At 46.5% G+C, this 69,612-nt stretch overlaps 4 protein-coding genes across 12 annotated transcripts; 1 reads left to right on the top strand and 3 right to left on the bottom strand.

Moving 5' to 3' along the window:
* Nucleotides 1–10,655: 10,655 nt before the first annotated feature.
* On the bottom strand, nt 10,656–18,110 carry mindy4b (MINDY family member 4B). Of its 7 annotated transcripts, none has more exons than XM_085431101.1 (11): nt 17,279–18,110; nt 16,847–16,990; nt 16,323–16,442; nt 15,090–15,187; nt 14,698–14,863; nt 14,553–14,618; nt 13,894–13,920; nt 13,718–13,790; nt 13,113–13,289; nt 11,380–11,560; nt 10,656–11,294 (listed from the first exon to the last, which is right to left on the bottom strand). In XM_085431101.1, the coding sequence occupies exons 1-11, from the start codon at nt 17,339–17,341 to the stop codon at nt 11,093–11,095; spliced, it is 1,317 nt and encodes a 438-aa protein (XP_085287227.1). In that variant the 5' UTR covers nt 17,342–18,110; the 3' UTR covers nt 10,656–11,092. The 7 variants fall into 7 exon arrangements, with proteins under 7 accessions (XP_085287227.1, XP_085287226.1, XP_085287229.1 ...); XM_085431102.1 differs by having other exon boundaries at nt 11,089–11,294; nt 13,894–13,964; XM_085431100.1 differs by having other exon boundaries at nt 13,894–13,964; nt 14,553–14,863.
* Nucleotides 18,111–19,607: 1,497 nt separating this feature from the next.
* clrn1 (clarin 1) lies at nt 19,608–27,322 on the bottom strand. 2 transcript variants are annotated; one of them, XR_014914950.1, is made up of 4 exons: nt 26,654–27,322; nt 25,311–25,490; nt 21,147–24,255; nt 19,608–19,936 (listed from the first exon to the last, which is right to left on the bottom strand). XR_014914950.1 is itself a non-coding variant. In XM_085431123.1 (3 exons), the coding sequence occupies exons 1-3, from the start codon at nt 26,904–26,906 to the stop codon at nt 23,990–23,992; spliced, it is 699 nt and encodes a 232-aa protein (XP_085287249.1). In that variant the 5' UTR covers nt 26,907–27,322; the 3' UTR covers nt 20,949–23,989. The 2 variants fall into 2 exon arrangements, 1 of the variants encoding a protein (XP_085287249.1); XM_085431123.1 differs by lacking the exon at nt 19,608–19,936 and having other exon boundaries at nt 20,949–24,255.
* Nucleotides 27,323–28,615: 1,293 nt separating this feature from the next.
* Nucleotides 28,616–53,631, top strand: masp1 (MBL associated serine protease 1). The gene is made up of 13 exons (XM_085431086.1): nt 28,616–28,820; nt 35,297–35,519; nt 35,606–35,783; nt 36,075–36,206; nt 37,344–37,540; nt 37,614–37,761; nt 37,832–37,950; nt 38,216–38,294; nt 39,350–39,475; nt 39,726–39,800; nt 41,130–41,377; nt 41,482–41,670; nt 51,221–53,631. Exons 1-13 carry the CDS (start codon nt 28,816–28,818, stop codon nt 51,686–51,688), a joined length of 2,187 nt encoding a protein of 728 aa, XP_085287212.1. The 5' UTR covers nt 28,616–28,815; the 3' UTR covers nt 51,689–53,631.
* Nucleotides 53,632–63,253: 9,622 nt separating this feature from the next.
* Nucleotides 63,254–67,645, bottom strand: LOC146694796 (coagulation factor X). 2 transcript variants are annotated; one of them, XM_085431095.1, is made up of 10 exons: nt 67,527–67,645; nt 67,277–67,449; nt 66,817–66,841; nt 66,571–66,684; nt 66,345–66,479; nt 65,409–65,671; nt 65,212–65,326; nt 64,742–64,938; nt 64,539–64,664; nt 63,254–63,802 (listed from the first exon to the last, which is right to left on the bottom strand). In XM_085431095.1, exons 1-10 carry the CDS (start codon nt 67,597–67,599, stop codon nt 63,557–63,559), a joined length of 1,467 nt encoding a protein of 488 aa, XP_085287221.1. In that variant the 5' UTR covers nt 67,600–67,645; the 3' UTR covers nt 63,254–63,556. The 2 variants fall into 2 exon arrangements, with proteins under 2 accessions (XP_085287221.1, XP_085287222.1); XM_085431096.1 differs by lacking the exon at nt 66,345–66,479.
* Between the last annotated feature and the right edge of the window lie 1,967 nt (nt 67,646–69,612).

The following is a 69,612-nucleotide window of genomic DNA, read 5'->3' as shown; positions in this document are numbered from 1 at the left end:
CCCAATTTTTGCTTTAAGTTATTTTGTTATTTACATAATAATGTAAATAACCTAATAATGATCCTTGTTGCTGTTTTAGAGGAGCGCTGCTTCAAAGGATAGCTGCAGATTTCTGTCAGAATCTGCAGATTAAGATAAGATAAGATAACTCTTTATTGTCATTGCACAGTCATACATAGTACAGTAGTACAATGAAATTGGAAAAACTGTCCTACGTCGGCACTACATATAACACAACACGACACGATATGACACATCACAACGTAACAAACAACACAACACAGTATATTAACTTAGTATAAAAAAGAAGAATAAGTGTATGTGTAAGTGTATTATACAGTACAGTACAAATAAAATGTTCACGTTGTCTTCCCAACAGTTTCACTGACATCTACCATGGATGTCCAGGAAGCGTTCACCATGTCTGCTCCACCGCTGATAATTGGCGTCTGTCTTGTGTCAGTGACGTAAAAGACGGATTTAATGCGACATGACCATCAAACAGCAGGTTTACTAACAAAACACCATATTTCTGTCATTATTTTAAGGATGTGGAAATGTACATACAATCAATATCAGACTCCACCAACAAAAAGGCTCTCAAAACAACTTGTGTATGTGGATTTTTGCGTGTATTCTTATAATTGTTACCTTTTTCTTTTACCCCTGGCTTTGTGTGTTCATGTTCTGTTGTTTTGTATACTTCATCTGTTCGTATGTTTTTGTTTTTGTTTTGACACTTTTTATTTGTTTAGGAACATTTTTATGCAACAAGATAAAATAGAAAAAGAAAAAACAGAAACAGTATGAGGTCATGGGAAGATAACATACACCTGTACATACATCTGCACATCCACACATACATACGTCAACAAGTCTGCATTACTAATTCTATGCATCAAAGGGTGCTGCCACAAGCTGTAAAGTCCAGCCATTTTCTCCACCGTCTCCTTCCCAAATCTCCCTGCAGTCGCAGAGTGAAAGTCATACATTCCATCAATTTGACGTCTTCCACTATAGAGGTAAAAAGTGTTACAGTGGGAGGATCTCTACAGAGCCAGCGTTTTGTTATGGCCTTCTTCGCAGAAGCCAAGAGAACTTTCAGAAGGTAAACATCATCTGCAGCTAAATCGTCTGTAAAATATCCCAGATACAATGAGGTAAATGTACAAGACACGTGGAATCCCAACACCTCTGTAATTATCTTTATAACTTCCATCCAGAAGGGTCGTATGAGTGGGCAGGACCAGAATATATGACCGTAATCAGCCACGTCTTCCCCACAACTCCTCCAGCAAAACGCAGGTGTAGCACTGAATTTAGACTTCTGTTTAGGCGTTATGAAATAGCGTATAATGTTCTTCCAGCAGAAGTCCCGCCACATGTTGGAGTTAGTCGTGGTAAACTGTGTCTCCCAGATCCGTGCCCACCCATCTTCTGTAATCACAATGTCCATTTCTTTTTCCCATTTCTGCTTTATGTAAATCGTTGAGTGCCCTTTGAGCTTAGTCAGACATTTATACAGTTTACTTATCAAGGCTCTGTTACTCCCAGAGTCATAAGCATCAATGAAAATATTAACAATCGAGAAGTCTCCACGGACACAGCTCTCCAGTCTTTTGCCAATATAGTCACGGAGTTGCAAGTATCGAAAAAAGTCTTGTTTCCCAAGATCGTAAGTCTTGCATAGGGTATCAAAAGCCATAATTTTAGATTTTACAATAACCAAACACCCAGCAGTGATTCCATGCAACACCCATTGTTTAAATCTACTATCGTGGGAAGCAGGTAAAAAATCAGGGTCATACGCTGGCCACCTCAGAAGTTTTATCTCTTCCTGGAGTTGCGCCTGCTTGACCACTCCCCTCCATATTTTTAATGTAAAAGTGACCCAGTGGCTGGGCGTCAAGGTATCGTCCAAATCAGAAGCCGCGTGACCAAGTCTAGACTGGATTGGCGTGTCTGAGAGAGACATCTCAATAGTCTTCCACCTCGCACAAAAAGATGGATTACACCAACACACCAAGGACCTCAGCTGAGCAGATAAGTAGTAATTCCTTAATGAAGGTAGAGCCAAGCCCCCTTTGTCTTTCGGCACCTGCAAAGTAGAGAACTTCACCCGTGGTCTTTTGTTAAGCCAAATGAATCTCGAAATCTGCTTATTCCATTCCCTGAATTGCTTCTCTGGAATTAGAATAGGTAAAGCAAGAAAAAGATAGAGTAGTTTGGGGAGAATATTCATTTTAATTATCTGTATCCTGTTGCCAAGGTCGAGAGGGAGCAAGGCCGAAATGTTGAGATCGCTATATATTTCTCTATTAATATGACTGTAATTAATATCGTACAGTTGTGTCAGATCTCTAGGCAGAAACACTCCCAAATATTTGATAGCAGTTGCCTCCCAATTAAACTTGAATTTTGCCAGTAGTGTCTGGTCCGGAGAAAAATTAAATGACAGAACTTGAGTTTTTTTGACATTAAGGACATACCCTGAATACAGGCCATATGTTTCCAACATCCCCATTAATACTGGTATACCTGAGCTGGGATCCATGATTGTCACCAAGACATCGTCTGCGTATAAACACACCTTGTACTCGTCCCCTCCTATTACAATCCCTTTCAACGATGTTTCCTGATGTATAGCCTGGGCTAGAGGTTCGATAAACAAGTTGAAGAGGTAGGGGCTTGCTGGACACCCCTGTCTACATCCTCGTTCTAAAAAAATAGTATCGGAGAGGCTACCGTTAATTTTTATTCTGGCAGTAGGGAGAGAATAAAGAGCTTGGAAACATCTTATAAACTCGCTACAGAAACCAAATCTTTTCATCACTAGGAAGAGGAAGTCCCAATTCACTGAATCATATGCTTTTTCAGCATCTAAGCTAAGAATAACTGAGCTTGTTTTCTTATTATTAATGTGTTCGATGATGTGTAAAGCTCGTCTAATATTATCGTGGGTTTGTCTATTTTTCAAGAAACCCGTTTGGTCTTCATCAATCAAAGAAGGCATTACAGCATCCATTCTTCGCACCAAAATAGTTGTGTATAGTTTATAGTCTGAGTTCAGGACACTTATCGGCCTATAAGATTTGCAGTTTAGTCTATCCTGTCCCCCCTTTGGCAAAACAGATATGAAGGCCTCCTTCCAAGAGGGAGGTACCAGACCTCCTTTCAAAATGTAGTTAAAACTAGTTTCCAACAGGGGAAGAAGGCTTTCCCTCATGGTTTTGTACCATTCGGCAGGGAGCCCGTCGGTACCTGGTGATTTATTGGATTTAAGGCTGGAGATAGCTTTAATTATTTCTTCCCGAGATATTAAGGACGTTAACTTACTATTTGCCTCTCGACCAATCGTAGGCAGGTCTAAGGAATTCAAAAAGTCAGTCATCTTATTTACATCACCCTGAGTAGATTGACTATATAAGGATTTGTAATACTTTTCAAACGCTTTTTGAATTTCATCCAGGTCAGTTACAACATTGTTACCAACCGGGTCTCTAATCTTATAAATATTATTTTCAGCTTGCTGTTTTCTAATCCGCCACGCCAACTGCTTCGCCGCCTTAGGCCCCGCCTCATAATACCTCTGTTTCATGAACCTTATGTTTTTCTCTACTTCTTCGCTCAATATCTTATCTATCTCCTGCTTAATCGGTCTGATCTGGTGGGTTACTGTAGTATTTTTATCCTTTAGACCTGACTGTTCCAAGGCCATTAATCTATCCTGCAGTTGTAACAATTCTTGTGACTTTTTCTTTTTAATCACGGTCGACCACGCAATTATTTTTCCTCTGAGGACAGCTTTGGCTGCATCCCACACAATACTGTGATTTGTCTCTCCATTATCATTGTCCTGCAGGTACAAGTTAAGATCGGCTGTCATTTGTTTCACAAAAGCGGGGTAATTTAACATACCGGTATTTAGTCTCCACAAAGTTGTCTTCCGTGTCCCGTCCAAATGTAACGTTATATAAATTCCACTGTGGTCAGAGACATCTCTTGGACCTATTCTGCAATCTTTTATCCTGTGTAAATCCCTATTAAACATAAAACAGTAATCTATCCTCGAATACACTGAGTGTCGAGCAGAGTAAAAAGTGAATCCTGACGCTGACCCATGGATAGATCGCCACACATCAATAAGTCCTAATTCCGTTAACATTCCTTTAACCCGTTTCCCTCCAGACGTGCTTTTCTTGGCCCTATTATTTGAGTCTAATCTGGGATTTAACAGTAAATTAAAATCTCCTGCACAAATAAGAGTTCCCACCGTTTCCTTAGAGATCAAATCAAATATCTTCTTAAAGAAGCTTGCGTTGCTTCCTGGGGGTGCATAGACATTTAATAGTGTCACCGCCTTATTCTCTATTCTACCTTTTACTAAAACAAACCGACCTTCCTTATCACTTAGAGTAGATATATGTTCAAATTTTATTTTATTTGAGATAAGGATAGCTACTCCTCGTTTTTTCCCGGCCCTATACGATGAATAGAATGTATGTCTGAAACCCATCTTTTTTAATTTCTCATGTTCTGCATTATCTAGATGAGTTTCTTGCCAATATGCCAAATCTACTGTCTCCTTTTTCAATTTGGCAATTAATTTGCTTCTTTTAATAGGGCTATTCAGGCCATTTACATTTAGTGACAGCATTTTATAGAAATTATAAGCCATCAAGTGGATATGTGGAATACAACATAATCCTCGGCAGCTTGGCTCGCGGTATTATATAGGACATTGCCTGACGCATAAAACACTCGCATCTTACTTAGTGGTGTCTGGAAGCGGATCCCGCTGTCCTTCAAAGCCTTCTTAACTGGAATATATTCCCGTCTCCTTTTCTGCACTTCCAGGGAGTAGTCATGATCGAAATACACCCGTTTGTTTTGGATATGTACCCCTTTGTTCCATGCCGTGCGGAGAATCTCTTCTTTAACAGAGAACCGGAGGAAGCGCACTATTATTGAGCATGGTGGGGCGTTCGGGGGTGGTTTTGGTCCCAACGCGCGGTGTGCGCGCTCAATGCCGAGGGCACGGTCCGGGCCGAAATCTTCGCCTAGGTGTTCTTTGATCAGATTTTCGACAAAGGTAGTCACCGACGAGCCCTCCGAGTTTTCCGGTACGCCGTAGATCCGGATGTTTTTGTGCCTAGCGCGGCCCTCCATATTGGACACCTTTTCCTGAAGCGCCCGTTGATTTTCCAACAGCTGCACAAGTGTATCCCTAACACCAATGTCCCAGCGTTCCGAGTCAGCCATGTTGTCCTCGACGTGCTTTAGCCGACCAGTCATTTCCTCCACCTGATCCGCCATCTCGTGTAATCTTTGATTCAATTCCTTAGAGAGTTCGGCCATTTGCTTCTTTATATCCTCCCGAAATTCCGTACCGAATGCTTTGAAGTCACTTTTCAATTCGGTTCGCAATGTAGCCATTTCGGCCACCAGTACGCTACTCATAATTCAATTCAATTCAATTCAATTTTATTTATATAGTGCCAAATCACAACATAAGTTGCCTCAAGGCACTTCATAGATACAGAGAAAAACCCAACAATCATATGACCCCCTGTGAGCAGCACTTTGGCAACAGTGGGAAGGAAAAACTCCCTTTTAACAGGAAGAAACCTCCGGCAGAACCAGGCTCAGGGAGGGGCGGGGCAATTTGCTGCGACCGGTTGGGGTGAGAGAAGGAAGACAGGATAAAGACATGCTGTGGAAGAGAGACAGAGGTTAATAACAGATATGATTCAATGCAGAGAGGTCTGTTAATACATAGTGAGTGAGAAAGGTGACTGGAAAGGAAAAACTCAATGCATCATGGGAATCCCCGGCAGCCTACGTCTATTGCAGCATAACTAAGGGAGGATTCAGGGTCACCTGGTCCAGCACTAACTATATTCTTTAGCAAAAAGGAAAGTTTGAAGCCTAATCTTGAAAGTAGAGATAGTGTCTGTCTCCTGAATCCAAACTGGAAGCTGGTTCCACAGAAGAGGGGCCTGAAAACTGAAGGCTCTGCCTCCCATTCTACTTTTAAATACTCTAGGAACAACAAGTAGGCCTGCAGAGCGAGAGCGAAGTGCTCTAATAGGGTGATATGGTACTACAAGGTCATTAAGATAAGATGGGGCCTGATTATTTAAGACCTTGTATGTGAGGAGCAGGATTTTGAATCCTGGATTTAACAGGAAGCCAAAACAGGAGAAATCTGCTCTCTCTTTCTAGTCCCTGTCAGGACTCTTGCTGCAGCATTTTGGATCAGTTGAAGGCTTTTCAGCGAGTTTTTTGGACATCCTGATAATAATGAATTACAGTAGTCCAGCCTGGAAGTAATAAATGCATGAACTAGTTTTTCAGCGTCACTCTGAGACAGGATATTTCTAACTTTAGAGATGTTGCACAAATGGAAGAAAGCAGTCTTACATATTTGTTTAATATGTGCGTTGAAGGACATGTCCTGGTCAAAAATGACTCCAAGGTTCCTCACAGCGTTACTGGAGGCCAAGGTAATGCCATCCAGAGGAAGAATCTGCTTAGATACCATATTTCTAAGCTTTTCAGGGCCGAGTACAATAACCTCAGTTTGATCTGAATTAAGAAGCAGAAAGTTAGCGGCCATCCAGGTCTTTATGTCTTTAAGACATTCCTGCAGTTTAACTCATTGGTGTGTGTTATCTGGCTTCATGGACAGATAGAGCTGGGTGTCATCTGCATAGCAGTGTAAATGTATGCTATGTCTTCTAATGATGCTGCCTAAGGGAAGCATGTATAATGTAAACAGAATTGGTCCTAGCACTGAACCCTGTGGAACTCCATAATTAACCTCAGTGTGTGAAGAGGACTCTCCATTTACATGCACGAACTGGAGTCTATTAGATAGATATGATACAAACCACTGCAGCGCAGTACCTGTAATACCTACAGCATGTTCTAATCGCTCTAATAGGATATTATGGTCGACAGTATCGAACGCTGCACTGAGGTCTAGCAGGACAAGCACAGAGATGAGTCCACTGTCAGAGGCCATAAGAAGATCATTTGTAACCTTCACTAAAGCTGTTTCTGTGCTGTGATGAGCTCTGAAACCTGACTGAAACTCTTCAAATAAGCCATTCCTCTGCAGATGATCTGTTAGCTGTTTGACAGCTACTCTTTCAAGGATGTTTGATATAAAGGAAGGTTGGAGATTGGCCTATAATTAGCTAAGACTGCTGGGTCTAGAGATGCTTTTTGAGTAAAGGTTTAACTACAGCCAGCTTGAAGGCCTGTGGTACATAGCCGATCATTAGAGATAGGTTGATCATATTTAAGATCGAAGCATTAATTAATGGCAGGACTTCTTTGAGCAGTTTTGTAGGAATGGGGTCTAAAAGACACGTTGATGGTTTGGAGGAAGTAATTATTGAAGTTAACTCAGAAAGATCAATTGGAGAAAAAGAGTCTAACTTAACATCAATGGTACTAAGAGTAGCTGTAGATAATATTACATCTGTGGGATGATTACTGGTAATTTTTTCTCTAATGATAAAAATTTTATTTGTGAAGAAGTTCATGAAGTCATTACTAGTTAACGTTAAAGGGATGGTTGGCTCAAAAGAGCTCTGACTGTTTGTCAGCCTGGCTACAGAGCTGAAGAGAAACCTGGGGTTGTTCTTATTTTCTTCAATCAGTGATGAATAGTAAGATGTTCTGGCTTTGTGGAGGGCTTTCTTATAAAGCAGCAAACTATTTCTCCAGGCTAAATGATGATCCTCTAAATTTGTGACACGTCATTTCCTCTCCAGATTACGAGTCATCTGCTTTAGGCTACGTGTTTGAGAATTATACCACGGAGTCAGGTACTTCTGATTAGAGACCTTAGTTTTCACAGGAGCTACAGTATCCAGAGTCGTACGTAGTGAGGAGGTGAAATTATTAACAAGATGATCGACTTCTGTTGGGTTCAGATAGCTGCTCTGCTCTATGTTGGTACAGGGCATTGGAGATGATAACAGTGGGTGGATTATATTCTTAAACTTAGTTACAGCACTTTCAGAAAGACATCTACTTTGATAAAGTCTACTCTCCACCGCTGTGTAATCAATTATTGTAAATGTAAATGTTATCAGGAAATGATCAGACAGGAGAGGGTTTTCAGGAAACACTGTTAAATGTTCAGTTTCTATGCCATATGTTAAAACAAGATCTAGAGTGTGATTAAAGTGGTGGGTGGGTTCTTTTACATTTTGAGAGAAACCAATTGAGTCTAATAACAGATTAAATGCCATGTTGAGGCTGTCATTTTTAGCATCTACATGGATGTTAAAATCACCCACAATAATTATTTTATCTGAGCTCAGAACTAAATCAGATATAAAGTCTGAGAAATCAGACAGAAACTCTGTGTAAGGCCCAGGTGGACGATAGATGATAACAAGTAAGACTGGTTTCAGAGTTTCACAGCTGGGGTGGACAATGTTAAGCATCAGGCTTTCAAATGAATTAAAAGTCTGTCTTGGTCTTTCATTAATTAATAGGCTGGTGTGAAAAATTGCTGCCACACCGCCCCCCTCGGCCTGTGCTTCGAGGTTTCTGGTAGTTAGAATGACTCGGGGGTGTTGATTCATTTAAACTAACATAATCATCCTGCTGCAACCAGGTTTCTGTAAGGCAGAGTAAATCAATTTGTTGATCAATTATTAAGTCATGTACTAACAGAGACTTGGAGGAGAGAGACCTAATATTTAATAATCCACATTTCACTGTGTTACTCTTTGGTTCAGATGTGGATACTTTATTGTTCTTTCTTTGTAATTGTTTATGTTTAAGTTGTTTGTTGCTGGTTTTTAGTTTGTTTTTTGTCTGTTTGGGAGCTGACACAGTCTCTATGGAGATGGGTTTTTGGGGGGGTAGCAGGAGGAGAGAAGCTGCAGAGAGGCGTGTAAGACTCCGACACAGCATCCCGAAGCCAACCCAGACCTTCTCCTCGGTCGCCATCTTGTCCCGATGCGAGGCTTGCCTCACTAGCCGCGGCGTCCTTCTCCATTTCACAGTCAAGAATGTTTCGTAGCCCGTATCCTCCCTTTTTAGATTTATCCCCACTCATTCTTGCGTCGAAAAATGGCAGTGTAGCCCCAATACAGCTCTCGAGTCCGGGGAAACACACGGTTGGTGCCAGAGGTCACTCTCTATGCGGCCATGCGGTGCTACGAGCCACCGGAAGTCCCCATCTGTTTGTATGTTGTATACTCATTGTTTGTTAAATAAAGTTTATATAAAAAAACAAAAAAAACCCCCATCAAACAGCAGTCGCTTTCTAAAACATCGGATTCAGCACCACATACGAAAGTGACCCAGGTCGGATTTGAAAATATCGGATTTGTGCCGTTCACACTGTCACACCATGATCGGATATGGGTCGCATAGAAATTCGATGCGCTTTCGCCTGCAGTGTGAACGTAGCCTAAGAGGACCCAGGTTACACAGTAACCGTGCGATCTCTAGCTGGTCGCATAAACCTATGACATGTGGGAAATACGCCAGATAGAGAGATGGCGCTACAGGCTGGAGAGCTCTCACTCGCCACAGCGAGGGCCGACTGACAGAGGAGCCTCAAGAGTCAACTTGAGGACGATACACTCGTGCACAGCTGGCGCCGCAGGCTGGAACACACACGCTCGCTGGCTGACGTATCAGACACAGCGTGGTGCGGCTGGCGCATAAACCAGCAAAGTTCGGGCAAGACGCCAGGGGGAAACAGCATGCAGTTGCATGAGCAGCAGTAATAGCAGTGGCTCAAGCTGCAGAGGCGAGGAGCCGCCCCACTCGAGCAATGACAGGAGCCCCGCTGGTCATGTGAACCACGCACGTGAGCTGTGGGGCGTGGCCTGGCACGCTGGAGTGTCTTAAAGAAGTATCCACGCGCCACGACCAAGGGAGATCGTACCCCGTACATATGGAATATGTAACGGTGTGGAGAGATAGTCTTGATGTGCTAGAGAACTCCAGGGTTGAAGTTTTCGTGTTTCAATCAGCCGCGTTCGAGCTTCTCGGGTGTCGGTCCGTCCTACACACAGGCAGCTCTGATCACTGCTGGCTGAAGCTTTTAGACCTGAACAGAGTTGAGAGGTCGGAAAGTCGGCTCTGAAACACAGACTCAGGAACCTCGAGCTCACTTTAGTCACCAGAACTTTTGCCTGAGAATGTTGTAACCTTGGATAACTCCGACATTGCTCCATGCTCCCGTATCCAGCTGCTCGGTTTACTGTAACGCTGTTTCATCTTCAGACATGTGACCACAGACCTGTGGCCAAGGTGCTGAAGGCCCTTCTATCCTTTGTGTTGGCCCCAGTGTGTTGATGCGTGCTGTATAAATACAACAGTAATGTGCAAAAGTCTTGAGTCAGATGTTCTTGTAGTTTTTAAAGTGCCCTTGAGCAACAGCTCTCCAGCAAAGAAGCCGTTTTAAACTGTCTTTAGGCTCTTTGTCAGCAGCAGCCTGTCATGCCAAAGGTAAAATCAGAGGAAGCTGATCATGTTCACTGAAGCCTCGGACGGCTTTCAGGAAGCCGTGGGCCTCCTCAGAGCCGGACCTCACTGAAGCAGTGTGACAGGGAACAGAAACCTCCAAGCCCGGAGATCACACCAAACAAACACAAGTTTCCATGGATGTTTAAACATGAGTCAGATTTATTTCTGTTACATTTCAAAGGAACAGAAGACTTTCAGCTAAACGAAGATCAAACAATTTAAGATGAGGACACGAGACTGAAACATCATCAAAGACAAACACCAGTTTGGTTCAAAGGTTAAACGTTGGGCAGACGTGACGCTACTACAGAGCCGCCTTCAGCTTCACCCAGAAACACGGAGACAAGAACAGGAAGTCGTCAGGGTCTGATGACAGAGACGAGTCCAGAGGACAGCAGGGAATAACGTGGGATGCAAACAGGCTGGAGTCTGGATTCATTTTACCTCCAGACGCTCTGTTTGTGCTCGGTTGTGTTCGCTGATTCGTCAGTGACCACGGTGACCTCGCCAACACCTCTGGTCCGAATCATCAGTGGTTACTGAAGACGTGAGGTTCGTAACGGGACTTTTAACATCTGGTTTCCTATAATGGTAAAAACAGTCGGGAGTGCTGTGACGACCGCAGACCAGTGTTTGTGGTGATGTTCAGTAGAAGGGGGAGGTGCCGTTCCAGGCGATCACAGCTCCGTCCCACTTGGTCCTGATGGTCATCTCCAGTGAGGGAAACCGTTTCTCTGGATCTCCTCCATCTCTGGACGACGCCTCCCAGTGGTGGGAGTGAGTATCTGTACAGGAAACAGGAAACAGATGGTGGATGAAGCACGAGAGGGATCCCGGTCAGACCTGCAGACGTGCGACCGCAACGCTCACCGACTGTCAGCCTGGCCGTCGCTGTCTGCGAGCTCTGCCCACAGTAGTAGTACAGCTGGAACAGATGCTCCGCCCTCCAGTCTGACAGCAGCGAGCGTGTGGCGCTGAACAGGACCGAGCAGCTGCTGTTGATGCTGCAAACCCACACCGGGAACCTGGGAGTCTTCAGCATGCTGCCCACCTGCAGACGGAGGGAGACAGGCAGGGGGCGCTCTTCTGACTGTAAGAACTCAGCTGTTTAACTTAAAGAGCCTCGTGGAGAAAGTCTCTGATGTAGGTGGAGGTGGTTGGTCAGTGCCTAATGGGACCTGTTGGCTAATATTAGTTTTTGGTTTTGTTTGAAGGTGGAGAGGGTGGAGTGCTTGGATATCAGCTAACAGGGAGTGTTTAGCAAGCTGCATCCATAAAATGATGAAATCCTAGTATCGCTCTCACCCAAATTAACGGTACACCCGCATCAACGAGGCCACGCCCCTAACAGAATGATCCAGGTGGATGAGTGATAACACATTATCCACAGGTCCTCAGTCATGGTTATCGTGGAAAGAAAAGCATCTGGACTACTTGGAGGCGTTTCATCTGAGAAGCTTCTCCAGCTCTGAGGCAGAGGATCAATAGGGGATCCACGACCCTCTTAGGGACACTCCCTATAGGGCCACCATCTGCTCTCAGAACTGAAGAAGCTTCTCGGATAAAACGTCTTCAAGAAGCTTAAAGAAATCCAGACGCTTTTCTTTCCATGCTCCTTAGATCCACCCTATTAGAGCACTTCGCTCTCGCTCTGCAGGCCTACTTGTTGTTCCTAGAGTATTTAAAAGTAGAATGGGAGGCAGAGCCTTCAGTTTTCAGGCCCCTCTTCTGTGGAACCAGCTTCCAGTTTGGATTCAGGAGACAGACACTATCTCTACTTTCAAGATTAGGCTTCAAACTTTCCTTTTTGCTAAAGCATATAGTTAGGGCTGGACCAGGTGACCCTGAATCCTCCCTTAGTTATGCTGCAATAGACATAGGCTGCCGGGGATTCCCATGATGCATTGAGTTTTTCCTTTCCAGTCACCTTTCTCACTCACTATGTATTAACAGACCTCTCTGCATTGAATCATATCTGTTATTAACCTCTGTCTCTCTTCCACAGCATGTCTTTATCCTGTCTTCCTTCTCTCACCCCAACCAATCACAGCAGATGGCCCCGCCCCTCCCTGAGCCTGGTTCTGCTGGAGGTTTCTTCCTGTTAAAAGGGAGTTTTTCCTTCCCACTGTCGCCAAAGTGCTGCTCATAGGGGTCATATGATTGTTGGGTTTTTCTCTGTATCTATGAAGCGCCTTGAGGCGACTTTTGTTGTGATTTGGCGCTATATAAATAAAATTGAATTGAATCCACAGAGCCCAAACGGTGTGTATCAGGCTGTAATATAATGGGTAAACCAGTAAAGGACACAGTTTTACTGGTTTCTGCTGTAGTGAAACGACCTCACAGCACCACGAGCTGCTTCCCAGCCTCAGCTCACAGCTGCCGGCCGTCAGCTGTTTAAAATGAGAAACTGAAGGACTGAAGACTGATGAGAGCAGCATAGACGGATGTAACACACACCTGAGGCACACCTGAAAGGTTACTGTGAGTATCCTGATTACATCAGCTGTGCTCTGCTGCTTCCTCATGTCACCGAAAGACCTGTAATCAACACATAGCTGTGAGTGTGTGTGTGCCAGCGTTGCTCGGTTACAGGTCTCTACCTGCGGCAGCGCACCGCGCTCCATCTCCTCTCGACTCCAGCGCAGATATCCTACATCGCTGCGGGACAGGACGCCCTGCAGGGGGCGCTGCAGAGGCAGGCCGTCCTGCCCGAAGTGCCGCATCCCGTTGAAGAGGTGCGGGCTGGCTCTGCCGGTCAGTAGTAGGTTCAGCAGAGCCTGCATACACAAGCAGAGACCTGGAGGCTCCTCCCACTTTGCACTCTACAGGTGCGCACGCTCGCAGACGCTCTCAGGCTAACAGAGACGCTCTGATCGTTGAGCGGTCAGCACAAGAGCTGAGGCTGACGGAGGCGACATCAGCAGGAAACACAAACGAGCATCCATGTCTGATGATGTCACTGTCAGCTGTTTAGCCCCCCCAGCAGATTTTTACTTCCCATGGTGCTCTCTGATTGAGACATTTTTAGCTGAACACAGAGCGACGAGGAAGCTGCTGAGTGAATGACATGAGTGGGCGGAGCACGCATGTAAAACGACACACCTGTGACAGGTGCGGGCCTGGTATCTGATAGTGCACAGGTACAAACGCCTTACATAAAGATTTCTAAATGAAGTCTGGCAACATGAGTCAGGTGAGCTCTTACCTGCCGACAGGCAGAGCTGCCCGGGCTGAGGTGCAGCAGGTATGACGTAGGAGAGTCTAGGTCCTGCCTCAGCCTGTGAGGAAGAGGACGCACATGGTCAACGGCTCAGTTAACCAGCGGGCTGTAACAGACTGTTTCCTGTCGGGGGCGCTAACATCGCAGAGCTGTGTGGTTACCTCTCGATGGTACGGGAGCAGATGAGGCTGTAGAGGAAAAGGATGACGCCATGACTGCCCTCCTCCTGAAACTACAAGACAACAGGTCATACCCCATGCACAGGGCAAACGAATTTTATTTGATTAACTTATTGATATTATTGGCCAAATTTCATATACATAAGTCGAAATTTTCTAACGCAAAACCATCCTTTCGGTGCTTTTTAAATGAAACCAAACAATATGTTAAAACCATACAACATTCTCAAAATCAAAAAGCTGTCAAAACCATAAACCTATGTTCCCTGTTCAATATCATGTGATTCTATAATAGACTGTGTCTATTTTGCTTTTTTATACGAACCCCCTGACATTGTGTTTGCTATTTTGTATTTGTATATCTGTATTTTGTGCTTTGTCAATAAAAAAAACAAAAAACAAAAAAACAAGACAACAGGTCACGTCGCACGGCGGGCTCCAAACCACCCGAAACCTTTCCGACAGCGGGCCGACGGAGCTCCACGTCCGATCGCAGGCCGTATTTTTGTGTAGTCGTGTCACGTGCGTAAAGATCAGTGCTCGTTTTTCTCACCTGAATCCGCATTAATGCAACAAGCTGAAGAGTTAGCGCTAAGGTAAAGTGACCTGATTCTGGCGTCCTGATTGGATGCTGTACTCACGCACTGGATGTGGTCGAGGATGAAGTTGGTGATGGCGTCCTTCTCGCTGAACGTGAAGAGCTGCAGCTGAAAGACATGAAAGAACAGACGTGACGAGATGCTGGGGACGGAGCAGCGGTCGCAGCGCTGTGAGGAAGGGCGGTACCCTCTCTGTGAAGGTGTCCAGTTTGTTGTCCAGGTGAGATGTGATGCAATAGTCTTCGGTTACCAAGGTGACAGTCGCGCTCGCCTCCTGGCCGGCCAACCAGAGGCTGTCGCTCAGGGCAGCCGCCAATGCTCTGTCCTGCTCCCGCCGTCCTACCTCTGTCAGACTGGAGGGTGGACAAAATAATAGAAACACATTAGAGTTGTGGGGAGCCGAGGACACCAAAGGTCAAAGGTGACGCAGGATGCTGGGTGCTAAACTGACGCGACTTCAGAGAACCGCTGGGCACAGAGAAAGACCAGTTACCGTCCCACTGTTCCCATTTTCTGTCATGTTCATTTTTCATCATGTGACATCTCACCTTTACCATTTCCACGCCAGAGAGGCCTCACCTGTGCAGCGTCTGTCCGTCTGAGGTGCTTTGTTGGGTGAACAGCAGGTGCTTAATGATGCGAGCCTGGACGACCATCTGAATGGCCCGAGCCCCACCCTGAAACACACACCTGACCTTAAAAGATGTAATATTCTGGGCGGGGCTTGATGCTGATGGGTTAAAACTGCCAGCCTATCAGGAGTGAGATGACGCTCTTAGTCGTGTCCGGGAAATTCTGGGCTTTTAATGTTTGCTTTGAACTCTTTTTGTTTACACTATAAAAACCAAGTTAACATTTATTCTGTATTTTCTCTGATCTACAGGGTCAAATGTAAACACCCACTCAGTCTGCTATTAAGTGGTGCTGAAGCTTCTGCAGCAAAGAGGTTGGTTAGAGGACGTTTGTTCAAAAGCAACACGGTGAGCGCATTCTGTAGTCTACCTGCCCTTTCACACGGGACGCGGCACGCACCGCGCTCTGAAGCCCGTTCATTTCTATTGCTCGTGCTGCACAACAACGTTTTAACGCTGCGCTGAGCCAGGAGTGCTCACACAATCAGCGGGTGAATTTTGACCGCCGCGCGCTGTGACGTACCTTCACGCAGCCAATAAAAACGAAGCCTACAGCTGCGCTACGTTCAACCACGCGAAGGAAAACGTTGTGTGGAGCTTGGTAAACTTTTAGGCCCAAGTGTCCGTGCGTTCCTTTCAGCGGCTCTGGGCACCTTGGGAGGAAAGCAGTGTTGTGGAAACGACACACGTAGTTACCTTCTTCTTTATGAACGAGTGATACATTTTTTTAATAAATTTGAGAGGGTCTTAACAATTGAATCAGCTGTGTGACAGTGAAAGTAAGAACGTTCAACATTATTTATCAGGTACATCACTGAACTGGAGGATAAATAACACTCCTGTATTATATAGAATATTATAATGTAAAATTTATCAAAAAATTAAGAAAGGTTAAAAAGCTAAAGGTTTAGTTCGAGTTTCTGCTTTTCTTTTCCTGATATTCATATAACATTTGTAAGGAAATATTAACTTTAATTCCTCCGTTCCCTTTCTCTCTCTTTCCTGATTTACTTCTTCAGACTTCATCTGGATGCAGGTCTGGAGTTGGTGTGTGAGAGAGTTCAGCATCCTGACAGCCTGATGGATGAAGCTGTCTCTCCGTCTCAAACAGCTCTAACTACATGCTTTAGCAAAGAGGAAACTTTGAAGCCTGATCTTAAAAGCAGAGTTGGTTTCTCACCCCATCAGCCTTCAGAGCGTATGCGAACTCGGAGTTTGGTTCCCTGAAGTGGAAGACTGCTTTCCTCCACTCGTAGTCGAAGACACGAAAGTTTCCACCCAGAAGAATCCTCCTCAGGCTCTGACATCAACACAGAGACAGGTCATCGGTCAGTCGTTTGTCCTGAATGCAGCCTGACGGGGAACAACAGGTCAAAGCAGCTCTGAACACTCCCTGCTCTGTTCAGACCTTCTGTTTGCTACAGGCAGCCAATGATAATAAAACTAGTGTAAAGGAGGAGGAACTAAAACTGTTTGTTTCAAGCAGAAGTCTGACTGCATAAAGATAACATCATAGAGCTGGAGTTTCAGCACCTGCACACCTCCATCCTGGTATCCTCATAAACCCCGCCTCCCTTTAGCCAAGTGGAGGAGTCGCATAACACGGCTGATCTGTGGTCAGGTGAGCTCATCGTGTTTACAGGAAAACAGGTCACCTGACACCGCTGGGTGTCAGGTGACCTGTTTCTGAATCCTTGTGTTTACCTCAATCAGTTGGGGGGTGACCGGCGTTCCCCCGAGCCCCGCAGAGATGGCCAGCCTCCGGGGGATAGAGCAGAGGGCTTGAAGGGTCCTCCGGGGTGGAGGGGCTTCCTCCTGCTCCTCCTCTTTCTCCACATCCAGCAGCCTCTGAGGAGAAAGCGAGACAAACAGCTGCCTTCGACCATTCAGTCACAATGAAAAAAACACTTCCCACAGCTTCAACGCTGAACAACGGAAACATCAGATTTACAGCAAACCTGCAGTCACGTTACTCAGGAAGGCGTTTACCTTTGTCTCCCCTCAGTGCACACACCAAAATAAATCAATATGAGCTCCTGGACAGCTGATGAACAGAGCGGAGCGTGAGGGTGACACTGATCAAACACAGTACGTGGTGGTAGTAAGTGCAGTAGTATTTTCTTAGAGGTGACTCACGTGAGGATTCCTGCTCACTTCCTGCCAGAGCAGCTCGATGTAGTCCAGCCTGCGGTCTGACATCACTGACTACAGCTGAGGGACGGCCCTTACTAACACTACAGCGGAGCCACGGCGAGGATGACGAGCTGCTCCTTCATCCTGTCTGAAGCTGCAGCCTGACTGAGTGTTACACAGTCAGCTGAAAACTGACCTGAGTGCAGTGCAGCGGCACCACCAACAGAGGGCAGAGCTGATCTATCTATCGCTCTATCAGGCGTGATGGATGCTGAGAGAGGGTCTCTGAGTTACTGTCAACATTTCAAATTCATTTCTAGTTACAGAAACAGAAATATGCTTTCTTTTGGAAACAGTGGCAGTCTGAGTCGAACCCAGACTTTTGAACCATCAGCTGAAGAGCTGTTAGCTGAAAACTCTGCACACCTCAGCATGCTGTGCATGGATATGTATGCTCACCGTGACAGCCGTCTTATTTTCCTGTCATGTTTTTGGATATGCGCAGACTCATGTATGGAAGGTGTCTAAGTCCTGCCATTAATTAATGCTTCGATCTTAAATATGATCAACCTATCTCTAATAATCAGCTATGTACCACAGGCCTTCAAGCTGGCTGTAGTTAAACCTTTACTCAAAAAGCATCTCTAGACCCAGCAGTCTTAGCTAATTATAGGCCAATCTCCAACCTTCCTTTCATATCAAACATCCTTGAAAGAGTAGTTGTCAAACCGCTAACAGATCATCTGCAGAGGCTTATTTGAAGAGTTTCAGTCAGGTTTCAGAGCTCATCACAGCACAGAAACAGCTTTAGTGAAGGTTACAAATGATCTTCTTATGGCCTCTGACAGTGGACTCATCTCTGTGCTTGTCCTGCTAGACCTCAGTGCTGCGTTCGATACTGTCGACCATAATATCCTATTAGAGCGATTAGAACATGCTGTAGGTATTACAGGTACTGCGCTGCAGTGGTTTGTATCATATCTATCTAATAGACTCCAGTTTGTGCATGTAAATGGAGAGTCCTCTTCACACACTGAGGTTAATTATGGAGTTCCACAGGGTTCAGTGCTAGGACCAATTCTGTTTACATTATACATGCTTCCCTTAGGCAGCATCATTAGAAGACATAGCATACATTTACACTGCTATGCAGATGACACCCAGCTCTATCTGTCCATGAAGCCAGATAACACACACCAATGAGTTAAACTGCAGGAATGTCTTAAAGACATAAAGACCTGGATGGCCGCTAACTTTCTGCTTCTTAATTCAGATCAAACTGAGGTTATTGTACTCGGCCCTGAAAAGCTTAGAAATATGGTATCTAAGCAGATTCTTCCTCTGGATGGCATTACCTTGGCCTCCAGTAACGCTGTGAGGAACCTTGGAGTCATTTTTGACCAGGACATGTCCTTCAACGCACATATTAAACAAATATGTAAGACTGCTTTCTTCCATTTGTGCAACATCTCTAAAGTTAGAAATATCCTGTCTCAGAGTGACGCTGAAAAACTAGTTCATGCATTTATTACTTCCAGGCTGGACGACTGTAATTCATTATTATCAGGATGTCCTAAAAACTCCCTTAAAGCCTTCAGCTGATCCAAAATGCTGCAGCAAGAGTCCTGACAGGGACTAGAAAGAGAGAGCAGATTTCTCCTGTTTTGGCTTCCTGTTAAATCCAGAATTCAAAATCCTGCTCCTCACATACAAGGTCTTAAATAATCAGGCCCCATCTTATCTTAATGACCTTGTAGTACCATATCACCCTATTAGAGCACTTCGCTCTCGCTCTGCAGGCCTACTTGTTGTTCCTAGAGTATTTAAAAGTAGAATGGGAGGCAGAGCCTTCAGTTTTCAGGCCCCTCTTCTGTGGAACCAGCTTCCAGTTTGGATTCAGGAGACAGACACTATCTCTACTTTCAAGATTAGGCTTCAAACTTTCCTTTTTGCTAAAGCATATAGTTAGGGCTGGACCAGGTGACCCTGAATCCTCCCTTAGTTATGCTGCAATAGACGTAGGCTGCTGTTGTGATTTGGTGCCATATGAATAAAACTGAGTGTAAATGAATGTTGATACTTACAACCACAGACTGTGACTGCAGCCTGCAGGAAGAACACAACAGGATAAATCCTTCAGTCTGAAAATATCTGTGCAGTTGTCTCTCTGAAAGCCTTCACACACCTGACACATAAAATCCTACAAATATTTTATGTGTTCTAAGTGTTTTTGGGACTCATCTGTTCATGCAGCAGCAACAAAGAGGCTCCATGTTTCTGATTGTCACATGTCGATGTGTCTCTCACAGCTCTACACACACTGATACTGACACAGTAAAATAATTGTGTTTGACCAGATTCAGCTCCAGGCTGTGCCACGTGCTGATATGCGGAGCAAAGCTTCAGCTCCTGGACCAGACCAGGAAGTCCTCACTGATGCTGCTGACGCTTAGAGGACAGAAAAATGCCGTACTCAGTGTGTACGAGTTGCACGGCCAGTTCAGAACCAGAAAATTCAGGATTTTGTGGTGTTTCTTTGGCGGTGTGTGTAGGCCTTCAGATTTGGGGAGCAGATCGGATTTTTTGAAGCAGGAAGTGAACTTTCCTTTGGTGCTGCAGCTCCGACACCTGGACCAGGATCTGCTGAATCTCTGCCTCCATCTGAACACACATCAGTTCATCAGTTTACAGGAAACACCACAGCTTCAGTTCCTCTCCTGACAAATCCATCTACACGCTTCACTGTTTTCACAGAAACTAAGCAGGAAGTATTTAAAGTCTAAAGCAGACATATCTGCTCGACACTGAAATATCTGCTCGTTCTGAACTCTCCATGTCTGGACTGAGACCAGATGTTCCTCTGTGCTGCTTGTGAAACAAACAATACAAACTTATATACATTGTATTGTATGTATTGTAAGTGTCACAGAAATGGCTTATGTATAAAGAAGTTTAATAGATGGTTCCAGCAGTTAAAATGTTCTTGCTTGTACGTTTCTGTGCAACATTGTAAGGGTGTGTTTATCTTGTCACAAAGAGCAAGTTTTTGTTACACCGCTATTATCGCGAGGTTTGGGCGTGATAGTATAGGCTGTGAGCCCACGTTTAATAATCACGCTAAGGAGTCCAGCGAGCTATCTGCAAAGGCCTGGTTAGTCTACCAGCGGTACAAGGTATTTGTCATTTGCCATAACTGTATTGTAATATTGTGAAAATTTGTAATGTGTGGTGTTCTAATTATTTTATGTTTTAATTTAGAATGCACAAGACTGTAAAGCTATTCTTCTAGGACCTCCGAAGTGGCAGGCGGCCACGAGGTAATTTTTGTTGTTAAAGCACAAGTGTTACTTTTGATAGACTGAAGCGCTTAAAGCCTTTGTGTTTTATGTTTGTAGTTTTCACGGCGTTCAATAAATGCAGCGAAGCGCCCGTCCTGAAGAAGCCGTGCCTGTGTTGTCATTTCGGAGTTACATGTATCTTACATGACATATTTTCTCAAATATTTATTTCCAAATCATTTTAACTTTTTCTTGTTAAACAAAGACAAATTAAAATAATTTTAAGAAATTTTACAATTTTAAACATCAAGAACAGAAAATTGAGAGAAAAAAATGAAGAAAAAAGTTAGTAAATTAGAAAAAATATTAAATAAATAAATAAAATAAAGTAAAAATAAATAAAATTAAACAATAAATAAATACAAATAAAAGAATAGATGGGGCGGGGCTTAAATCCTGTGCCTACCTTAAAAAAAGAGTAAATTTCAAATTCTTTTCAATCTAGTTGCAGGTGGGTAAATCACATTGTTCTAAGGAAAAGATCTGAGATATTCCACAAAGTGTCCACTTGTGGATAAATTTAGCAGGACTACCTTTCACTGTGAGTGAGATCGTCTCCACCCTCAAGAATGTCCGGACAGTATTAAGCCATTGCAATGCAGATGGAGGCGTAAAATACAGCGTCTAGCAAGAAGGGAACAAAAAGCCACGATCTCAGTTTGCTGGGGAGTTATATTAAGAGGGTCTTTGGAACTCCAAATATGGCAGTCAGAGGGTCTTCTCGGATCGGATCCAAAAACCTCTGAAAACCCAAAATGTGTTCAAACATAGAAACTTCTTCTTCAACAGAAGAAAACATATGGATTGCAGGGGGAGGTCACATTGATCTATAATTGAAGGAAAATTTTAGACAAACGGGATTTTGAGAAATGGACTCTGTTTATTACTTTACACCAGGGGTCAGCAACCTTTCTGATGACGAGTGCATCTAAAATTCCCTCAGCAGTCAGTGTGCCATATGATGCATTAGCAATAAATTTAATAACACTCTACACGAACAGTTACACACTATATAAACTTTACAGAATGATATTTGTTCGCAGATGTTGGCAGCTGTCAGCGAATAGTTCTCAGCTATTTTGAAACAAAACAAACACTTTTTATCCATAAATCCAGCTTCGTGTCTTTTCCTTTGTAGCTGAAGTTCGGGAAAAACTGCTCCTTTTCAGCTCAACACGAAACGCGTAATATTTTCTCTGAATACGAGACGATTGTTTTTTACGGGACGTGTGTTTGAATTACGGCCCAAGGGTTTTCACAGATTTCTATTTGTTTTATTTACACGTCACCACGTCCTGATCTGCAGGACCCTCAGTGACCCTCCGACAGTAACGGCAGCTGCACCGTCAGTCACAGGAAGCCTCTTGCTTCTTCTCATGAGAGTAACATCTGCTACCAGCAGCACCGTCTAACTTCAGCAACAAGACCATCATCGTCACCTTGACCTGCTCCAGCACACACCAAAGTGCACCTACATGTCATTGTACATATATCAGCGTGATCCTGAATCTTCGGAGCTCTGCTGTCAGAGGAAAATCGGGAGTATTACCTGTGAATCGGAGCTCGGCGATCCCGCTGTGAGGAAGCGTGTTACCTGCAGTGGTCTGAGTGACGGGAAGCTGTGTGTCCGAGGCCGGACTGTCTGAGCGGGCTCTTTTTACCTCCCACGTCTGACTGCCATCCCCAGGGTCAGCCAATTAACTGTGACAGTATCCCCTCGGGCATTGCGCGCATCACTCCCTGTTCATTCACAAACGGCACAGAGCTCATCGGTGTTGCTCTCACTCCCTGGGGTGTTTCAGGCTTTCCAGCTGATGACGTCTCCGTGTTTGACTCCCTGACGCGTCTGCAGCGTTCAGGCCACCAGAGGCGCGCTCACGGGTTTCGCAGTCGCACGTGCTCATTAAGCTGCAGCTCTTCGGCCAGCAGTAATCACACCCCGTGTCCTGCCTGGACTTCAGGCTGAACATGGTTAAAGTTTAAAGTCCTTCTAAAAACAGCAGATCCAGTTTTCTCCAGCTGAGCTGCCGTCTGCCATCATCATGTGTGCGATGAAATCCTGGCCTTTAATTGGCCGGCTGCTAAAGAGGATGCCACCATTAAACACACAGTGGAAACAAGAGGACAACAGACAGTCCAGTCTGCTCTGTCAGCACGTCCAAACACGGAGGGCGGGCTCGGTGTCACTGCAGGGGGCGGGCCTCATCACAGCGCCCTGCAGCACCGCCAGCTTCATGGCCCCGTTAAAGCCAACACACGCCATGAGGTTTCAGTCCAAAGGCTCTCAACGCTAATGCCGACCCGATCACAGGCTTCCTGAAGCACCTCGCTCACCGCTGTCGCGGGTTTTCTGCCACGTGCGGCTGAAGCTGCTCAGGATTCAGCACGCTGTGTGAACGCTGCCGAGGGTTTCGGGATATTTCTGCTTTCATGATGATGTGCAAAAATGAGAACATCACCATGGCAACTGATGGCTTTCTGTATTTGGACCAGTAAACATCTGATCAGCCACAGTTACAGGTCATGTCACAGAAAAAAAATAAACTCTGGTCTTTTATATTGTAAAAAAATGAAGTCCTACGTTTGTCTCCTCATCAAACCCGTCAAAGGCGAGGACCTCCACAGGGAGCGTAACCTCCGACCTCCAGGCTCTGCTCTCTGCTGGTGACCTCTGTCCTCGTCATGTAAAGCCCTCAGAAAGATCTCAGAGGAGCAACGGACCAGCAGCTGGTCAGAGATCAGTCACAGAGAGCTGCAGGAACAGAAGAAATCCAGACGTGAAGCCACCAAACAATCAGTCAAACCCAGAAGCAGACGCTCAGATACAGTTTTATTTTCCTAACAGGCACATTTAGCTCGTGATGGTTTGCACAGAAACACACTTTGTCAATGATTCACTGTCCAAAACCTTCCTCTGCGTTCAGCGATCACGTTTGCTTTCCCACACAGCAACACGGCAGAGCCGAGGCATCGCCTGTCCTCAGAACCAAAGAGCTCGGATCAGGACGGGCTCGGCGCCGGATGCGTGGTCATCGTGATCGGTGAAACACAAGAAGCTAAAGGACGAGTGAGCCAGCGAGGACCTAAACATCACAGATCTGCAAAGAAACGAAGACACAGAGGAGCTCGACGGCATCATCTACCACAGAGTAACATTTCAAATCTATGAACTGTTCGTAGTTTCAGCGTCAGAGTCACGATCGTCGCTGTTACTGAGGGAAACGCCCTCACGCTGGTGAAGAGCGAGGGTTCGGCTTCTTCAGTGTGGAACAGACTGTGAAGGAAAGCCGTCTGACAGAGCTGCGGCGACAGGAAGTGGCGGCTGATGAAGTCTGGCGTTCAGGCCATTTTCCCGCTGAGCCGTGCTCCTCTCCTCTCAGTACATGAGGTCGGCCGCCCCGCCGCTCAGCTCCACCTCTTTGTTTTGTTGAAAGGGAAACTGGATTCCCGCCAGTCGGACCAGCAGGGCGTTCAGTCCCTGAAGGAGGAAGATGAGGAAGAAGAGCCAGAAGCATCGGTCGTAGCGCTCGGTGTACGTCTGGAAGATGAAATTCCCCTCATTGAAGTTGGCGATCCGCTCGGACAGACGACTGAGCTTTACCTCCGACACAAACAGGACCATGACGAGGCAGCTGCCGACACCTGCAGGAAACACAGACAGGAACCATCAGGCTTACCTCTGACCTCATCACCCTTAGACACCACCTCCACCTCTGAGAAGGCCAGAGGAGGCGAACCAGACGCCACAACAGAAGGAGTGATGATGTCATCAGAGGAGCTCAGGCGGTGAAAATAAAACCCGTGATGGAGCTTATGGTAACGTGGCTCAGCTGAGCTCAGGTCACATGACTGACAGGCGTCTCCAGTCTGTGCATCACTGGTTCCCCATCCAGGGTTTGGACCAACCATCCAACTGTGAGGAGCACAGGCTCCAACACTGCAGTTCCTCCCCCGTCCAGCGGGGGCAGCAGTGAGTTCGTCCACACAGACCGCTGCGTTAAGATGCTTCAGCCTGATGCATAAGCTGTGTGGTGTCTGTGAATATTGAGCCCTCGTAACACCTGTTTCTACTACACACCTGCATAAACTGTGTTAAGGTTCAAGTTTGCATCGTTAGGGGCGTGGCCTCAGACAGGTGCCGTGGCGGCCTGCTAGGCTTCTGCGGGCCTTTGTGAGTGAAACTGGAGTATTTGTGGGGACGCTGCCCGGCACTAATTGGGGTCTGCGGTTGCAGGCACACATTGGACGGGCCGATTAAGTGAAATGAACCCGGAGAAGGAGGAAATGAGCGGAGGATTGTTGGGTCTTAATGCTCGGCCAGGCCGCCCCCCGCCTGCTTTATCCCTCTCCTGCCCTGGGCTCTGTTATCAGGCTGTTTGTCTGTGATCCTCTCCGAACTCATTTCAGACCATCCATATTTTATATCTCGTTACAGGCTCACAGGGAGCCCGCCAACTGTCCCAGCATGCATTTCAGTGACACTGTCCTTCCTCTGCCCCCCCCCCATCTCTAACAGTCGTGCTTTTGGTCGTATTTTAGCGAACAGTTGTTCTTATCTTATCAGCCCTTCTTCAAATGATGACGTATTTGGCTGTGCTGGGGGCAACCGTGAGGACGGTTATCTTTGACACATGTTACAGTACAAACAAAAGCTTCCCGTGGACTGGCAGGTGAAGCTGTGAGGGTGTGGTTCTCACAGGTGATGAAGGTCCACAGGTAAAGTCCCACGGGGCCTTGCAGCGTCTCGTAGGGTCTGCCGAAGGCGTTGAAGAAGAAGAAGCCGGTGGCCACGGAGGAGAAGAGTGTCACAACACCACAGAAGAAGATGACGGTGACGTGGAGGCCCGTGGGGATGGCACTCAGGAGGTCAGGAAAGACTGGAAGACATCAAGAGACAGACCTGCAGTGAGAGGCGTGTCCGGTCTGCAGCGACCACAGAGGTCACCGAGCCTCGGGACACACAGCCAGCACTTCCTGTTAGAGGGTCAAACAGCAGGGCGAAGACACGCTGACACAAAGCAGACGAGACCGACACAGGAAGAGACAGAAACATGAAAAACAGAATCAAGAGCGCCAACGTGACAGAAAATCTTCTGTAAACTCACAGAGACAGGAAGTGTGCAAAACAGACACAAGAAGTGAACATTGTCAGATATTTAATAAGAGATTTAAAACCAGAGAACACGAGCTGCTGGAACCTGGAGCGTGCTCCACCTCCCCACTAAGTTCAGCTGTGACAGTAACACCCCCACTGCTGGAACACCCACGAAGGCTGACAAACGTCCCACAGAGACGCTGACGTGAAACAAAAAGCTCTGCACTGAAGCAGAGACGCAGGTCCTGCAGGGACAGAGCGGCTTTGTCTCTGCTCGCAGATCCCACGCAATCAGGCGGAAACCTCATTAGTGCTGCGCTGCCCAGGACCTCAGAGGGAGCTGCTTCCTGTCCCAGCGCTCAGAGTCACGTGACAAATGTTTATTCGCCCGTTTGGAAAAGATTATCTGACAGTGGTTTCACATCTGCAGCTGTATTCATTTAACCTTTAATTAACCTTATTTATGAAGGACGCCTGCTGCTGGCCGTGTGTCCGAGCCAATGAGACGAGCTCAGCGTTTGTCTCAAATCAGCATCAGGGTTCAGAAATCATTTTTCTGCCACCCCGGTGACAACAGAGCTCCGGCTCCAAAACCCCCAATGCAGAAATGCTGATGCTGATCCTGGTCTGGGTCCTGGTCTCAGTCCTGGCTCTTCAGTTTATGGAGTTCTGGTTACTATGAAATCTCATCTGTTTGACATCTTGAACTTTTTCAGTTTGCTGTCCCAATTGAATCAGTGTTTTTATTTTTATAGTTTTTTTCAGCTGAAATATTTTCTGTCACAACAATAATGTGATGACAGCAGTCACTGCAGATCAATGAACAGGGTTATTGATTAACCTGATTATTATTAATGCAGAGTTGTTGATAGAGCCGTGAGCAGACTCGCAGCAGCTCGTGCGTGAATTACTGCTCGTGCGCATGCATCATCGGCGATCACTCACAGGAGAAGCGCGCCGCGCGGCCCCCCAGCCCGCACTGCTTCACGCGCTGTCCGTGGAACAGCCCGTAGCTCAGCTCGCCCACGAACTTGTCCAGCTCGGCCCCGGTGGCGTTGACGAGCTCGGCCCCGGTGCGGCACAGCACGGCCCCGCGGAGCCAGAGTGGCAGGCCGGTGGCCACCGCGGCCGTGAGCGCACAGGAGAGGCCGAGGAGCCCGCACACGGAGAAGAGGAGCTGCTTCTGTCTGCCCGGCATGATGGAGGAGGAGGAGCCGGGGGAGGAGGCCACCACCACAACGCCCCCGCCTCCACCTCCGGGAGGAGGGGGGACCGCGGGAAACGTCAGGTGCCAGCGCACACCTGGCTGGGTCCATGGCAACAAGGGCTCGGTTTACAGCCAGGAGGTTCGAGTTCTCATTAAAGACGAAGCACGAGACTGTGATGCGCGCGCCCGCAGCAGACTCATCTTTCTTTCACAGCAACCTTACTGCTGAGCGCGGTTTGTGGTCACGTGGGACCTTTTTCAGCCTAAAACCGGCTCTGTGACATATCACGGAGGTGGACAGGAAGTGATGCTGAAATATTCAGATAACGTCTGGAATAGGACTGAAACAGAGGCGGGGAAGGTTTCAGCACACCTGAGTCACATGAGCTCATCACCATGCCTCTGCAGAACTTTTTAATTTAGCCTTTTAAATCAGCTGAAAACTCTAAAACCAGGCTGCGGCCTGGAGTTCCTGACCACTGGTCTAACAGGTAAAACACTGAGAACGGAAGTGAGTGACTGGAGCAAGAAGCGGGAGATATCGCCATCTTTTACATCCAGTCTGTTTTCTTCTATGACACTGTTACACCCCGGCCTAGGCAACCGGAGTGCAACACGAAAAAAATAGAAATAAGGGAACAAAGGCCCCCAAGGTCACTGCTCTTAAGGAGGGCGAACTCATAAAAAAGACTAATACGGGCTAGCGCCCGCCTCTCTCTGCGCAGTGACCTGCTGGGGGAGCAGATCCACGGACAGGAGCAGGGTTGACAAACTGGTGCGGAGATCTAGCTCTGTGCTGGGATGTCCTCTGGAGTCTGTGGAGGTGGTGGGCGACAGGAGGATGTTAGTAAAGCTGACATCCATCATGAACAACCCACACCACCCTCTGCATGAGTGTGTGAGTGGGCTGAGCAGCTCCTTCAGTCACAGACTGAAACGCCCTCACAGATCAGTCAGCAGCAGTTAGCCTCCTCGATCATGATGTCATGAGTCACGTGGACAACCACAGTCACCGCCACATGGATAATGCACCTTATATGTATGGACGTGTGCATGTGTATATATATGTGTATATTTGGTGTGTATGGATGTATGTGTATTTGTACGTGTGTTTGCACGTACATATCTATCCTTATGGATTTCTTAGATAGAAGAATAGCTGAAATGAATTTCTTGCATGTTTTTCTCCGTCACACACACTGTTTGTGCGTGTACATAGAACCTCAGTTACCGTGGTATATATTGTATTATCTTATTGATTTTGTATTTTTGGGCTTTGTATTCTTCTGCTCTCTGTACCTGAGCTGTGGGAACGCACGCATTTCCCCGCCGTCAGGTCAATAAAGACTCATCTTATCTTACTTCTTAACAAAGAGGTTTTATTGTGTAAAACCACAGGAAGTGTCTGTGCTGTCATTAGTGCTTTTACTGTGAAAAGACATGTGAGGAAAACGCTGAGGGTCTTCAGGTGAGCTAATGATAGGTCACGTGTTTTTCCTTCGTGCCAGAGGCTGATGTACTGCAGTACTGCATGTAAAAGTACTTTGACTGCGCCACTGTTACACAGGCCGGATGTACTTTTTACTTTTACAAGTGTACATCTCTTAAATCGGGTCTTTTCTGACTGGACTCTGGCAGCTGCTGCAGTCAGGAAACAGGAAGTTGATTAACTGTGACGTAAAACAGGTAAACAAACAAACAAACGGACTTCAGTACAAAAAGAATCACTTTGAGCCCCAGAGGGCGCTGCTGTTCCTCCAGGCTGCTTCGGCATGGCACGTGATGACGTAAGCCTCTCAGTATACGTCACGCCGGGGTGAAACCCGGGGGTCGGTGTCCGGAGGAGCACAGAGGAGCGGAGGAGCCGCCGAAGGAGCTGAGAGGAGCTGCCACGTCCAACATGAGGTAAGGAGTTTCGGGTCACGTGATTGCAGGTTCTTGTAGTCGGTGCTGATCAGGATCGATACTCAGACTCACTGACGGACGCGGTGTAGCGGAACTCCAGGTGATCAGGTGTCATAAACGCGCCGCGGGGGCGTGGTCCCGCAGCTCAGCGCTCACGCAGGTGGAGGTGATGAAGAGGGAGGATGAAGGTTTGTGCGCTTGGGTCTCAGAGTGAAAGGAGCTGCGGGCCACTGCTGGCTCTGTCATCTGATTGGAGGAGATTTTACCGTTCAAGTATGTCTGTGAAGGTTCTCAGTCATCCAGGTCATCGTGGTCTAAGAAAAGCGTCTGGACTTCTTTAAGTTGCTTGAAGACGTTTCACCTCTCATCCGAGAAGCTTCTTCAGTTCTAAGGTCAAATGGTGGAGAGTCCCAGATATAAACCTAGCGGGAGTATCCCCCCCACAGAGGGACAAAAGGACCCCCTGATGATCCTCTAATCGCCTGAGCTAAGGTGTGAAACCGGGTGTGGGTCCCAATCAGCCAGAGTTTCAGGTGAGCTTACTGTGAAGGTGGGGGTCAGGTTTCACAATGGCACAGAACTGAAGAAGCTTCTGGATGAGAGGTGAAACGTCTTCAAGCAACTCAAAGAAGTCCAGACGCTTTTCTCTGTAAGCTCCTTTGACTAGTGCTCAAGTACAAAACAAACAAATATTTCCTAAAATGTGTTTGTTTTTAAAATTTCAAATGTTGTGTAACAAGAGTTTGTTTCCAATCTCTTAACCAGTGTTGGTAATCGATTACATTACTGCCCATCTCTGCTCTTCACTAACACATGGGTCTGTGCACACACACGCAGCACTGCGGCTGTCGTTGTGTTTGTATGCAACAAACTGCACATAAGTGCGTGCATGAGTTTGTGAGTCTGTCACTGCACTCACACAGCCTCAGCATGTTTGTGCTCTCTGCTCATGTTGGCTTCAGATTCATCTTTTTTGGCTTTTTAAAGAACTTATTTTAACAAAAAGTCACTTCAGGGGTCAAAGTGCATTATATTTCTGCACATCAAGGTACGGGCAGCGAGTGGCCCCCAGGCCACGGTTTGAGACCCCTGGGTTAGGGTGTGAGTTTACTGTAGTGGCTGCACACGTCACTGAAACCGAGGAACAGCTGAAGCAAAGCGGTTATAAAATGTGAAACTATCATCGGCCGGGCGTTTCCTTTCCAACATCCAGCGAGCAGCAGATGCCTCGCTAAGGTCAGAGGTCAGGAGCGCGGACAGGCTGCTGATAGGAAGCAGCCTTTCTGGAACCTGACTGACGTCCAATCAGGTGCTAACCAGCTGTACCAAATAAAGTGTCAGGGGGGCAAGGCAAGTTTATTTGTATAGCACAATTCAACAACAAGGTGATTCAAAGTGCTTTACAGAGACATTAGAAACAAGAACAAATAAAAAGCATGATTTAAAATTGATTAAAACAAACAAACAGAACAGTAGATAAAATCAGTAGTTAAAATGTAAGTTTTGAAATTTAAGCTTAAAAGTAAAACAGTGTGTATTTGGTGCTTTATTCAAATGCAGCTGAGAACAGGTGAGTCTTCAACCTGGATTTAAATAAACTGAGTGTTTCAGCTGATCTGAGGCTTTCTGGGAGTTTGTTCCAGATATAAGGAGCATAAAAGCTGAATGCAGCTTCTCCGTGTCTGGTTCTGACTCTGGGAACTGATAAAAGACCGGATCCAGATGACCTGAGGGATCTGGAAGGTTCATGCTGGGTCAGGAGGTCATTGATGTATTTTCATTCATTCATTTCATTCATTTATTTGTTCATTTCCAGGCACAACAAATACCGATATTGAACATAAAATGCACAAAACAAAAAACAAAAATTGCCTGAAAAAGGAGTGGGACGAAGAAAACTTATTAAATCCCACCCCTATACTCACTCATCAACAAAAAAAACAAACTTCCCGCAGCTACGCCCATCATTGCATACAGACCCATCAACAGCCCCGGGCACATACAAGCATCTAAGCGGCAGCTCGCAAACAACAATTAGAGCCTTCATAACTGAATACAGAATATATAAATTATAAATTGCATTACCACAGGTAACAGGCAGTAATAACTACAAGTAACGAACACACACACACACAAACACACATACATATACATACATATATATCTACACACACATGTACATATATGCACATACATGCGCACACTCTTTTTTTTTTTTTTTTTTTTTTTTTGGAATCCATACCAGCAATGGTAAGAGGACAGACATTACAGAGCACACTAAAAGCATCATTGAGTATACTGTGACCAGACCAACTGTTTGTAGAGGAATTTAAATCTATGAATATTTTTGCATTGTTTCAATTGTAAACTCAGACTGTTCCAGAGTTTCACACCACATACAGACACACAAAAGCCTTTACGGGTTGTTCGAGTTCTGGGTAATTTGAATTCTCCAAATCCTCTCACATTATAAACCTTTTCTCGAATTTCAAATCTAGTTTGTAAATTAGCCGGTAAAAGTTTAGTAAAAGCTTTATACAAAATTATGGATGTATTGTAATTAACCAGATCCTGGAATTTAAGTAACTTTGCCTGAAGAAAGAATTTGTGAGTATGATCTAGATAACCAGCCTTGTGAATAATACGCAGTGCTCGTTTCTGTACTGTGACTAATGGATTAGTTGTATTTTTATATGTATTTCCCCACACTTCCACACAATATATAAGATATGGAAGAACCAGAGTACAGTACAGAGTACGAAGTGCATCTTTATCAAGGTATGGTTTCACTTTGTTCAAAACTGCGAGGCTTCTGGAAATTTAGGTTTTTATGTGTCTGACGTGGGGTTTCCATGAAATTTTATTATCAATTACGACTCCCAAAAATTTGTTTTCACTCACATTATCAATTGGTACACCTTCAATGATAATTGGTAATTCTATATTATATTTTAAATTACCAAAAAACATTGCTTTAGTTTTATTTATATTTAATGATAATTTATTTATGTCCATCCATTTTTTTTATTAATTTTAGCTCCCTGTTTACGGTCATTACAAGATCAGTATAATCATCGCTACTGAAAAATATGTTGGTGTCATCTGCGAACAGTATGAGTTTAAGTACTTGAGAAACATCAAAAATATCATTTATGTATACATTGAAAAGTTTTGGTCCCAACACTGACCCTTGGGGAACACCACATGTAATACCAAGTTTCTCTGAATGGTAATGCCCTATGCTAACATATTGTTCCCGACCTGTTACCAGCTTTCCCTCGAATACCATATCTTTCCAATGTATCCAATAAAATTGAGTGATTGATTGTGTCGAAGGCCTTTTTGAGGTCAACAAAAATACCAACTGCATATTTATTTTTATCCAGTGTATCAGTAATTTCTTCTACTGCCTCAATTATCGCCATTGAAGTGGTTCTTTGCGTTCTGAAACCATACTGACCAACATTTATTATTTGATGTTTTTCAAGGAATTTTTCTAATCTTGAATTAAAAAGTTTTTCTAGAATTTTTGAGAATTGAGGCAGTAGAGAAATAGGCCTATAATTGGTAAAACTGTGTTTGTCATTACTTTTATATAGTGGTATTACTTTCGCAATTTTCATTTTTTTTGGAAAACAACCGGACTGAAATGATAAATTACAGATATATGTTAAGGGACTAGCAATATTCAGAATAACCTGTTTAACTACAGACATATTTATGTCATGATAATCCATTGAAGACTTACTTTTACATTCTAATGTGATATTTATTACTTCTTGCTCATTTGTAGCTGAGAGGAACAGTGAAAAGGGATTTGATTTTATATTACTGATATTTTCATTTTTATGACACGGGATGTCCGCTGCTAGTTCAGGGCCAACATTTATGAAGAATTTATTGAACCCATCGACAATATTACTCATGTTGTGATTTTCACCATTTGCATCAGTAAAATATTCAGGATATGATGTTCCAGAAGATCCTTGTTTAATTAAGTTGTTTAACACATCCCAAGTTCCTTTTATATTGTTTTTATTTTCATATAATCTTCTTCTATAATAAAGTTGTTTGCTCGTTCTTATAATATCAGTCAATTTATTTCTATATGCTTTATATCTTTGTTCCACTTCTTTTGTTTTTACTTTGATAAACTGTTTATACAGATTGTTTTTCTTTTTGCAAGCATTAATAATTCCTTTTGTGAGCCAAGGACTTTTTATCTTTTTTTTCTTTGTCATGTGTTCGTTTACAGGACAATGTTTATTGTACCACATAGTAAAAATATCTAGGAAATTGTCATAAGCCTTGTCCACATCTGACTCTTCATACACCGAACTCCATTTTGGTCCTAAACCATTCAGAGCTTTATAGGCCAGCATCAGAACTTTAAAGTCTATCCTCTGACGGACAGGCAGCCAGTGTAAGGACCTCAGAGCTGGACTGATGTGGTCCACTTTTTTGGTCTTAGTGAGGACTCGAGCAGCAGAGTTCTGAATGAGCTGTAGTTGTCTGACTGATTTTTTAGGTAGACCTGTAAAGATGCTGTTACAGTAATCAAGCCTACTAAAGATGAATGCATGGACTAGTTTTTCCAGGTCCTGTTGAGACATCAGATCTTTTATCCTTGAAATATTCTTGAGGTGATAGTAAGCTGACTTTGTTATTGTCTTAATGTGTTTTTCTAAGTTTAGGTCTGCATCCATCACTACACCCAAATTTCTCGCCTGGTTTGTGGTTTTTAGATGTATAGATTGAAGTTCTCTGGTGACCTGTAATCGTTTTTCTTTGGCGCCAAAGACTATTACCTCAGTTTTGTTTTTGTTTAGCTGGAGAAAATTGTGGCACAACCAGTCATTGATTTCCTCAATGCATTTACCAAGAGCCTGTACAGGGCCTCGGTCTCCTGGTGACATTGTGATATATATTTGTGTGTCATCTGCATAGCTGTGATAGTTTATTTTGTTGTTGTTTATAATCTGTGCCAGTGGGAGCATGTAAATGTTAAACAGAAGGGGTCCCAAGATGGAACCTTGGGGAACTCCACATGTGATACTTGTCTGCTCGGATGTGAAGTTACCTATTGATACAAAGTATTTCCTGTTTTCTAAGTATGTTTTGAACCAGTTTAGTACAGTTCCTGAAAGACCTGTCCAGTTCTCCAGTCGTTTGAGTAATATGTTGTGGTCAACTGTATCAAATGCTGCACTGAGATCCAGTAAAACTAGGACTGACATTTTTCCACTGTCTGTATTCAGACATATGTCATTAAACACTTTGGTCAGAGCGGTTTCAGTGCTGTGGTTCTGTCTAAAACCTGACTGGAAGGCATCGTAGCAATTATTCTGTGTTAAGAAGTAACTGAGCTGTTGAGAAACTGCTTTTTCAATGATCTTAAAAACGGGAGATTTGAGATCGGCCTGTAGTTTTTCATTTGTGTCTTGTCAAGATTGTCCTTTTTCAGTATAGGTTTGATTACAGCAGTTTTTAGTGATTCTGGAAACACACCTGATAATAAAGAAAAGTTGACGATCTGTAACAGGTCTGACTCTAAAGTCTTTGAGACCTTTTTGAAAAAACTTGTTGGCAGGACATCTAAACAGCAGGAGGAGGAGTTCAGCTGACCTAAGATGTCCTCCAGGTCTTTGCTGTTAATCGGGTGAAACTGTTTCATGGTGTTTAAACAGTTTTTCGGTGGACACAGTACATATCCTGGATCTGCTGTTGATGTACCAACTGCTTGTCTAATTTTTTGGATTTTTTCTGTGAAGAATTTGGCAAAGTCATTGCAGGCCATGGTCGAATGAAGTTCAGCTGCCACTGGCACAGGAGGGTTTGTTAGCCTGTCAACTGTAGAAAATAAGACCCGAGCATTATGGCTGTTTTTAGTGATGATGTCAGAGAAGTAGGACCTCCTTGCATTCCTCAGTTGTAAATTATAATTGTGAAGTTTCTCTTTATAGATGTCATAATGAACCTGGAGGTTTGTTTTTCTCCATCTGCGCTCAGCTTTCCTACACTCTCTTTTTTCATTTTTCACCAGTGTGGAGTTTCTCCATGGAGACTTTTTCCTTCCAGAGATAACCTTCACCTTAATGGGAGCAATAGTGTCCATTACATTTAACATGTTAGCATTGAAGCTATTGACGAGCTCACTGACTGACCCTCTGGACAGGTCAGGTGTTAATGGGAAGACCTGGTTAAAGATTTCACTACTGTCTTCAGTTATACACCGTTTTGTGATCACTGCTGTTGATATATTTATGTGGGCTGAGATTTTACTTTCAAAGAAAAAGGGCGTGTTTACTGATGGTGCTGGGTGGGAGCAGGCTTTCACTGAGCATGTGCAATAGGAACAGGCTGGTGTGCGTGTAACGTTCGCAGAAGGATGCGTGCGGGCCTGGTCCCAGGCCTCTGATGAGGAGGGGGCCGGACCTCTGTGACGTCCTGACGAGTGTCGCTTTGCTTCCTCTCAGACTCATCCTCATCTCGCTGCTCTTCTCGCTCGGACTCGGTGCTCAGCAGCTGTCGCTGTCGGGGATGTACGGCAGCCTGTGCTCACCAAACTTCCCGGAGCCGTATCCCCGGGACATGCAGCTGCGCTGGAACGTCAGCGTTCCTGACGGCTTCCAGATCAAGCTCTACTTCAGCCACTTCGACCTGGAGCCGTCTTACCTGTGCGAGTACGACTACGTCAAGGTGAGACACAGGATGCCAGTTTTTGGTGTGTGTGTGTGTGTTTGCGCGCCACAGTGATGTCACAAACTATGGTTCTCTGTCTGCAGGTGGAGGCTGAGGGGGAGGTGCTGGCGCTGTTCTGTGGGAAGGAGCAGACGGACACGGAGGCGGTGCCGGCTCAGCAGGCCCTCACTTCCCCCAGAAACTCCCTCAGCCTCCTCTTCTCCTCCGACTTCTCCGACGAGGAGCGGTTCTCCGGGTTCGTGGCTCACTACAGCGCCGTGGGTAAGAACCAGACCCAGCCCGCCCGAGCAGACGGGTTCGGTCTCTCGCCATGACGTCTCCTCTGGAGCCGGAGTTTGGACCTTCAGGTGTTCATCGGAGTTCTGCTCGGTGCTGGTCTGAAGGTGGGACCGAGCAGAACTCTGACGAGCAGTGAGCGAGTCTGCGGACTTCCTGTTTCAGTGCGACTCAGTTTCAGAGGTCACCTGACAAAAAGGCGCAGTTTGTTTGCGTTTCTCATCTGATGCTTGTTTCCTGTCTCCTCTGGTCCCGCCTCTGGCCCCGCCCCTCTAGACGTAGACGAGTGCAGCGAGCGGAGTGGCGAGGACGCGCTCTGCGATCATTTCTGCCACAACTACATCGGAGGATACTACTGCTCCTGTCGCTATGGTTACCGGCTGCACTCTGACAACCACACCTGCAGAGGTGAGCGCAGACATCGGCTCGGGTGTCATAATCCACAGCATCCACAGCTGATTGCTCGCGTTCATCCACAAGTACAGTAGCGTGCGCTGCGGGGCTCTGCTTTCCAAAGATATGAGCCCCACATGAACCACGGGTGGGGGAGGAATGTGTGGGTCCTCACGTGTCCTGACAGATCAGTGCTGTGGACCGTGACCCCGCTGTGACTGATAGCGGCGCCTGATCGGTGGTAAATATTTGCGTGTTTCTGTGTGGGGGAGGCAGGCTCTGTCTGAGTTCTGCCTGTGCGTGTTCACGTCTGAGGGTTTGCTACAGAGCGACGACCTCTCGGTGACCTCTGACTGATTACAGAACCATTATAACACAACACACTGAGTGTGCAAAAGTCTTGAGTCTCACCTCTTTTCTTTGCTTCCGGTTAGCCACGCCCCTTTAATGTCTCATATTTTTTCCCCTCCCAAACATGGATGCAACAAATATGATACAAAACACAGATATACAAATGAGTATTTAATCCACTGTGATCGTTCAGGAACATCTGGAAACATCTGACTATCAGCATGACAACAGTGCAAACACAAAGCTGTGCATTAAAGCACAGCTGGATAGAAACACACAAGCCTGTGAGAGCCGGACATCAGTGTGGGAAGAGCTCTGAGTGTCCTTCAGGAAGCCTGCAGATCCTCAGAGAGCAAATATACAAACTCAGTTTTTGACTCTGCTTTTCTGTGTGTGTGTGTGTGTGTGTGTGTGTGTGTGTGTGTGTGTGCGTGTGTGCTAAAATGCACTACTGTAAATGATGTATAGACAATCATTCTGTACAATACAATAATTATAGTTCTACAACTGTTTATTAATAGTAGCAATTGTATCTCTACAATCTCAAATAGTTTTCATATTTTAACCATATTTATATCCTGTTCATAGCTTGTACACTCACTGCAGCCAGTACATACTTAGAGCATATTCATAACATGCCTTCATACCGTGTACATTGTAACATACCTATAATAGATCCATATTTTGTAATATATCAATATTATTGCCAAAGCACTTTCTGGATGGATGCAAACTGCATTTCTGTTGTCTTGCACTTGTGACATGTGCAATCACAGTAAAGTTGAATTCTATTCTGTTCAGTGGAGTGCAGCAGTGATGTGTTCAGGGAACGCTCCGGAGTTCTGAGCAGCATTGACTTCCCTGCTCCGTACCCAAAGAGCTGCGAGTGCTTGTACCGCATCGAGGTGGAGGATGGCTTCAGGCTCCGCCTCCAGTTTGACTCACACTTTGATGTGGAGGATCACCCTGACGTCAGCTGTCCCTATGACTACATTAAGGTGAAGAAAACACACACACAGACACACACTCGGGTGACGTGTTGGAGCTGTTAATCAGCTGTTTTCCTGTCAGATTAAAGCAGGAAGTGCTGTGTTCGGTCCGTTCTGCGGCGATCAATCTCCAGGAGTCATTCAGACCGACAGCAACGTGGCCTCCATCGTGTTCCACAGCGATAGCTCTGGAGAAAACCTCGGCTGGAGGCTCGGCTACACGGCTACAGGTGAGTCCATGTCCAGGTGATGCAAACAGACACACAGCTGGGAGTTATAGCTTTTATTGTCTCCTGACAGGAAGTCAATGTCCCGTGCCCAATACTCCGCCCAACGCCCTGATGAACCCCTTCCAATCAGAATACTTCTTTAAAGACCACATCCTGTTCACCTGTGAGCCTGGATACCACCTGCTGAAGGTAGGGGGCGTGTCACATCAGCTGAGTTTGGTCAACCCAAATGATGTTTAGTTTGTTTCAAAAACAGCGGCACTGCGCACGTGAAGGAATGGGCCAGCGCACTGGCGTCCGTTTGACAGATCGAACTGTCAAACGGATCGGTCACGCAGAGCGCGAACGCGGCGTGCGTCCGAGCTATGCGCCACAGGTGTAGATCAGCTGTGCGGGTCACATGGTCTGCAGTGATGCTGCTTGTTGCTAACCTGGCTGCGCTGTCTCTGCTCAGGACGGAGGTCACCTGGATCACTATCAGATCGACTGCCGGGCCGATGGATCGTGGAGCGACAGTCCTCCTCCGTGCCACAGTAAGACTGCTCGACCTTTGACCTCTCCAGAGTGTTTGTGTTTCAGTGTCTCCCGTGTTTGAGTCTGGGTTACTGCTGCTGCAACCTGTTTCCTGGAGCACACACGCCACCTGCTGGCTCTCTGCAGACTCTACAGGAGCGTCACAGTAGTGCTAGTTAGGCTTTCGTTTAGTAAACCTGAAGCTCCGCCTTTTCTGATGCTCTGTTAGTACAGTAGTGACCTCACAGCAGCCATGTTATTGGTCACATGATGTCATTAAAAGGCTCCAACAGCACAAACACGGCCCACGGGTCCAGCTCAGGTGAAGTTAGTAGCTACAGCCACCTGTGTCACCATCCACGTGTCAGTCGCAGAGGCCACGCCCCTAATAATGCAAACAGGTGAGTTACGACTGACATGTTTATTTTACCACCGCGGGGAGGGGGGGACTGGCTGACCAGGCCGGTCGTGCTGTGGTAGGCAGGCACCGCCGTGGCGTCCTGCAGATCAGTTTTGAGACTGACAGGTAGCTGTCTGTGCAGGTGCTGAGAGACAGTTCAGGTCTGCTCACACACTTTCCTCTCGCTCTCGTTTCTCTGCAGACTCCAGGAGGAAGCCAAGCTCTCTGTCCAGCATCCGGACCAATCACAGCCTAGCTTAATGAGCAAGCCAGTCTCATTGGCTAATAAAGATACTGCAGGAGCGAACAGTGTTGATGTGTCTGTATTTTCCAATAAAGCGTAAAACCAGAAGCTTCTGTCGTGTGTCTGTGACTCACATTCAGGGATCGCGGCGCTGATGTGTTTCTGTCACACGTGTTCGCGTTCTTTGTCTCGATGCGTGTTCCCGTGACGCCCCCTTCAGGACACGCTGACTCTTCAGCCTGTCGGGTCTCACGTTACGTTGAGATGAGTTTCAGATTAAAATCACGTCACACTCACGTGTCTGGATCATTGGAACACGTCAGTTCTGATTCGTTGTCGCTGTCGGTCAGCTGTAGTTTGGTTCTGGCTCATTCTTCCTCCTTTCTGCTCAGACTCAAAGCTGATTGGTGTTTTTGTCCTGTCTGTCACAGTGGTGGATTGTGGGAGTCCAAAGATGGTCGACATGGCTGACGTGGTGTTTGGTAACCATGACAACAGCACACTGTTCGGTGCGACCGTTCAGTACGTGTGCAGGGAGGGCGGCGTCCAGCTTAACAGTAAGAGGTCTTCCTGTTTGGTTTCCTTCAGTGGTTGCTGTGCAGTGACAGCTCATCCGATTATTGGCTGAACCTTGTTGTTCCTCGAGCTCTGTGTCTGGTTGTAGTAAGGAAATGTTTTTATTCATTTTTATTATTTTGTTCTCATCTTTGGGCAATTTGCTCCTCATCTGTTTTTAAACATGTTGATAAAAACTGGACCTGCTATTGATAACCAGAGGCCTCCTCACACTCCGGTTACTGTTTGTAGCTTCATACAGGTGTGGTCTGAGTGGAGACTGGGTTGATTCAGAAGGAAGGAGCACAGTACCCACCTGTCTGCCAAGTACCTGCCCGTCTGCCTGTTCACCTGTCTGTCTGTTCACCTGTCTGCCTGTTCACCTGTCTGTCTGTTAACCCGTCTGTCTGTTAACCCGTCTGTCTATTCACCTGTCTGCCTGTTCACCTGTCTGCCTGTTCACCTGTCTGTCTGATAACCCGTCTGTCTGTTAACCCGTCTGTCTGTTAACCCGTCTGTCTATTCACCTGTCTGCCTGTTCACCTGTCTTTCTGATAACCCGTCTGTCTGTTAACCCGTCTGCCTGTTCACCTGTCTGTCTGATAACCTGTCTGTCTGATAACCTGTCTGTCTGTTCACCTGTCTTTCTTTTCACCTGTCTGCCTGTTCACCTGTCTGTCTGTTCACCTGTCTGCCTGTTCACCTGTCTGTCTGATAACCTGTCTTTCTTTTCACCTGTCTGTCTGTTCACCTGTCTGCCTGTTCACCTGTCTGTCTGTTAACCTGTCTGTCTGATAACCTGTCTGTCTGTTCACCTGTCTTTCTTTTCACCTGTCTGCCTGTTCACCTGTCTGTCTGTTCACCTGTCTGTGTGTTCACCTGTCTGCCTGTTAACCTGTCTGTCTGTTCACCTGTCTGTCTGTTCACCTGTCTGCCTGTTCACCTGTCTGTCTGATAACCTGTCTTTCTTTTCACCTGTCTGTCTGTTCACCTGTCTGCCTGTTCACCTGTCTGTCTGATAACCTGTCTTTCTTTTCACCTGTCTGTCTGTTCACCTGTCTGCCTGTTCACCTGTCTGTCTGATAACCTGTCTGTCTGTTCACCTGTCTTTCTTTTCACCTGTCTGCCTGTTCACCTGTCTGCCTGTTCACCTGTCTGTCTGTTCACCTGTCTGCCTGTTCACCTGTCTGTCTGATAACCTGTCTTTCTTTTCACCTGTCTGCCTGTTCACCTGTCTGCCTGTTCACCTGTCTGCCTGATAACCTGTCTGTTCACCTGTCTGCCTGTTCACCTGTCTGTCTGTTCACCTGTCTGCCTGTTCACCTGTCTGTCTGTTCACCTGTCTGCCTGTTCACCTGTCTGTCTGATAACCTGTCTGCCTGTTCACCTGTCTGCCTGTTCACCCGTCTGTCTGATAAACTGTCTGCCTGTTCACCTGTCTGTCTGTTCACCTGTCTGCCTGTTCACCTGTCTGTCTGTTCACCTGTCTGCCTGTTCACCTGTCTGTCTGATAACCTGTCTTTCTTTTCACCTGTCTGCCTGTTCACCTGTCTGCCTGTTCACCTGTCTGCCTGATAACCTGTCTGTCTGTTCACCTGTCTGCCTGTTCACCTGTCTGTCTGATAACCTGTCTGCCTGATGTCTCTGCGTGTCCAGCCTGCGGCCAGCCATCCCGCCCTCTCCCCCCTCAGGTGAAGCGGATTGTGGGCGGTCGTAGCGCTGAGCCTGGCTTCTTCCCCTGGCAGGTCCTGCTCAGTGTGGAGGACCTGTCCAGGGTCCCAGAGGATCGCTGGTTCGGCTCTGGGGCCCTGCTGTCGGAGTCCTGGGTCCTCACAGCTGCCCACATCCTGCGGTCCCTGAGGAGGGACACCAGTGTCGTTCCCGTGGCCGCTGACCACGTCAAGGTTTCTGAAATTCTCTCCTATATCTGTGATCAGCTTTGTGTCTCTGCCAAACCGTGGGACGGATGCTTATCGGCTGTAAGTGACCTGCTTGTTCTGTCCTTCAGGTCTTCCTTGGTCTCCATGATGCCAGAGACAAACGTCGGGCCACCAACCTCTCCGTAGACCGGATCTTCCTCCACCCGGACTTCCAACCCAACAACTACAACAACGACATCGCCCTGCTGAGGCTGAGTGAGCGGGTGGAGTTTAACCAACTCATCCGTCCAGTCTGTCTCCCACTGCCTCACACACAGGTGGGTCACAGCTCCAGCTGAGTCTGCACAAAGCCGTGTTCACTTAGGTGTGATCTCCCAACACAAAGGTCAGAGGTCACAGGGAGAGGACCTCTGAGCTGACAGACACAAAGGTTATCAGACAGACATGTTAACAGACAGAATTAAAATCCTTGTAAGAGACTGAAAATGTAAAACTAATAATAAAAGTCTGCTTTATAAAAAACTAGAATGACTTTAAAAGGATCTCAGTGATTAGGTGGAGTTAGCTTTCCTGAGCTCTTCAGGCAGGAAGACCCGGTTAAGGCCTCCTTACCTGTACAGGTGTCCGTGAGTCTGCCAGAGTGTGCTTGGCAAAGTCGGGGTAAAAACAAAGCATGGTGCTCAGCAGCAGTGCATGAACGTGAAGCCGAACCTCACCTATGCTGAGCTTGCTCCAAAGGTCAGCTGGTCCCCTCATTAAAGACGGGGGGAGGAGCTACTCCTCGACACTGAGGCTGTGTCCCATTTCAGGGTCTGCACGCTTGAAGTACGCATTTCAAGTGCGGTTACGTCACCGCCACACGACGACGGCTGTCCCAATTCGAAGTGTGCTTCAAATGCCCCCCCCCCCCCCCCCCCCAACCGGTCGCAGCAGATGGCCCCGCCCCTCCCTGAGCCTGGTTCTGCCGGAGGTTTCTTCCTGTTAAAAGGGAGTTTTTCCTTCCCACTGTTGCCAAAGTGCTGCTCATAGGGGGTCATATGATTGTTGGGTTTTTCTCTGTATCTATGAAGCGCCTTGAGGCGACTTATGTTGTGATTTGGCGCTATATAAATAAAATTGAATTGAATTGAAATGCATACTCCAAATCCGCCGTCGATTTCCCCAAATATCAAGCGTGGTCCGGTGCACGCTTTGTGGTCCCATATATCCCACAATTCAGAGCGCGGCGGTGGGTGTGGATTATTTTGCCGCAAAATACGGCAGACGGGAGCGGCCAAAGAGGTTTTTTTTTTGTTTTTTTCCCAAACTTTATTGAAATTATAAAGCGAACAGTCAGTCATTCCAGTTCAGTTTGTACAGTAGACATACAAGGCAAATAAGAGTAACAATATACAGTACAATGAAATAAATAAAGGATAAAAAAGGAAAAAAAAGGGGGGAATGTGACAGACTTCATAACAACTTTGTACTTGAAAGTTGTGACAGCTCATTCGTTGAACATTTCTGAATGAATTTCAATCAATGATAAACCTTTTATATTGGAAGTTAATTTAAGAGAGTTTAAGTAATATTCAATTTCAATCAAAAACAAATTAAATGATGGGGTTGAGTTTTGAAATTTACATTTATGTATGTGGAATTTCCCTAATAAGATGGAGCGGCCGAAGAGTGAACTGTCAAAAGTACTGAATATGACGTCACTCATTTATGTGCCAATGTGTAATAATTAAAGTCAGTCATATATCCACAAACACAACAAGCTGAAAGTCAGTGATATATATACATATATATATATATATGTGTGTGTGTGTGTGTGTGTGTGTGTGTGTGTGTGTGTGTGTGTGTGTGTGTGTGTGTGTGTGTGTGTGTGTGTGTGTGTGTGTGTGTGTGTGTGTGTGTGTGTGTGTGTGTGTATGTATGTATGTATGTATGTATGTATGTATGTATGTATGTATGTATGTATGTATGTATGTATGTATGTATGTATGTATGTATGTATGTATGTATGTATGTATGTATATATATATACACGGCGAAACAACTAGTAGCTCAGTGTTCCAACATTCGAACGAAGGGACTGCTCTCACAGCTAGAGATTGACGAGGTACAACACAAATGCTACGGCAAGGAGGAGTCAGGACGCCAGGTCAGGGGGGAGATATCATCACCCCCACCCGAGATTGGGTACATAGCCCCAAGTGCGATAGGAGAAGGATCGTTGAGTGCGAGAGGAACTGACCTGAAAAAAAGGATAATGGCCAAGCTTGAAACCTGGATCCCGCGTAGCCGGTTACCAAGATTACGTGAAGTTCCCTCAGAAGGTCTGCTAGATGATGTTAATGCAGCACTACGGACAATACCTACAACCACGATTACCGACACTAACAAGCTGATCTACAATACGGCAACAGTGATCAGTGAGATGCTTGGCTACAAGTTGAACAGCGACAAGGGGCAGTACCCTCCATGGAGAAGGAGGCTAGAGGGCAAGATCAAAGTAGCACGGAGGGAGGTTAGCCAACTAACGGAGTTGCAGAAAGGTGCGACAAATAAGGTGCCTAAGAAATACAGCAAGCTGTCCATACCTGAGGCCTTGGAAACTGCCAAGCAAAGACTCACAGCCTTGGCCAGCCGCTTGAGGAGGTACACCAGAGAGATAGAAGGCAGGAGAATAAACCAGCTGTTCTCCACAGAACCAGCAAAGGTGTACTCTCAGTGGCAAGGGAACAATAAGAGAACAGCACCACCAAGGCTGGAGACGGAGCAATACTGGAAGAGCATATGGGAGAAGGATGCAACCCATAACGGCAATGCTCAGTGGCTAGAGGATCTGAGGGCTGACCACAGCGACCTCCCTGAACAGGGTCCAGTAACCATCACAGTGGCAGATATCCAAGAAAGGGTCTCCAGTATGAAGAGTTGGACAGCACCAGGGCCCGACATGGTTCACGCCTACTGGCTGAAGAAGCTGACTGCACTCCATGAGCGTCTGGCAGCACAAATGAACCAGCTGCTAGTTAACGAGAGACACCCGGAATGGCTAACTGAAGGCCGGACGGTCCTGATCCCCAAGGACCCCAAGAAGGGACCGGTCCCCTCCAACTACCGACCAATAACCTGCCTCAGTACTACATGGAAGCTCCTGTCAGGCATCATATCGGCTAAGATGAACAGGCACATGGGTCAATACATGAGCGGGACACAGAAAGGAATTGGCAAGAATACCAGAGGCGCAAAACACCAGCTACTGGTAGACAGAACAATCAGCCGAGACTGCAAGACCAGACTGACCAACCTGTGCACTGCCTGGATTGATTACAAGAAGGCCTATGACTCAATGCCCCACAGCTGGATACTGGAATGCCTAGAATTGTACAAGATCAATGGGACCCTAAGAGCCTTCATCAGGAACTCAATGGGGATGTGGCGTACAACACTAGAGGCCAACTCCAAGCCCATAGCACAAGTCACCATCAAGTGCGGGATCTACCAAGGAGATGCTCTGTCCCCACTGCTGTTCTGCATAGGCCTGAACCCCCTCAGTGAGATCATTAACAAGACTGGCTACGGATACCGACTACGGAACGGAGCAGTTGTCAGCCACCTCCTGTACATGGATGACATCAAGCTGTATGCCAAGAGTGAACGAGACATCGATTCACTGATCCACACTACCAGGCTATACAGCAATGACATTGGAATGTCGTTCGGACTGGAGAAGTGTAGTCGGATGGTAACAAAGAGAGGGAAGGTAGTCAGAACTGAGGGGATTGAACTACCAGAAGGCAACATTGCAGACATAGAGGACAGTTACAAGTACTTGGGGATCCCACAGGCGAATGGGAACCATGAAGAGGCCGCTAGAAAAGCTGCAACCACCAAGTACCTGCAGAGGGTCAGGCAAGTCCTGAGGAGTCAGCTGAATGGTAAGAACAAGATCCGGGCCATCAACACGTACGCCCTGCCCGTGATCAGGTACCCTGCTGGGGTAATAGGCTGGCCAAAGGAGGAGATAGAAGCCACTGACATAAAGACAAGAAAGCTCCTTACCATGCATGGAGGGTTTCACCCCAAATCCAGCACCCTGAGGCTGTACGCTAAGCGGAAGGAAGGGGGCCGGGGACTGGTGAGTGTCAGCACCACAGTCCAGGATGAGACAACGAACATCCAAGAATACATTAGGAAGATGGCCCCAACTGACCGAGTGCTCAGTGAATACCTCAGGCAGCAGAAACCCAAGAAAGAGGAGGGAGACGAGGAACCATCATGGAAGGACAGGCCCCTGCACGGTATGTACCACCGGCAGATAGAGGAGGTGGCTGATATCCAGAAATCCTACCAGTGGCTGGACAAAGCTGGACTGAAAGACAGCACAGAGGCACTAATCATGGCAGCACAAGAACAAGCTCTGAGTACAAGATCCATAGAGGCTGGGGTCTATCACAGCAGGCAAGACCCCAGGTGCAGGCTGTGTAAAGATGCCCCAGAGACAATCCAGCACATAACAGCAGGGTGCAAGATGCTAGCAGGCAAGGCATACATGGAACGCCATAACCAAGTGGCCGGCATAGTGTACAGGAACATCTGTGCCGAGTATAACCTGGAAGTCCCGAGGTCAAAATGGGAGATGCCCCCAAGGGTGGTGGAGAATGACCGAGCTAAGATCCTGTGGGACTTCCAGATACAGACGGACAAAATGGTGGTGGCTAACCAACCGGACATAGTGGTGGTAGACAAACAGAAGAAGATGGCCGTAGTGATCGATGTAGCGGTTCCGAATGACAGCAATATCAGGAAGAAGGAACACGAGAAGCTGGAGAAATACCAAGGGCTCAGAGAAGAGCTCGAGAGGATGTGGAGGGTGAAGGTAACGGTGGTCCCCGTGGTAATCGGAGCACTAGGTGCGGTGACTCCCAAGCTAGGCGAGTGGCTCCAGCAGATCCCAGGAACAACATCGGAGATCTCTGTCCAGAAGAGCGCAGTCCTGGGAACAGCTAAGATACTGCACAGGACCCTCAAGCTCCCAGGCCTCTGGTAGAGGACCCGAGCTTGAAGGATAAACCGCCCGCAGGGGCGTGCTGGGTGTTTTATATATATATATATATATATATATATATATATATATATATATATATATATATATATATATATATATATATATATATATATATATATATATATATATATATATAGCAGCTGGATAGCGTAGTGGTTAAACTACACGCCTTTGGAACAGAGGATCGCAAGTTCGATTCCTGCCTGGGGCGTCTGTATCCAGTAAGGGTCCTAAGGCTAGACCCCCTATGCTAAGCAAGCCTACCGCAGACATGAGCGAGACAGATAAATATGAAGGCATGCCGGCTCGGACGTCGCCCGGATCAACAAGGTCCGCGTCAGGTGTTGAGGAACCAGGGCACCCTGACGAAAAGTGGGCTACTGGAACAAGAAGGCATCGGTGGGCAAGGGACGAAAACAGGGCGTTGTTGGAGTGCTACTACGCAAGTAACCCCGGCGGAAGGGGCTACATGAATAGGATGAGGGACCTATGGATTCTTCGATACCCAACATCCACAATGACGGCGAAACAACTAGTAGCTCAGTGTTCCAACATTCAAGGAACACGAGAAGCTGGAGAAATACCAAGGGCTCAGAGAAGAGCTCGAGAGGATGTGGAGGGTGAAGGTAACGGTGGTCCCCGTGGTAATCGGAGCACTAGGTGCGGTGACTCCCAAGCTAGGCGAGTGGCTCCAGCAGATCCCGGGAATAACATCGGAGATCTCTGTCCAGAAGAGCGCAGTCCTGGGAACAGCTAAGATACTGCGCAGGACCCTCAAGCTCCCAGGCCTCTGGTAGAGGACCCGAGCTTGAAGGATAAACCGCCCGCAGGGGCGTGCTGGGTGTTTTTTTATATATATATATATATATATATATATATGGGTGTGTGTGTGTGTGTGTGTGTGTGTGTGTGTGTGTGTGTGTGTGTATATACACACACACACACACACACACACACACACACACACACACACACACACACACACACACACACACACCCTGCGGGCGGTTTATCCTTCAAGCTCGGGTCCTCTACCAGAGGCCTGGGAGCTTGAGGGTCCTGCGCAGTATCTTAGCTGTTCCCAGGACTGCGCTCTTCTGGACAGAGATCTCCGATGTTATTCCCGGGATCTGCTGGAGCCACTCGCCTAGCTTGGGAGTCACCGCACCTAGTGCTCCGATTACCACGGGGACCACCATTACCTTCACCCTCCACATCCTCTCGAGCTCTTCTCTGAGCCTTTGGTATTTCTCCAGCTTCTCGTGTTCCTTCTTCCTGATATTGCTGTCATTCGGAACCGCTACATCGATCACTACGGCCGTCTTCTTCTGTTTGTCTACCACCACTATGTCCGGTTGGTTAGCCACCACCATTTTGTCCGTCTGTATCTGGAAGTCCCACAGGATCTTAGCTCGGTCATTCTCCACCACCCTTGGGGGCATCTCCCATTTTGACCTCGGGACTTCCAGGTTATACTCGGCACAGATGTTCCTGTACACTATGCCGGCCACTTGGTTATGGCGTTCCATGTATGCCTTGCCTGCTAGCATCTTGCACCCTGCTGTTATGTGCTGGATTGTCTCTGGGGCATCTTTACACAGCCTGCACCTGGGGTCTTGCCTGCTGTGATAGACCCCAGCCTCTATGGATCTTGTACTCAGAGCTTGTTCTTGTGCTGCCATGATTAGTGCCTCTGTGCTGTCTTTCAGTCCAGCTTTGTCCAGCCACTGGTAGGATTTCTGGATATCAGCCACCTCCTCTATCTGCCGGTGGTACATACCGTGCAGGGGCCTGTCCTTCCATGATGGTTCCTCGTCTCCCTCCTCTTTCTTGGGTTTTTGCTGCCTGAGGTATTCACTGAGCACTCGGTCAGTTGGGGCCATCTTCCCAATGTATTCTTGGATGTTCGTTGTCTCATCCTGGACTGTGGTGCTGACACTCACCAGTCCCCGGCCCCCTTCCTTCCGCTTAGCGTACAGCCTCAGGGTGCTGGACTTGGGGTGAAACCTCCATGCATGGTAAGGAGCTTTCTTGTCTTTATGTCAGTGGCTTCTATCTCCTCCTTTGGCCAGCCTATTACCCCAGCAGGGTACCTGATCACGGGCAGGGCGTACGTGTTGATGGCCCGGATCTTGTTCTTACCATTCAGCTGACTCCTCAGGACTTGCCTGACCCTCTGCAGGTACTTGGTGGTTGCAGCCTTTCTAGCGGCCTCTTCATGGTTCCCATTTGCCTGCGGGATCCCCAGGTACTTGTAACTGTCCTCTATGTCTGCAATGTTGCCTTCTGGTAGTTCAATCCCCTCAGTTCTGACTACCTTCCCTCTCTTTGATACCATCCGACTACACTTCTCCAGTCCGAACAACATTCCAATGTCATTGCTGTATAGCCTGGTAGTGTGGATCAGTGAATCGATGTCTCGTTCACTCTTGGCATACAGCTTGATGTCATCCATGTACAGGAGGTGGCTGACAACTGCTCCGTTCCGTAGTCGGTATCCGTAGCCAGTCTTGTTAATGATCTCACTGAGGGGGTTCAGGCCTATGCAGAACAGCAGTGGGGACAGAGCATCTCCTTGGTAGATCCCGCACTTGATGGTGACTTGTGCTATGGGCTTGGAGTTGGCCTCTAGTGTTGTACGCCACATCCCCATTGAGTTCCTGATGAAGGCTCTTAGGGTCCCATTGATCTTGTACAATTCTAGGCATTCCAGTATCCAGCTGTGGGGCATTGAGTCATAGGCCTTCTTGTAATCAATCCAGGCAGTGCACAGGTTGGTCAGTCTGGTCTTGCAGTCTCGGCTGATTGTTCTGTCTACCAGTAGCTGGTGTTTTGCGCCTCTGGTATTCTTGCCAATTCCTTTCTGTGTCCCACTCATGTATTGACCCATGTGCCTGTTCATCTTAGCCGATATGATGCCTGACAGGAGCTTCCATGTAGTACTGAGGCAGGTTATTGGTCGGTAGTTGGAGGGGACCGGTCCCTTCTTGGGGTCCTTGGGGATCAGGACCGTCCGGCCTTCGGTTAGCCATTCCGGGTGTCTCTCGTTAACTAGCAGCTGGTTCATTTGTGCTGCCAGACGCTCGTGGAGTGCAGTCAGCTTCTTCAGCCAGTAGGCGTGAACCATGTCGGGCCCTGGTGCTGTCCAACTCTTCATACTGGAGACCCTTTCTTGGATATCTGCCACTGTGATGGTTACTGGACCCTGTTCAGGGAGGTCGCTGTGGTCTGCCCTCAGATCCACTAGCCACTGAGCATTGCCGTTATGGGTTGCATCCTTCTCCCATATGCTCTTCCAGTATTGCTCCGTCTCCAGCCTTGGTGGTGCTGTTCTCTTATTGTTCCCTTGCCACCGAGAGTACACCTTTGCTGGTTCTGTGGAGAACAGCTGGTTTATTCTCCTGCCTTCTATCTCTCTGGTGTACCTCCTCAAGCGGCTGGCCAAGGCTGTGAGTCTTTGCTTGGCAGTTTCCAAGGCCTCAGGTATGGACAGCTTGCTGTATTTCTTATGCACCTTATTTGTCGCACCTTTCTGCAACTCCGTTAGTTGGCTAACCTCCCTCCGTGCTACTTTGATCTTGCCCTCTAGCCTCCTTCTCCATGGAGGGTACTGCCCCTTGTGGCTGTTCAACTTGTAGCCAAGCATCTCACTGATCACTGCTGCCGTATTGTAGATCAGCTTGTTAGTGTCAGTAATCGTGGTTGTAGGTATTGTCCGTAGTGCTGCATTAACATCATCTAGCAGACCTTCTGAGGGTACTTTACGTAATCTTGGTAACCGGCTACGGGGGATCCAGGTTTCAAGCTTGGCCATTATCCTTTTTTTCAGGTCAGTTCCTCTCGCACTCAACGATCCTTCTCCTATCGCACTTGGGGCTATGTACCCAATCTCGGGTGGGGGTGATGATATCTCCCCCCTGACCTGGCGTCCTGACTCCTCCTTGCCGTAGCATTTGTGTTGTACCTCGTCAATCTCTAGCTGTGAGAGCAGTCCCTTCTTTCGAATGTTGGAACACTGAGCTACTAGTTGTTTCGCCGTCATTGTGGATGTTGGGTATCGAAGAATCCATAGGTCCGTCATCCTATTCATGTAGCCCCTGCCGCCGGGGTTACTTGCGTAGTAGCATTCCAACAACGCCCTGTTTTCGTCTCTTGCCCACCGATGCCTTCTTGTTCCAGTAGCCCACTTTTCGTCAGGGTGCCCTGGTTCCTCAACACCTGACGCGGACCTTGTTGATCCGGGCGACGCCTTCATATTTATCTGTCTCGCTCATGTCTGCGGTAGGCTCTCTTAGCATAGGGGGTCTAGCCTTAGGACCCTTACTGGATACAGACGCCCAAGGCAGGAATCGAACTTGCGATCCTGGGTTCCAAAGGCGTGTAGTCTAACCACTACAAGATATATATATATATATATATATATATATATATATATATATATATATATATATATATATATATATATATATATATATATATATATATATATATATCTGACAATACTATAACATTGGCCATATTATATTTACATTAACACAGTGAGATGATTTTAGTCTCATGAACAACATTAGCTAATTGTTATTTACTAACTAATCTTAAATGACTGTTCAGCAATGACGTCTCAGACACGTCTGCTTTGGGCTCGATGTGGACACGTTTGCTTTATTTCCAGTATTTTTGAATCACATGTTTCTTTATTTTTACTGGTGATGTCATCGCCTGTTTGAGGCAGTGAGATCAGATCGACTAAGGATGTAAATATTTTACTGATCTGTCTGCTGCTTGACCTCTGACCTCTGTCTTTACCCCAGGATGACCCCCTGGCACCTCCCCCCAACTCTCTGGGTGTGGTTGCTGGTTGGGGAATCTCCAACCCCAATGCCTCTGCTTCTTCCTCCCCCTCATCCACTCTGACCTTTGACCCTGTGTCGGACACCGACCTCGAGATGACCTCTGACCTCCTGCAGTATGTGAAGCTGCCTGTGGTCTCCCAGGCCGAGTGTGAGGCGAGCTACGCCTCGCGCTCCGTCAGCTACAACATCACTGACAACATGTTCTGTGCCGGCTTCTTCGAGGGGGGGCGGGACACCTGCCTAGGGGACAGCGGGGGTGCATTTGTAATGGAGGACGAGGTCAGCCGGAGGTGGGCGGTGTTTGGGTTGGTGTCCTGGGGTGGACCAGAGGAGTGCGGGAGTCTGAGAGTGTATGGAGTCTATACCCGAGTGGCCAAATACGTGGAGTGGATACAGAGCCACCTTCACGCTGCCCCCTGGTGGTGATGCTGGGTTTTTTAACACTTTGTTTTTATTGGTAGTTTTGTATATTTTTTACAAAACATTCAGACATTAACAAGTACAGAGCACTAGGCTTGCAAAGATGCATTAAAAAAAAGGTATCCATTTATGGTACAATCAAATCAAACAGGTGAATTACAGCGATGATACTTTTGGTACCAGAATTTATAATATTTTTCCATTCAAGTAAAGGTCCCATTTTTTCCATTACTTCTCAAATTTATCAGCAGCAAGTCTTAATGAAAAAGTCTCTCCATTGTGTAAATTTCCTTGGTAATGCCTATCCAGTCCAAAAATGACGGTGGAGCCACGTTTAGCCATTTGCGAGTTATGGCTTTCTTTGCACCAGCCAGTAGTTTTAATAAAAGGTATTTGTCCGATTTCCTCAGTCCTTGGTATGAGGGGAAACATCAGCGAAAGGCCTGCTCAAAATGACACCCTTGAGCGACAGTTGGAAAACATCGCGGAACGGATCACTGCAGTTGTGAGGTCTCAGAATCAAAAGACTGACAACACCATGGAACAGAAGTTTGATACCATCATGGGGAGGCTCGCGGCTCTCCAACGGGAGATCGAGGGACCAGTGTCAGAGGGCTAAATTTGAGCTGCTCACAAAGGAGAAATCAACAATATTCAACATTTGGACACCACGGCGCCAGCTGCTAGGCCCAAGGCTGGAGCCCACCAAAACAACTCCCTGATAACGACTGTGTGATGACTATTCTTCCCGTCCCATGAAGGCCACCTGGGTTGGCTGGCAGACTGTTTACTTAGCCTGATAGAGCGAAGGACACTGTCTCCGCTGAACTATGGACACGCACACACATACACTTACACTGATAGGCACTCACTCATCCCCCCTCCCTTTCCAACGCCTTCGATGCTTGTTTCCTGCGAGGGAACACGGCGGGTCTGTGTGCCGCGCTGGAATGATAGCGCTGTGCAGGGTGGCTGCTGTGTTTCTTCGGATTACTCCTCACCCCCCACCCACCCCTGTGGCTTGTCATGTCTTCACAATGTTGTGCTGTGGACATTTATGTGCTTTTTTGTGCAAAGGAGTTTTTTTGTTTCCTGTTCTCATGCTGTCCTACCATGGAAGCACAGCATGAGTAGGGGTCTCTTTTTTCCTCTTGTACTTTCCCCACTGTAGTGTACATTTCAATGTTTTTTCTCTGATTCTACCAATCTCCGACCTGTATCCCCATGTAATGTTTGTGCTATATGTGTAAGGTCGGGGGGGGGGGGGGGTCCCATTTCACTGCAGGGCAACCTGCATGTGACGAATAAAGCTTTGATTGAAGATCATTCCAGCAGTCAGACAGTCAGACAGCTACTGATTTGATATTTTTTATTTTGTTTACTAGAACGAGAGCCCGCCTCACATCATCGTGAGTTTGTCCGTTTCGAACAAAGCCTGTTTGATCTGTATCTGCTAGTTCTGAAGTTATAAATTCCAACTGTTTAGCTAATAGTGTTGCAAATATCCTGTAGTCAATATTCACGACTGATATGGGTCTGTAGGAACCACGTTCTGTTTTGTTCTTACCCGGTTTGGGAATTACTGAAATACCTGCTCGTTTCCAGGATGGGGGTATCTCCCCCTGTAAGCACATGGTTAAAGCAAACCCTCAGCAGAGGGGCTACGAGATCTCTGCTTGTACCACTCTGCCGGGTAGCCGTCCTCACCGGCCATCTTATTTGAAACGGCCTGGTTAATCTCCTCCGCAGTTACTGTTGGTGTTAATCTTTTATTTTGTTCCTATCGATGGTAAATCAAGGAAAGAAATGCATTAACAGAGGGCACATCTGTCGTGGTGGGTTCTGCGTACAGTCGGGTATAATAGGTCACAAAAGATTCTTTATGCTTTTCATGTCATATCTTATCATTTGCTGGGTTTTTAATTCTCTGAATAAATCTGTCAGCCTGCTGTTTCCTCTTGGCTTCTTGGATTTGGGACCATTTTCATAATAATTCTGCATGAATTTAGCCCTTTTCTCTATTTGGTCATCATATAACCTGTTTAATATCTGTTGTGCTTCTTTCATTTGTGATAAGGTGTCATCATTGTTACTTTTCAATGAGGTCTTTTAGATGTTTCTCTGTTTCCTTTTTTTATATGAGGACCACAAAACTAGATTCCCTCTAAGAACTGCCTTCGCTGCATCCCATAAAATACTGAGGAGAAACATCACCATTGTTATTATAGTCCATGTATTCCTTAAATTCTTCTTTTACAAACCTTTTGAATTTTACATCCTTTAGTAGACCAATATGAAGCGTCCATGAGTGCAGATGGAGTGTCAGGTACACGCCTGCATGGTCCGAAATATCTCTCAGCCCTATATCACAATTTACAATCCTGTGCTTATCAAAGTGTGACATAAAAAATAGTCCAGTCTTGAATACATATGGTGGGAATGTGAAAACCAACCCTTCTTCTTAAGCATCCTTTTAACATATAGAGCTTCTGATTGTGACACTTTAGTTTTACTGGACGTGTCCAGAAATGGATTCAAGTGAATATTCCAATCTCACCACATATTAATACGCCTGATGTTTCTGTTGCAATTAATTCAAAAAGGGTCCTGATCAGATCTTTATCAGTCCCTGGCCGTCTGTACACATTAAACATGTAACTTCCTTGTGATCTGTGTACCCTTTAGCCAGCATATAACGCCCCTCCTCATCTCTGATTTGTGAGGAAAGCTGGAAATGTACTTTGACAATAAGGCCACTCCTCTAGAATGTTTTTTTTTTATATGTGAGGAATAATACAGATTTTAAACCCCATTTTACACAATTTTTTGTGCTCGGTGGCAGAAAGATGTTTCCTGCCAGAAAATGGTAAATGGTCTGTATTTATATAGCGCTTTACACATCCATTCACACGCACATTCATCCACACATTCACACACTGGTGATGGCAGCTACATTGCAGCCACAGCCACCCTGGGGCGCACTGACAGAGGCGAGGCTGCGGACATGGCGCCACCGGGCCCTCTGACCACCACCAGTAGGCAACGGGTGAAGTGTCTCGCCCAAGGACACAACGATCGAGACTGGCGGAGCCGGGCTTGAACCGGCAACCTTCTGATTACAAGATGAACTGCCAACTCTTGAGCCACGGTTGCGCCCCCCCCCCCCAAAAAAAAAGAGTCCCAGAGAGCCCCTCGTAGTGCTGCTTGGTAATCTCGGCTCATCATAGCAGCGCTCTTGGAGAAAGCCAGTAACATCCCATAACTGCGGTCAAACCTGTTACTCTTATTTTACAGAGGAGAACTGCAGTCTTAGGTGCGGGGAAAAAATTAGGTGTTACTATCCATACGCTTGAATCTGGAGCTTTTCCTGGATGTATTTCATCCGGGTCTGCCGCGGCGCCCCGCTCGCTCTTTCCCAGAATGGCGTCCGCTGCTTGGGTACGGGGATGCGTGGTATTGGGTCGTCTGCTCCCTTTTCCATCAACTTCCTCTTCTCCAGGTCTTCGGATGCGTCGTAAATCACGAGCCCGTTTTCATAAAACACACGCAGTCTGGGACAGTGGCGCGGCTGCCACTTCGTACCTCGCTAAGTAAGTTAGCTGGATTAGATTGTTGACGATTTCGCGTGATCCTGGATCGTTCGGTTCCCCGAAGCTCATCCGGGACTTGCTGTCATAGCAACAGAGCCGTAAGCGTAAACCTGCTCGGGAGCAGGTTTACTTTATGTAAACAGGATTAGATCGCGGCCACGCAGGTATGTCCGCTGCATTTATACGAAAGCAACAGCGATATTTTTCCACTGTTTCACCATAAATACATATTATCAATGTAACTAAAGATAATGCAGCACTTGATCCTTTTATTGATGTCACACAGATACATACAGGTCATTTCCTAAAAAAGGGAAATGTACTATTAACATTCTATTACATGTATGTGATTATTACAGATGTAATTCATATTTCAGAGTAGTAATTGTAAATTACTTTGTATAATCAAGATGAGAGACCACGGCTATAAAAGCGAAGGTGGATTTGGGAAGTCTGTCGCAGCCATGTCCTGTCCGTTTACGCGAGCCACCCATTGCGGAAGGTGCAAGATTGATAAGGAGAGTCCTCAGAATTCAGCGTATATTGCGGGACAGACAGGATCCTTTAGCTCAGCGCGACAGTGTGCTCATAGAGAGATATCGATTTTCCCGTGAGGGTATTATTTACTTAACCAACTTGTTGACGAGGGGGTGCAGGACCACCACCTGTCTTTGTTTGCTCTGCCCTTTTCTTGGTTGCTGTTATAAACAAACAAACAGATTATTTCAGGGTCTCTTTCCAAGAGACTAAAAGCAATATAAGTGATAAATATTACCATTCTGTAGAATATTCTAATATTTCACTTTTACTTGTTCCCATGTTCTAGTGGGTCCTGTTGTGGCTGTAATGTGAAAGAGGATAAAATATAACAATATAATATAATGTAATATAATATTGGATAATATAGTGTAATATAATACATCTACCCTACCGCCTACTGGTGTTGGCCAGAGGGGCCGATGGCTTCTGTCAGTCTGCCCCAGGGCAGCTGTGGCTACAACCGTAGCTGCCTCCACCAGTGTGTGAATGTGAGAGTGAATGAATAGTGGCATTGTAAAGCGCTTTGGGTGCCTTGAAAAGCGCTATATAAATCCACTCCATTATTATTGTTATTATTAAATTACCTACGAGTTTAATTTGTCAGCAACTTTCTGCCAGCCCTCTCTCCTTGCTTTTGCAGCCTTTGCAGTGTTCCCTTGCGTTTTAATTAAACTCTGAAACTCCTGAAATCCCTCAATCAAGGGTTCTTGCTCTGCTGCCGAAAAATACCGAGCCGAGCGCGCTCCTTCGACATTTTCGCCGACCAATCAGCGGGTTGCCGATCAATGTTTCTACTATCGATGCGTAGCCCCTTTTACGACACCCAGTGATGTCACATTACTGCTTCCAGCTGTACTAATCGTCAACAGCAGGTGTGTTCGGGGAACCGGATTAGCGCGCTCACGGTTAGCGCGATGGTTTGGTCTTGGATGTGTCATTTGATCTTGGATGTAGTAAGCGACGTACGAAGAACGGGCCCCAGGGCCCTGTTTCAGAAAGCCGGTTTAGTGCAAACTCTGAGTAAGTATACCCTGAGTTAACGGAAACTCTGGGTTTCCGGTTTCACAAAGCGAGTTTAGATTGATCCTGAGTGAGTTACTATGACGACACACTCCGTGAAGCTAACCTGCCCCCTAGCAGGTTTACTTCAACTAACCCTGACTGTCGCCGCCTCTTTGTCAGAAACCTGACTGTAGGAAGTGTCAGACATGGCGTGCTCCTTCCTTGAAGAGCCAGTAGATGTTGAAGCCCAAATTCTCCGCAGAGCTCTCCGCCGGGAGAGAGTGATTAGAGCGCGTTCGGACATTTGATCATTTCCTGATGATTTCCTGTGTGAACGTTACCGTTTTTCAGCACAATCTATAATTTATTTGAATAACATCCTCAGGCCTAATATTGCTCATGTGACACATCGCGGACATTCTCTCAGTTCTGTACATATTATTTGTATCGCACTTCGGTTTTTTGCAAACGGGAGCTTTCTGTATAATATTGGTGATGCTGAGCACGTTTCCAAGGCTACCGTCTGTCGGGCAGTCAGGAATGTTACAGTTGCACTGAAACGTCTCCTGTACTCGTTTGTGGTGTTCCCCGGTCATAGACCCACAAGATTTATCAAAGAGGGATTCCACAAAATTGCAGGTATCAGGATGAACAAAACTTAATTCATGATGTGGTGATACTTGAACTACTACTTAAATTTTACATTTATTCTCACGGTTCCCAGGCGAGATTGGCTGTATAGATGGCACTCACATTCCAATCATTGCTCCTTCAGTAAATGAAGGAGACTATGTGAACAGGAAGTCTTTCCACAGCATTAATGTACAGGTACATAGTTCCCTGTAGCATTTCAAACTAACAAATTATTTCATTATAGTAATGGATGCTAATTTGTGTTCTCTGCACTGTGAAGATCATATGTGATGCTGCCAACATTATCACAAATGTGGAAGCCAAGTGGCCAGGCTCTGTGAGTGGTGGTGGTGGAGGACCCCCACCTGTTTTTCGGGCCTCCGCTTTTTTTCTGTTGGCTATAACGGGCCACATTTGAGCATACAGAGTAAGCAAATATGTACTTGTAATGTGCTCAGATAATTCCAATAAGTGCTTACAGACAGAAAATTAATGTAGCCTCTAACTGCAATTGATTTACATGGGACAAACAGACCAAGCACTATGGCTCATAATACAATTACACCTTACCTGTTTGGACTATATTTTTATATTTCATTTTTACTTGCTGCCAGGAACGTTTGGGGCCTGTTGGGTTGCACCTGCGCTCACATCACATCACAAAATAAAATGTATGAAATAAAAAATAAAATATAATAAAATAACGTGTTAAATGGGTGGAAATCCCTAGATCAATGTTTAAATTAACACTCACGCATTGACTCTGTCGGCTATGTTTTGCCATGCATGCTCCCTTTCTTTTGCAGCTGAGGCTGTGTTACTTTTTTTCCGCAAAATTTGCATGTTATCGGCATATGCTGCCATCAGAATTTCGGCCTCAAGCGCTGTAAGATACATTGACCGCGCCTTCTTTCCCTCCGTCTCCATGGTGACTCGCTTAATCTGTGCTCCACTAATCAGGGCTTTATGTATCCTCGTGCGCGCGCTTAACTTGGGGTTAAAGCAACTCCGGGTTGACTGAACTAATTGTTATCAGCCTTTCTGAAACCGAATATTCCGAGTTGGACAGTTCGGTGTTACTCAACCCTGAGTATCGTTTTTCACTCTGAGTTTTCTAAACCGGCTTCCTGAAATAGGGCCCTGGAAGCCGGTTTAGAAAACTGGCTGAAGCACAGGTGCTTCAGCCTGCCTCCACCTCCACCACAAAGTATTTTTTGTCCAAGTGGTTTGAGAACTCTGTAAAGCCCGTAAGATTTTTCACACAGTGGGACAGACTTGTTGGGAACCAGTTGGACTGACTGAGTGAACCAGCAGCTGTTGGATCAGACATCAGTGGAAACCTTTGTCTGTTCTGTTGTTCACATCTGGCCTCAGTTTGAACATAAACCTGTTGTGACAAAGTGGAGGAGCAGTTGCAATTCTCTCCATTTGTCCCACATGTGTTTACCTTGTTTTTGCACATTGTACACATTCTGTTTCTATGTATTTGCTATGGTTTGCTATTTGTCAAGTAACATTGCTTCACTCACTATCCCGGGTTTGTTTGTGTAAGCGTTTTGTTGCCGGCAAATCAAACATTCTGCAAATTAAGACAAATACTAAGTTATGTTTCGTTATACTTTATTATGTTACAGATTAAGTCATTTGTTCATACTTACTCTGTTTGTCTTTTCAGTCATCATGAGTGTCAGGTGTGGGGAAACGCCCGCCTGGCATTTCCTCATTTTAAAGTCCTGATCATGTCACACATGACATCATCAGGAAAAACCAAGTGGAGGGGTTTCCTTTTGTCTGTGTTAATGTTTAAAGGGATTTGTTGAATGTTTTTCCTTTTGTTAATACTGCCATTTAGTTGTGTAAATGTGCATGTTAGAAGTGTGTAGAGGTTTTGTGTTTTTAGATAATCTGTGTAGAGCTTTAGATCCCTCAGTTGAGTGAGTGGTACTGGCTGGGCAATTGGAGGGAAATTGATGGCCCTATTTAAAGCCAGTCTCTACCAGACGCAGGAGGGAGGAGAGGTGAGCGGTGTTGCCATGCCATGCCATGCCATGCCATGCCATGCCATGCCATGCCATGCCATGCCATGCCATGCCATGCCATGCCATGCCATGCCATGCCATGCCATGCCATGGTGGCTTTTCATCCAATTGGTTCACCCCAACGCGACGCTTCATTTGCTCTAGCAGGACACCTACTGGACGTAAAAATAATAGCTGGCATGAATTTGAAGAGTGTGGCATTTTGCACACAGCCTGTAAATGTCAACAACAAAAGGAGTGTGTAAAACATGTATATTGTAGTGATGCAGTATACTGTGTATATTTATAGTGGCAGTATGGGAAATGATTATTTGGAAATGCTTGAAATGAAAACGATCATTTACTGTGAGGTGAGGTGTGGTTGGGGTGTGGACAGTGGTTGTGCTTTTGTAACGTTGAGGTATGGACAGCTACACACTGAGGCTTTGAGCCTCACTCCTGCCTGTTCACATTTTATTCTGTAAAAACTAAATTTTCACTGCTTTTATAACCTTTAGTGGGGAGAACATAGCTAGGATTTAATGATTTAACAAATCTTTTGAATCCTTTGTCCTCCACAATGCTAAATGGCTGGGAGTCCTCAATCACCATGGTAACCAGGTCTTCATCTATTGGAGATTGTTCTCCTGAGGAAAGACAATAAAGACAAAGCACAAATATAAATATCACACACGTAACTTATAACAGTTGTATAATATTGTTATATCATTTAGTAACATTACTGCATGCTATATTATCATTGCATTTGATGGCTCACCTGGGCCCTGTTTCAGGAAGCCGGTTTAGAAAACTCAGAGTGAAAAACGATACTCAGGGTTGAGTAACCCCGAACTGTCCAACTCGGAATATTCGGTTTCAGAAAGGCTGATAACAATTAGTTCAATCAACCCGGAGTTGCTTTAACCCCAAGTTAAGCGCGCGCACGAGGATACATAAAGCCCTGATTAGTGGAGCACAGATTAAGCGAGTCACCATGGAGACGGAGGGAAAGAAGGCGCGGTCAATGTATCTTACAGCGCTTGAGGCCGAAATTCTGATGGCAGCATATGCCGATAACATGCAAATTTTGCGGGAAAAAAGTAACACAGCCTCAGCTGCAAAAGAAAGGGAGCATGCATGGCAAAACATAGCCGACAGAGTCAATGCGTGAGTGTTAATTTAAACATTGATCTAGGGATTTCCACCCATTTAACACGTTATTTTATTATATTTTATTTTATTTTGTGACGTGATGTGAGCGCAGGTGCAACCCAACAGGCCCCAAACGTTCCTGGCAGCAAGTAAAAATGAAATATAAAAATATAGTCCAAACAGGTAAGGTGTAATTGTATTATGAGCCATAGTGCTTGGTCTGTTTGTCCCATGTAAATCAATTGCAGTTAGAGGCCACATTAATTTTCTTTCTGTAAGCACTTATTGAAATTATCTGAGCACATTACAAGTACATATTTGCTTACTCTGTATGCTCAAATGTGACCCGTTATAGCCAACAGAAAAAAAGCGGAGGCCCGAAAAACAGGTGGGGGTCCTCCACCACCACCACTCACAGAGCCTGGCCACTTGGCTTCCACATTTGTGATAATGTTGGCAGCATCACATATGATCTTCACAGTGCAGAGAACACAAATTAGCATCCATTACTATAATGAAATAATTTGTTAGTTTGAAATGCTACAGGGAACTATGTACCTGTACATTAATGCTGTGGAAAGACTTCCTGTTCACATAGTCTCCTTCATTTACTGAAGGAGCAATGATTGGAATGTGAGTGCCATCTATACAGCCAATCACGCCTGGGAACCGTGAGAATAAATGTAATATTTAAGTAGTAGTTCAAGTATCACCACATCATGAATTAAGTTTCGTTCATCCTGATACCTGCAATTTTGTGGCATCCCTCTTTGATAAATCTTGTGGGTCTGTGACCGGGGAACACCACAGACGAGTACAGGAGACGTTTCAGTGCAACTGTAACATTCCTGACTGCCCGACAGACGGTAGCCTTGGAAACGTGCTCAGCGTCACCAATATTATACAGAAAGCTCCCGTTTGCAAAAAACCGAAGTGCAATACAAATAATATGTACAGAACTGAGAGCATGTCCGCGATGTGTCACATGAGCAATATTAGGCCTGAGGATGTTATTCAAATGAATTATAGATTGTGCTGAAAAACGGTAACGTTCACACAGGAAATCATCAGGAAATGATAAAGTGTCCAAACGCGCTCTAATCACTCTCTCCCGGCGGAGAGCTCTGCGGAGAATTTGGGCTTCAACATCTACTGGCTCTTCAAGGAAGGAGCACGCCATGTCTGACACTTCCTACAGTCAGGTTTCTGACAAAGAGGCGGAGAACGTCAGGGTTAGTTGAAGTAAACCTGCTAGGGGGCAGGTTAGCTTCACGGAGTGTGTCGTCATAGTAACTGGCTCAGGATTAATCTAAACTCGCTTTGTGAAACCGGAAACCCAGAGTTTCCGTTAACTCAGGGTATACTTACTCAGAGTTTACTCTAAACCGGCTTCCTGAAATAGGGCCCTGGCCTTGCTCCACAATCGGTGTTCCCCTTATTCTCATGCAAAGCTCTGTAGTGCCTAAGCATGGATGAGGTGTTGTTGTCATATCCCAGCTCCCTGGCACATAGCAAACACTTCACCTTGTACAAAAGTCAAGACAGCTCAACATAAATTGTATTGCACCATCAGTATCATGAAAATACATCGTCTGTAGAAATTTACATACTTTGTTGGGAGGAATAAGATCAAAATGTTCCCACACAGGGGAGGACATCCTCCTCTTCTTAGCTGGCTCCATTCTCTCCTGACTTTCTCTCCTCACTCTCATAAACCTCCAAACTGTCTCCAAACTCTCACTAACAACTCTCCATCAAACACCCACATTTTGAATGAAGTCTGAGGGGTTTATATCGCTGTCATATCTCGCGGCAAAGTTCGAACCACTTCATGAACCAGTCACGTGGTACAGCCGGGCAGCGAGGCTTCGGACGTCATCATTTTCAGCTCCTCCCATAAATGAAGCAAGCCTCGATACGCGCTTCGCGGAAACACCCCCTCCATTACTGGACACACGCTCCGAAGCCTCGATACAGAACGTCCCATCACTATTGAATTGCTCACCTTGGAAACCTAAATGTCTGCATAGTCTGCTTCCCTACCACCTTCCTTGACGTTCGAGTCTGACTACTTCACACCTGTGAATGACTGCCAGGCCCATTATGTAACGCGCTGCTCATGTTATGGCACGATGCTTTATGATGCAACATTGTTTTGTTTCATTGCTGTGTTTATGTGGGAGGCACTCAAAAGCTCTTATTAAAGAACCAAAATCAACATGTTTGCACAACAATGATGACATGATCTGTTTACTGTAACAGCAACATTCAGATATTACTGCTTAGACCTGCATTCAATCTAATGTCCAGCAGGGGGCGACTGCTCTGGTCTGATTGTCTGAAGTCTGTAGGAAATGAAATGATCTGAAGGGTTTGTGGTCTCAGCTGCTGGGTTCACAGCTTATCCAATAACAGTGAAAATGATCATCCAGGACGATAAAAGCCTATTTTTACCGAGCGTGCAGCGTCGCCTGGTCAGCTCGGCCCCTTCACTCTTCCTGCCAGGTCTCAAAAATGTTTGAAACCTGAAAAACAACCTCAAAGACCAATATGTGACATCACAGTGACCATCTCATATGTATAGTCTGTGCATGTATGTACCCACAGGTGTGTGAATCAAACATCATCCAGGAACATGAAGAGAAGCTTACACACGTTGTTTATTTGGTGAATTTTGCTCCTTGACATTTATTCATAGACAAACACAGCAACAGATTTACTGCATGCTCCTTCACAGCATTGCTTTAAATCTCAGGGTGATGCTTCCTCTGTGGTATTAAAGTACTCACTATGCATACTCGCTGTACTATTACTGCAGCAGATCCCTTTATGGCGTCAGTGTGGCAGCAGTGTTCAGAGTCGGTTTGAAGGTGGTTGCAGCTCACTCGGTATCCCATAATCCCCTCACATGAAACCGGGCACGCTTGGCTCTCGGGGCTTCACGGGCTCCCAGTGCCGTTCACGTCCCGTCTCTCCATTGTGTCTCGGATCCAGTTGAGGAAGTTGCCCAGTCGGGTGTAGACACCGTACTTGCCACGGGCGGCACATTTCTCCCCCCAGCTGACGACCCCGGTCAGGAACCAGGTCCCCCTGTAGTTCACCACAAACGGCCCTCCGCTGTCCCCGCTGCAGGCGTCCTTACTGGCCTCCAGGTAACCTGCGCAGTACATGTTGTCTGTGATCACCTGCAGGAAACACAGGAGGGGCCGGGCATCAGGGCAACGTGGGAACGGCTGCGTCTCTATCGCTGACCCTGGTCTGGTTTGATTTGGTCATAGACGGTATCGCTCGAGTGAACAGCACACCTGAGACGGGGCAGATTTACATGTACACCTGTACACAAACAATGCTGACAGCAGATGCTGTGCATCATGTTCAGGTGTCCACAGTCTGCTTAGTGCAGGATTCAAACACGTTACAGAGAGCACACCTGTTCATCCAACAGTTCTTCCTGTAAGGACACATGAACAGGTGTGCTCTTTATCGTCCTCTACGACCCCAACTGTCGTTCAGCAGTGCTGCTCGCCGAAGCAGTTTCCACCCTCGTTTCATTTTGTAGAGATGACACTACTACACTCAGTAATCAGATTACAGTTACTTTTAGAAAAGGTCATTACTTGTATTAAGTATGACGAATGTGCAGCAGTCCCCTGCTAACATGCCAACCTGTGGACCTCCATCCAAAAACTGTCCAGCCCGTCGGTGTTCACCACGAACGTGGCGGTCTATCGACAGCGGGCGTACCAGGTAACCCTCTAAGTAGCCCCCCCCAGATCCTCTGATAAACAGTCTAGTTTATCAGAGGATGCAGCAGCTTTTCTAACGTTTACGTCACCTGTTGCTGTGTTGCTGCTCTTTCTCAAACACTAAGTATAGATCAGCAGTTGCTGCGGGGTTGGGCTCAGACGCTCAGCTGATCACCTGCTCGGTGGTGCTGATGCAGTCTTTGTAGCCGACCACTGGGAGTGTCACCTTCCTCAGGAACCTCGAGGAGCGGCCCAGGTACTCGGTGGCCCCCCAGCCCGTCACCACGCCGTGGTTGTCCTCCTGGGCACACGGACACAGTCGGCATCAGACAGATGGGCTAAGTCAGCTGCAGCACTCATCATTTCCGATGAAATTACCTTCAGCAGGTATTTGGAGAGGTGGGTGTCGGGGAGGCAGGCGGGGACTGCGGTGGGGCCCTTCTGAACAGGCCGGGCGAGATAGAGCAGAGCGAGGTCGCTGTCGAAGGTGAAGGCGTGGAAGTGAGGATGAATGATGACCTTCTGGATCTTGATCTGCTGCTCGCCTGGATCGGGACGCTGCTTGTCGTAGTCACCTGCAGACACACACACACTCAGAAAACCCAGCTCACACACACATTCCTGCGCTCAGACTGAAGGGACAGCATCGATGAACCGAGATGCCGCAATCGCTGCTGCAGCCAGCAGAGGGCACATACCTGAGTGTAGTGGTTTTACAGACGTGCAGAAGCCTACACAGATGTGTGAACAGTGTCTGATTAGCATTCAAAGTATGCGCGTTTACATGAGCACCCCTGCTGCTCTGCCGCTCACAGTGGGTGAGGTCCACTGTAAACCACCGGCCTCACCTATCGTAATGTGGTCTGCAGACTCTTCAAAGCAGTGAGCGGCAGAAACGACCCATCGGTCAGATACCAGAGTCCCTCCGCAGAAACCGAAGCCGTCAGACCTGTGGATCAGAACCTGAACAGAAACGCTCAGAGTCAGCACGTTCACACAGCTCAGAACAAGGTTCTGCTTCGTTATTCCACTGATCCCTCCAAACCTGCCAGGGGCTCCCTCCTCTCCTCTCCAGGGATCCACCCACAACACGAGGCTGCATCTCGCTACCTCCTGCCCCTCCACTGTCCGTCAGGTTCCCTCCTCTCCCTGTTGCGTTCGCTGTCCACACCTCTGTTGAATTAAGTTCAGGTAGCCAGCTGTCTGTTGCATTGTAATCCCACGTGGCATCGTCTGTCTCCAAGGAACTCAGCAGAGAGCGACCTCGATCCAAAGCCTCCATCTGCTGACGGCCGCAGGGGAACGCCACTGAGCAGGAACGGGAAAGAAAGATCACGAAATCAGCTCAGATTAGCCGTGAGACCAACAAAGACACAGACATGAATATATGAATAATGATTAACACCAGTGCATCATGGGAATTCCCCAGCATAACTAAGGGAGGATTCAGGGTCACCTGGTCCAGCCCTAACTATATGCTTTAGCAAAAAGGAAAGTTTGAAGCCTGATCTTGAAAGTAGAGATAGTGTCTGTCTCCTGAATCCAAACTGGAAGCTGGTTCCACAGAAGAGGGGCCTGAAAACTGAAGGCTCTGCCTCCCATTCTACTTTTAAATACTCTAGGAACAACAAGTAGGCCTGCAGAGCGAGAGCAAAGTGCTCTAATAGGGTGATATGGTACTACAAGGTCATTAAGATAAGATGGGGCCTGATTATTTAAGACCTTGTATGTGAGGAGCAGGATTTTGAATTCTGGATTTAACAGGAAGCCAAAACAGGAGAAATCTGCTCTCTCTTTCTAGTCCCTGTCAGGACTCTTGATGCAGCATTTTGGATCAGCTGAAGGCTTTTCAGGGAGTTTTTAGGACTTCCTGATAATAATGAATTACAGTCGTCCAGCCTGGAAGTAATAAATCCCGTCTGCACTTACTGTAGTATTATGTGCAGTAATACTAATACAATGTGGGTCCTGGGAGTGTTACCGGTCTTGGAGCAGCTCTGTCTGTCACTCTCTAGGAAGTATCCGTCAGCACAGCCACACTGAACTCCAGCGCCACCTGCCAGGTCTCTGCAGTACTGCATACAGCCACCATTTCTATAGTGGCACTCCAACACCACTACCCAAGGCAATTTTCATAAATATTTCATTTGTCAGGTGTCATTTGCTCGATTTAAAGGTGGTGTACCTGAGTTTCAGGTGTTTGTTACCTGTGTTGCAGATCTTGCCCTGATACTGGGGAGGACAAAGACACGTGAAGTCTCCTCGGTCCAGGGTGCACATGCCTCCGTTCAGACAGGGGTTGGTCCCACAGGGGTTCAGATCTAAGACACACAGGTGAGGAACTCAGCTGAGTCATTGGTAGAAGACACCTGATAAGATTTCAGACTGTAGTCAGACTAAAGCACATCCAGCTGAGCTGCCACAAACTGAGTGACTGGGTTGTTCGTACTCACTTGTGTATCTGTACCAAAACTCCATCTGTGGGACAAGGACTCAGAGTTAGTGACTGCAGCTGTGGTTATGTTGAACGACTGTGTAAGAGTCTGCAGACACGACAACGCTCTGCATCCTGTGTGTGCGCAGCTAAGCTGATCTCCTGCTCTGTAATCGTCCTGATTCGTGTCCGGGATGAATGAGGGTGATGTTTTCTGATGACTTCCATCATTTCAGCTGCTTCCTCTACACACACTCTGCTAGCTACACACCCTTGACTAGAACTACGTCGAAATCCTTATTTAAGCATTTAGCTCCACCCGCTGAGGGTCAGGTTTTGGGCCCAGCATCATCAATCAGGACGAAGCGGCCCTCTCTGGGTTAGCACGGGTCTGTGGTGCTGACTTTGCTTTAATATATGTTTAAATAAAGTAACACGGTGGTAATCTCCTGCTGCGTGGGCGGCGGTGGGCTTCGTACCGTCTTCTCCTGGGTCTGGAAGATCTCTGTGGCCTCCTCCAGTGAGCAGCGCTCCTCGTAACACTCCCGCTCCAGGTTCCCGGGCAGCATCTCCTCCAGGAAATGCGAGTTGGCTCGTCGCCTCCTGGAGGAGGAGCGCAGGATCTGGCCGGCCGCCGACCGATCCAAGAACACTGAGGGGTGGACAGAAAAACGGAAACACTCAGACTGTGCCGCAGAGGCGGAAAACACGAGCGTGGGTGTGTCTCACCTGAACACTGGATGAGCGCAGAGCAGACGAGCAGAGCGCCAACGCTCAGAGTCACGGCTGTGGACGGCAGCATGTCTGTCCGACGGCTGCGGGCAAAATGGAGGATGGAGGAGCAGCTGACGGATTGATGGTTAACCACAGCTCAAATATTGACACGCAGATGTCACATCAGCCGCAGAGACGACAACACGTCTGAACTCTGTTCTGCTGGAGTATTTTCATTGCTGACCTGTAAAGGTGAAAAGGTCAAAGGTCACAGCACCTTTTGATGATCCTGTAGGAAGCAGCTGTTCATGAAAATATTCCAAAGGCTTAAGAGGAACGGAGCCAACTCTGGAATAACCTTCAGAGCACCGACAGCGACACGTGCAGGGCCTGCTGAACAGAGTACACGCTGTACTGCAGTATCTGTACTGCAGTACAGATACTTAGAAGTAAACGTGGAGGTAAATGGACTGTGTGGAAATGAAACAACCTTGCCTTTGATTCAAAACAATGGCGATGAGCAAGCTAGTGCACAGCTAAGGAGCACAGATAACATGACCAAGAAAGTAGACTCTGTGCATTATTATAAATCCTCAAGCGATAATCCCCCCTTGGACTGTCTTGGTGCAAAACCAAGACATAAATCATGTCTCCTGGAAGGGGGAGGACGTATCACAGGCAGGGCACAGCGAGCTGAAATCTCTGAAACCGACTGGCCTTCACTTCCTACGAGACAGAGAAGCTCTTCTACCCCTGTATACGAGAGGAAACAGGACTGGACAACCGTGAATAGGAAGGTTAACAACAAACCTCCAAAACAACTGAATGTGAAACTGCAGAACAGATTTGCTCCACTATCAAAGGACCCTGGATCTATATCGGACAACCATCCATCTAAAAGCAGCGAAATAAGGTCTGAAAATCTGTTGAAAAGTGAAAGGCCACAGGGAAAGCTAAAGGCTAGGCCTGAAACTCTGATTGTGGGTGACTCTGCCGTAAAGGATGTACAAAGGATGTGCGGTAAGAACACTAAAGTCCTCTGCTTTCCTAACGATATGGTCAACAACCTGAAGGAGAGAATTCTTCAAATTGCAGATGAATATCCAACTGTGACAAACATTGTTCTGCATACAGGGTCAAACGATGTGTCCAAACAACAGTCGGAGGTTCTGAAACGGGACTTTACTGGATTATTAAACACTGTAAACTCTCTGAATGCAGCTGTATTCATCAGTGGGCCTGTACCGCCGGTCAGAGGAGGAGACGAGAGATTCAGCAGGTTGTTTACACTGAATAAATGGCTTATATCAGCATGTGCTGACCACTCAGTGCACTTTATCGACAACTTTAATATTTTTTGGGAACGCAGGCATCTGTTCAAAGCAAATGGATTTAATTTTAACAAGTCAGGGGTGAAACTGTTCACCTCCAACTTGTTTTATTCCATACGTCATCCATCTGTGCTTGGTGCCAAGGCTGAGATAAACGAGGAGTTATCTCATAAAGAGGAACAAACAGTACTCCAAGAACAGACAAAGCCCAGCAGAAACCTTGAGGAGGAGCTCCATCTGCCCCCACCCGGGAAGAGCCTCAGAAAGGAGAGACATCTAAGGCAAGAAGAGGGGTCCCTATTTGCCTCCAACTCTCTCAACAACACCAACGACCAGGACAAGGGACCACGACCTTCCCCAGTCCCCCAAACCCCTGACAGGCCATCACCCTCCTCCCCCTCCCTTTCTCCCTCCTCCCCACACCTGAAATTCACTGAGGAGATGATGGAGCGGGTCAATGCTGGGCTCAGATCTACCCCCCGTCCCAATCCCTTTTTGTCCCCCATAAACCCCCCACCAGAGCGGCCAAAGGTTCGCCATCGAGCCCCACCCTCAACAGAGCAATCGAAGTCACATTGCCCAGCCTCGCCCCCCTTAGTTCCTCTTCATGCCCTGTCTCCGCAGTCTGATGCGTGATGTGTGAAGGGTCCGGGCTGTGAGGATTATGGCAGTGATGACTTTTCCCAGGAGAAGCTGGGACCCTGTTTACTAGAAGGTTTTAAAATTTCTGTACTTTTAGGTGACAGGAGACATGTGGCCTGGTCAAAACA

The sequence above is a fragment of the Copadichromis virginalis genome, linkage group LG14, assembly GCF_057382275.1.
Source record: "Copadichromis virginalis isolate Kocher_CV1m ecotype Utaka linkage group LG14, C_Virginalis_male_GT1.1, whole genome shotgun sequence".
In the NCBI taxonomy this organism is placed as follows: domain Eukaryota; kingdom Metazoa; phylum Chordata; class Actinopteri; order Cichliformes; family Cichlidae; genus Copadichromis; species Copadichromis virginalis.
This window is presented reverse-complemented; position numbering and strand designations above follow the sequence as displayed.

What these genes read in the sequence shown, in the direction of transcription:
- mindy4b (XM_085431100.1), bottom strand. Translation starts at nt 17,341, where the DNA reads ATGTCAGACCGCAGGCTGGACTACATCGAGCTGCTCTGGCAGGAAGTG. An exon ending in TCCTCGACCACATCCAGTGC is followed by an intron (nt 13,965 to 14,552) that starts GTGAGTACAGCA and finishes GTTGTCTTGTAG; the next exon opens with TTTCAGGAGGAGGGCAGTCA. An exon ending in TGCTCCCGTACCATCGAGAG is followed by an intron (nt 13,791 to 13,893) that starts GTAACCACACAG and finishes TCTTCCTCACAG; the next exon opens with GCTGAGGCAGGACCTAGACT.
- clrn1 (XM_085431123.1), bottom strand. Translation starts at nt 26,906, where the DNA reads ATGCCGGGCAGACAGAAGCAGCTCCTCTTCTCCGTGTGCGGGCTCCTC. An exon ending in CCGCGCGGCGCGCTTCTCCT is followed by an intron (nt 25,491 to 26,653) that starts GTGAGTGATCGC and finishes GATGTCTTCCAG; the next exon opens with TCTTTCCTGACCTCCTGAGT. An exon ending in CCTGTGGACCTTCATCACCT is followed by an intron (nt 24,256 to 25,310) that starts GTGAGAACCACA and finishes TGTTTCCTGCAG; the next exon opens with GTGTCGGCAGCTGCCTCGTC.
- masp1 (XM_085431086.1), top strand. An exon ending in GGCTCACTACAGCGCCGTGG is followed by an intron (nt 35,784 to 36,074) that starts GTAAGAACCAGA and finishes CCGCCCCTCTAG; the next exon opens with ACGTAGACGAGTGCAGCGAG. An exon ending in CTGGATACCACCTGCTGAAG is followed by an intron (nt 37,951 to 38,215) that starts GTAGGGGGCGTG and finishes GTCTCTGCTCAG; the next exon opens with GACGGAGGTCACCTGGATCA.
- LOC146694796 (XM_085431095.1), bottom strand. Translation starts at nt 67,599, where the DNA reads ATGCTGCCGTCCACAGCCGTGACTCTGAGCGTTGGCGCTCTGCTCGTC. An exon ending in TGCGCTCATCCAGTGTTCAG is followed by an intron (nt 67,450 to 67,526) that starts GTGAGACACACC and finishes TCCACCCCTCAG; the next exon opens with TGTTCTTGGATCGGTCGGCG. An exon ending in GTTTTGGTACAGATACACAA is followed by an intron (nt 66,685 to 66,816) that starts GTGAGTACGAAC and finishes TGTGTGTCTTAG; the next exon opens with ATCTGAACCCCTGTGGGACC.